General features: G+C 45.3%; 2 protein-coding genes across 6 annotated transcripts; one reads left to right on the top strand and one right to left on the bottom strand.

Moving 5' to 3' along the window:
• Window positions 1–7,220: 7,220 nt before the first annotated feature.
• On the top strand, window positions 7,221–30,437 carry LOC138764568 (gastrula zinc finger protein xLCGF3.1-like). 5 transcript variants are annotated; one of them, XM_069940680.1, is made up of 3 exons: window positions 7,268–9,661; window positions 27,473–27,511; window positions 29,595–30,437. In XM_069940680.1, the coding sequence occupies exon 1, from the start codon at window positions 7,792–7,794 to the stop codon at window positions 8,287–8,289; it is 498 nt and encodes a 165-aa protein (XP_069796781.1). In that variant the 5' UTR covers window positions 7,268–7,791; the 3' UTR covers window positions 8,290–9,661; window positions 27,473–27,511; window positions 29,595–30,437. The 5 variants fall into 5 exon arrangements, 3 of the variants coding, with proteins under 3 accessions (XP_069796781.1, XP_069796779.1, XP_069796780.1); XM_069940678.1 differs by lacking the exon at window positions 29,595–30,437 and adding an exon at window positions 23,810–23,961 and having other exon boundaries at window positions 27,473–27,905; XR_011358185.1 differs by lacking the exons at window positions 27,473–27,511; window positions 29,595–30,437 and adding an exon at window positions 11,951–23,790 and having other exon boundaries at window positions 7,221–9,661.
• Window positions 30,438–66,137: 35,700 nt separating this feature from the next.
• Window positions 66,138–67,219, bottom strand: LOC138764567 (zinc finger protein 239-like). The gene has a single exon (XM_069940676.1). The coding sequence runs from the start codon at window positions 66,764–66,766 to the stop codon at window positions 66,263–66,265; it is 504 nt and encodes a 167-aa protein (XP_069796777.1). The 5' UTR covers window positions 66,767–67,219; the 3' UTR covers window positions 66,138–66,262.
• Between the last annotated feature and the right edge of the window lie 4,870 nt (window positions 67,220–72,089).

Genomic DNA, 72,089 nt, shown 5'->3' on the forward strand with positions numbered 1-72,089 from the left:
GTGGTATCCTGTCGTGTCCCATCATGTCACTGTCCTTATTCACACCTTCCCAACCCTCAGGGCTTACTAACTTCTTATATGCAGAACTTGCTAATTCTGTCTAAAAGGCTAGAAGACCCTTATCATATTCAGACTAACTCTACTTCTACATTCTATTATCTATCCTAATCCTATTCATACTGGCTTTATTCATTACACAAATATCCATACTAGTTTTCTTCATCTTTCATATTTTCATATTAATTTTACTCATCTCTTACAATCTTCACTTTTCTTTTAGCTACGCTTCGTGTATTCTCAACTGGAATGTATTACTTGTAAACTTGGTCTTTTTCCCAGCGAGTCATTAAACGAACTGCAGTCTCAGCATCATCAGACAGAATTTGGGAAACATACATCCTTTGGGTTCTAGTGTTCTGACGAGGGGTCAGTTGAATTAAATACTACGCACAAGTCTTTAGGCAGGGGAGCACCATAATGGCCAGAATAGCGAGTCCAGCTGCTTTCAGGGCTGTGGGTATCAGACTCCAGTTACCAATAAAAAGTCTAGTCCATCCCACACCTGACCAAGGTTGCCAAGTCTGAACCTGGGCATGGGAAGATTTTCGAACTCCTGAAGAAGTGTCTTTAACCGCCTGACCATTGTGAGCATTGTCATTAACCAGTCTTTCACAAACGCTGCCTTCAGCAGCCAACAAGTAATCGAGAGCCAGGTGGTTTTGTTGAACTGTGGCTCGTATCTGTCGTCTTTCTTCCGCCCATAAATTCAGGGCCATCACTGTCTATTCGGTGATGATCTCCGAGGCTGGAGTCTGATTAAACGATTTAAATGACAAGCAGCTGTGGTGTTCTGGAGCAGCTTACGTCGTTTACAACTGGAACTTCCCTTACAGTGGTGGTTCTTAACATTCCGAATGTCTGTGTGACCCAAAGGATGATTTACAGGAGACCAAGTTGGGGAGGGGGGTTTCTTGTCATTTAACCTGTGAGTTGCAGCTTGACTGCGAACATTAGCATAAGTATCACTGAACCTGTGAGTTATAGCCTGTCTGTGAACATTAGCATATGTATTCACTCTATCTCTGCTACATGTACAATCCTGACTAACATTCTGTCTGTCATTGTCCCACCATCTTCTTTGTGCTATCCCTTTAAAACTCCTCTTTTTAATACCTGTAGAGGCCAAAATACAAATCAAATCTACTCCTCTAGAACCGTTCTGTTTCCCGGTCCATGTTGGGATCCTATATTAACCCATACCCCACTATGACTATACTTTATATCTGTGCCCTGTCTATATTCTAAAGGTAAATAATTGTCACCTCTGCTGCCCCTATTCCAGGAGGACTTAATGCATTGTGAGCAATTTGGTGATTTCCCAAAAATTGGGAACCAACAAGTAAACAAAACAGCAAATGATAAAAACAACATTACAGCACTTTTTCCCGGTGTAGTGTAACTTTCAGATCAGAAGGATGAAGGACTGCACACCAGGTGGAGGGTAGATTATCAATGTCGTTAGTCTGTGGTTCAGCAGCTCGTTTAATTCATTGGATGTGGCTCCATCCCTTTTCTTTCGTTCGCACGGCAGTGTCTGTAATCAAAAGAACACAATAGGGGCCATCCCAGACAGGTTTTAGTTGGTGATCTTGCCATGCTTTTACATATACCCAATCACCAGGTTTAATAGAATGAATAGGATATTCCAGGGGTGGGCAGTAACAGCTGCATGTCTATTTTCTCCATGAGCGCAGCCTGTTTGGCAGCTGCATCTCCCTGTCTGTTCCCCTGTGCTTCAGGACTGTCACCACTTTGATGGCTTTGTACATGAACTACAGCTATTTCCTCAGGTAATGTAAGAGCATCGAGAGATTGGACAATTAAGTTTTCATGGATCAACTTTTGTCCTTTTCCAATTATCATTCCCCGCTCTTTCCAGATTTTCCCAAAGGTGTCCACTACACCAAAAGCGTACTTTGAGTCTGTGTTGATCGTGCCCACCTTGTTCTCTAGACCTTGTGAGCTCTACAGAGGGCATACAATTCACAAGATTGTGCTGACCAATGACCGGGAAGGTGACTGGCTTCAATCACTACTCCTTCCTTCCCATCCACTACACAATACCCGCTATAGCGAGTGCCATGAATGCAATGGGAAGATCCATCAATAAACCACTTTTCACCCTCCTGTAAAGGCTCATCGCTTAAATCCTCTCTAATTTTGGTCTGTAAATCTATTACCTCTAAACATACAGCAGCAGCGGCCCCGGCCCCGGTCCGGGCGAAGGGTAGACGGCGGCGGCCCTGATACGGGCAGGAGCAAGGGGGAGACGGCGGCCCCGGCCTCAGTCGAGTGAGGCAGGCGGAGGCCCCGGTCCGGGCAGGGAGTGGGAGGCGGCGGCCCCAGTCCAGGCACAGGGAGAGCAGCAGCGGCCCCGGCCCCGGTCCGGGCGAAGGGTAGACGGCGGCGGCCCCGATACGGGCAGAAGCAAGGGGGAGACGGCGGCCCCGGCCTCGGTCGAGGCAGGGAGTGGGAGGCGGCGGCCCCAGTCCAGGCACAGGGAGAGCAGCAGCGGCCCCGGCCCCGGTCCGGGCGAAGGGTAGACGGCGGCGGCCCCGATACGGGCAGGAGCAAGGGGGAGACGGCGGCCCCGGCCTCGGTCGAGTGAGGCAGGCGGAGGCCCCGGTCCGGGCAGGGAGTGGGAGGCGGCGGCCCCAGTCCGGGCACAGGGAGAGCAGCAGCGGCCCCGGCCCCGGTCCGGGCGAAGGGTAGACGGCGGCGGCCCCGATACGGGCAGGAGCAAGTGGGAGACGGCGGCCCCGGCCTCGGTCGAGTGAGGCAGGCGGAGGCCCCGGTCCGGACAGGGAGTGGGAGGCGGCGGCCCCAGTCCAGGCACAGGGTGAACTGCGGCGGCCTCGGCCCCGGTCCGGGCAGTATGGACCGACCTAGGAGGGGAGGCAGGCCCCTCCAGCCCGGGTAAGAAACCTGCATAGGAGAAGGCCACTCCGATATAAAACCTACGACCCAAGGACCTCGCTGCCACGTCCCAGCTTGCTTGGCCACGGCACACGAACCATGGGTGTAAAGGGTGGGGCCAGTACTGCGCGCACTGCACTCCACCTAAAAGCTCCTTTGCGCAGGCCCGAGGACAGGTCCACGTCCTCCCCCTCCACGTCCTCCCCCTCAAAAGATGCTCACAAACTCAAGCTAGCATGCTGGAACATCAGAACCATGCTAGACAAGGCTGACAGCCACCGACCTGAATGTCGGTCTGCCCTCATTGCACATGAACTCCTCAGACTTGACATCGACATAGCCGCTCTCAGTGAAGTCCGCCTGGCAGATGTAGGCAGCCTCCAAGAACGCGGCGCGGGCTACACACTCTACTGGTCTGGCAAGCCTTCGGATGAACGACGCCTATCTGGTGTAGGCTTCATGGTCAAGAGCTTCATTGCCTCCAAACTCGAAAACTTTCCGACAGGCCTGTCGGACCGAATCATGTCCGTGCGACTCCCACTTCAAAACAAGCGTCACATCACCCTCATCAGTGTCTATGCTCCAACCCTCCAGGCGGAACCAGCAGAAAAGGACAAGTTCTACACCGAACTGCGCAACCTCATCCAACGTACCCCTACAGCCGACAAGGTTGTCATCCTGGGCGACTTCAACGCTCGTGTCGGCAAAGACTCAGAAACCTGGCCAGGAATCCTGGGCAAGCATGGCGTCGGCAAGTGCAACGACAATGGGCGCCTCCTGTTGGAGCTCTGCGCAGAACAGTGACTTGTCATTACAAACACCCTTTTTCAGCAGAGGGACAGCCTTAAGACCACCTGGATGCATCCCCGATCCAAACACTGGCACCTCCTGGACTACATCCTGGTGCGAGAAAGTGACAAACGAGATGTGCTCCACACCAGGGTCATGCCTAGCGCGGAATGCCACACTGACCACCGGCTGGTTCGCTGCAAGCTCAACCTTCACTTCAAGCCAAAGCCCAGGAACAATAAAGCCCCCAGAAAGAGGTTCAATGTTGGAAACCTGCAGTCAGACGAAGCGAGAGGAAACTTCCAGGCAAACCTCAAAGCAAAGCTCGAAGATGCAACCCGCCTCATGGACCCGTCCCCTGAAACCCTCTGGGATCAGTTGAAGACTACCATACTGCAATCCACTGAAGAGGTACTGGGCTTCTCCTCCAGGAAAAACAAGGACTGGTTTGACGAAAACAGCCAGGAAATCCAGGAGCTGCTGGCAAAGAAGCGAGCTGCCCACCAGGCTCACCTTACAAAGCCGTCCTGTCCAGAGAAGAAACAAGCCTTCCGTCGCGCATGCAGCCATCTTCAGCGCAAACTCCGGGAGATCCAAAATGAGTGGTGGACAAGCCTCGCCAAACGAACCCAGCTCAGCGCGGACATTGGCGACTTCAGGGGTTTCTACGAGGCTCTAAAGGCTGTGTATGGCCCCTCACCCCAAGTCCAAAACCCGCTGCGCAGCTCAGACGGCAAAGTCCTCCTCAGCGACAAGATCTCCATCCTCAACCGATGGTCAGAACACTTCCAATCTCTTTTCAGTGCCAACCGCTCAGTCCAAGATTCCGCCCTGCTCCAGCTCCCTCAACAGCCCCTAAGGCTAGAGCTGGATGAGGTTCCCACCCTGGATGAGACATATAAGACAATCGAACAACTGAAAAGTGGCAAAGCAGCAGGTATGGATGGAATCCCCCCAGAAGTCTGGAAGGCTGGCGGCAAAACTCTGCATGCCAAACTGCATGAGTTTTTCAAGCTTTGTTGGGACCAAGGTAAACTGCCTCAGGATCTTCGTGATACCACCATCATCACCCTGTACAAAAACAAAGGTGAGAAATCAGACTGCTCAAACTACAGGGGAATCACGTTGCTCTCCATTGCAGGCAAAATCTTCGCTAGGATTCTACTAAATAGAATAATACCTAGTGTCGCCGAGAATATTCTCCCAGAATCACAGTGCGGCTTTCACGCAAACAGAGGAACCACTGACATGGTCTTTGCCCTCAGACAGCTCCAAGAAAAGTGCAGAGAACAAAACAAAGGACTCTACATCACCTTTGTTGACCTCACCAAAGCCTTTGACACCGTGAGCAGGAAAGGGCTTTGGCAAATACTAGAGCGCATCGGATGTCCCCCAAAGTTCCTCAACATGATTATCCAACTGCACGAAAACCAACAAGGTCGGGTCAGATACAGCAATGAGCTCTCTGAACCCTTCTCCATTAACAATGGCGTGAAGCAAGGCTGTGTTCTCGCACCAACCCTCTTTTCAATCTTCTTCAGCATGATGCTGAACCAAGCCATGAAAGACCCCAACAATGAAGATGCTGTTTACATCCGGTACCGCATGGATGGCAGTCTCTTCAATCTGAGGCGCCTGCAAGCTCACACCAAGACACAAGAGAAACTTGTCCGTGAACTACTCTTTGCAGATGATGCCGCTTTAGTTGCCCATTCAGAGCCAGCTCTTCAGCGCTTGACGTCCTGCTTTGCGGAAACTGCCAAAATGTTTGGCCTGGAAGTCAGCCTGAAGGAAACAGGTCCTCCATCAGCCAGCTCCCCACCATGACTACCAGCCCCCCCACATCTCCATCGGGCACACAAAACTCAAAACGGTCAACCAGTTTACCTATCTCGGCTGCACCATTTCATCAGATGCAAGGATCGACAATGAGATAGACAACAGACTCGCCAAGGCAAATAGCGCCTTTGGAAGACTACACAAAAGAATCTGGAAAAACAACCAACTGAAAAACCTCACAAAGATAAGCGTATACAGAGCCGTTGTCATACCCACACTCCTGTTCAGATCCGAATCATGGGTCCTCTACCGGCACCACCTACGGCTCCTAGAACGCTTCCACCAGCGTTGTCTCCGCTCCATCCTCAATATCCATTGGAGCGCTTACATCCCTAACGTCGAAGTACTCGAGATGGCAGAGGTCGACAGCATCGAGTCCACGCTGCTGAAGATCCAGCTGCGCTGGATGGGTCACGTCTCCAGAATGGAGGACCATCGCCTTCCCAAGATCGTGTTATATGGCGAGCTCTCCACTGGCCACCGTGACAGAGGTGCACCAAAGAAAAGATACAAGGACTGCCTAAAGAAATCTCTTGGTGCCTGCCACATTGACCACCGCCAGTGGGCTGATAACGCCTGAAACCGTGCATCTTGGCGCCTCACAGTTTAGCGGGCTGCAACCTCCTTTGAAGAAGACCGCAGAGCCCACCTCACTGACAAAAGGCAAAGGAGGAAAAACCCAACACCCAACCCCAACCAACCAATTTTCCCCTGCAACCGCTGCAATCGTGTCTGCCTGTCCCGCATCGGACTTGTCAGCCACAAACGAGCCTGCATCTGACGTGGACTTTTTACCCCCTCCATAAATCTTCGTCCGCGAAGCCAAGCCAAAGAAAAGAAAAAGGTGGTATGATTATGTGCACTGGTTGGCCTGCCTTCTGGGCCTCTCCCTGTCCTTAATTCCTCCCTGGTCCTGCCCATGTGACCCCGGGCCATCAAGGTCGAGTCCCCTCTCCTTCCCTAGCTTTGGACCAGGGCCAGCAGTCTCTAGTACAATAAAGCCTATAGTTCTCCTCAGTCTTTGTCGTTATTGGGGCTACTGATAGCCCCCAACAGAAGGGAAACGGGAGTGTGGGATAAAACTGGCCCGAAATGGGGAGAATAGACGGTCAGAGTTCATGTTGATGGTTTTCACAGGCAAACGGTGCCGAAAATGAGCGGTGAAGCTGCGCTCAGTGAGTGTCGGGCGGGCGGGCTCTGGGCTCAGTGATGGACAATAAGGAGAGAGCAAATCGAGAAAGAGGGTTTAGCATCATCCTGCTCAAACGTTGGTTCGGACACAGCTGGAGATGTTGGCGATGGAATCCGATTTCCGCGCTCCCTCCCTCCCTCCCTCCCTCCCTCATGTTCCCGCGGCTTCAGTGGACGAGGCTCCCTTTCAAACGGACCCGCGTCTCCTCTCCCCGATCCGGTTGAGCTCCCCGTCGCCCCACCTTCCGCACAGCGACAGCAGCGCCCGGGCCAGAGGGGAGCATTAATCTCCAGTGTGGAAGCAATAAATGGGAACCTTTCCAACAGCCCTAACTCCACATTGGATGAGAACTCAGATCAATGACGGATCTTCACTCACATGGTTCCAATTTTGTTCAATGAGGAAGCTCATGTTCACCAAGTCCAGGTAGATGACGGAGCTCCGCTCCTTTAAGGAAGGCGGGACGGAGACGTCCCAGTTGGTGATGTCATCACGTTGGACGCCAGGATGACGCGGGGCTGCAGCCCAATGAAGTCCTTCACAGGCATACGCAGGGCATGTTTCCACGACAGGTACAAGGTGTTACTGGGATAGGTGCTTGTTGGGGACCGAAGGTGATTCAGCACCGGGTCCCGGAACGGGGGCCTCCGTCGGTTCCGGGGCTTGCGACGTCCGGGTAGAGGATGCTTCTCTCCGGGTCTCGGCCCTCGACTCAGCTTCGTTGTTGATTTAATGTGCGGCCCAGCTCTCTGGGACCCTCCATCGCGCTGAGCCCGACCTGTGGCCCCGTACTTCATTGATTTATCCCCTGGTCACATCCTCTCGACCCACAGCGATGAACCCGTTTCGATGCTCCGACTGCAGGAAGAACTTTAAAAGTCTGGGTGACTTAAAGAGATGTGTGGTGAAGGATAGGTCCCCTGCAATTTCTACACTAACGTCCACACTGGGGAGAGGCCGTTCACCTGCCCAAGTGTGAGAAGGCCTTCACCATTATGGTGCAACCTTATGGTGCACCATCAGGTCCACATTGGGGAAAGTCCCTTCACCTGTCCCAAGTGCAGCAAACCAACACCTCTTGCCTGAAGAACCACCAACAGGTTCACACCGGGGGAAAAGTGTCACCTGCCCCGAGTGCGAGAAGGGCTTCACCAGTAGATAAAACCTTGAGGTACACTGGTGAGAAGCCATTCACCTGCCCTAAGTGCAGCAAAGGCTTCACTGAAACCTCTTGTCTGAAGAGCCATCAGCAGATCCACACTGGGGAAAAGCCATTTACCTGCCCAAAGTGTGGCAAGGAGTTTGCCCAGTCCTGCAACTTCTGGTCACACCAGCGAGTCCACACCGGGGAAAAGCCAATCGATTGCCCTGAGAGCGGCAAGAGCTTTGCCCAGATCTCCACCCTGCGGACACACCAGAACACTCACAGCAGCGACAGGCTGTTTGTCTGCTTGAAGTGCAGCAGGGGCTTCAACCAGATCTTCCACCTGTGAAATCACCAGAAGATTCACAGCAGCAACAGGCCAAATGCGGCAAAGGTTTCATCCACTCCTTCCATTTGCTGACCCACCAGCGTGTTCATACTAGGGAGAGGCTGTTCGTCTTCCCCCAGTGTGGAAAGGGTTTCCCCGGTCCTCCCACCTGCTGGACCACCAGTTGAGTGTGGAAATGAATTCATCTAGTCCTCTAACCTGCTAATCCACCAGCAGATCCACAATGGGGAGAAATCGACATTGAGTTGTTCGAAAGGGTGTGTGGCCTTAATGAGGTGTGCCTTTTCTGGCTGGTAGAATTGCGGCTTACACTCAGCACAGATCCGTCAGCGTCTCATCTGCCCCGAGAGCGGGAAGAGCTTCGCCCAGATCTCCAATCTTCGGACGCATCATCGTGGCCACATTGGGGAAAAGCTGTTCACCTGCCCCAAGTGTGAGAAGGCCTTCACCAACAGGTCCAACCTTGAGATACACCAACGAATGCACAAGAGGGAGGTGCCCTTTGCCATCCCCGAGTGCATCAAGGGCTTCAACAAGTGATCAAACTTGCTGAGCAAACTTGCTGTCACAGCAGAGACAGGCCATTCATCTGCCCTGAGTGCAAGAAAGACTTAACTCAGTTGGCCCATCTGCTGACTCACCAGCAGGTCCACACTGGGGAGAGGCTGTTCATCTGTCCCAAGTGGGGGAAGAGCTCAAGAGGTTTTGCTCAAACCTTGATGAATGGGGAACATTTTTTACACATCAGGATCACGTCACATGAAACGTCTGGGCCTTTAGCCCCGTCCTCTGAGCTGATTGACAGTAGCAGCGTCCAAGAGAAACAATAAGAGAAACAGCAGCAACTGTAGCCGCTGGAACCTGAAGTGAACGCAGAGAAGCAAATAGACGGAAATGCTGGGGAAACTCAGGCAGCGTCCACAGGGAGTGAAGGGAACCACTGTTCCAGACCATTCTCTCTCTTTCCCTCTTCCTCCGTCTCCTTCCCTCCATCCCCAACCCCTTCTCTTCGATCTCTGCCCTCGCCCCATCACTTCTCCCCGTCCCCGTCTCACATACGGACACCCGGGGCATCCTGTTGGGAGGGAGATTCTATCTCAGGGGAAACTGCAGCATCAACTGGGTCTGTGGCCCCACCACTGGGGCTGCTGTGAAGCTGGGTGGCGCTCAGTCCCAGTGCTCAGCAACTGGGGACTCTGGGGTCCGGCTCACAGACATGCACATGTGAGGGGGGGATCCAGGATGGGGAGTTGCCCACTGTTTCACAGCAGCTTCAGGATCCACTCTCCTGGACGGGGAAAAGGAGCAGCCGGAGTTGGTGGTTCATCCTGGTACTGATGACATTGGCAGGAAGAGAGATGTGATCTTGCAGGTAGAGTTTACAGCATTCAAAATTAGAAATGCAGTGTTGTCATCTCAGGATGTCCTGAACCAGTGATGTAGTGAGGGGAGAAATTGGAAAACCTTCCAGTCAAACGTGACTAAGGACCTAGTGCAGGTGTGCTGGCTTCAGATAAATGGACCACGGGGCTCTCTTCCACAGTATGGATATGTACAATATGGACAGATCAGTAGGGTCCTTCGAACCAACGACACCGGTAACATAAACAGGATGAAGTTCTTCAAAGAAAAATTTGAGCATTGGGTAGCAAGTTAAAAGCCCTTGAGTATTCCGATTTGAGGTTTACTCCACATGCCACTGTTGGGTGCTACCAGTTCCCCCAATAATGACAGAGCAGGGTGCGGGAGAAAAACGCTACCAGCCTGCCTGCCTGGTTAAGTGTGATGGCCAGTGCGAATTCGGTGGCATCACTCTCCACTTGGAAGGGGATGGATTCATCCACACCATGCCTCGTGGCCTTTGCGATATCTCCTCGGATCTGGTGAAACGCATCCTGGGCTTCTGCTGATAATGGGAAGGTTGTGGACTTAATCAGAGGGTGGGCTTTATTGGCATAGTTGGGCACCCATTCTGCCTAGTAAGAAAACAGGTCCAGGCACCTCCAGTGCCTTCAGGGTTTTTGGGACAGGGAGCTCCATGAGGGGTCACATGCGGTCAGGGTCTGGGGCAATGACACCATGTGCCATGAGGCATTCGAGGAGGGCCAGGTGATCTGTATTAAACACGCACTTGTTCTTGTACATCAAGTTGAGGGACTTGGCTGTATGCAAGAACTTGGCGAGGTTAGCGTCGTGGTCCTGCTGGTCGTGGCCACAGATGGTGACATTATCAAGATATGGGAATGTTGCTGTCAGCTTGTACTCCTCCACCATCCAATTCATAACCCTCTGAAAAGCAGAGACACTGTTAGCCACACCAAAAGGCACCCGCAGGAAGTGGAAAAGTTTGCCGTCAGCCTCGAATCTCGTGTAGATTCGATCGCTCAGGTGGAGGGGGAGTTGATGGTAAGCCGACTTGAGGTCAATGGTTGAAAAAACTATTACGCGACCCTATTGACCAAGTCAGCTATCCTGGGGAGCGGGTACGTGTCCAACTGGGTGAAGTGGTTGATGGTTTGACTATAGTCAATCACCATCTGGGGCTTGCCTGCCCCTCTGACCATGAGGACCTGTGCCCTCCAGGCTATGATCCCCTCCGCCAGGAGTCACTGAACCCCAGCCCAGGTGAATGGCATATCTTCTGTGCTATAGCACCTACTCTTGGTGGTGATCGGTTTACAGTCCGGGTGAGGTTTGCGAATAATGACAGGGGCCACCCGCAGGGTGGTGAGACTGCAGGACAGTGCTGGAGACTGGGTGCTTGGTTGGGAAGTGGGGTCCGAGAACTGGGGGTTGTGAACAGTCAGTGGTGGTTGGTGGCCCCCAAATGCCATCGTCATACACCTGAACTGACTCTGGAAGTCGAGGCCCAGGAGGATCAGTGCGCAGAGCTGGGGCATGATCAACAATACAAAATCATTTTAACTCCCCCCCCCCCCCCCCCCAACGTTAGAGACGCTAAACAGTACCCTCGGATATGTTTATTGGTCCTTCGCTGCCATCGATACCGATCTGGTCATCGGCCTGACAGCAAGGGAAAGTCTGCAGACCACTTCAGGATGGACAAAACTTTCAGTATTGCCACTGTCAAAGAGGCAGTTAGTCTTATGTCCATTCACCTCGATCTACATCATGGAATTTGTGATCGGGTGGGGGCTGGCTTGATCCAGGGTGATTGATGTCAGGACAGGCATCATCATCGTTGGTGGGGAGGACCGGCCAAGATGGTGACCTCCATGTTGACCACATTGCCCTCGTTGGGAGGAGGAAGAGGAGTTGCGGCGGGGTAGGCCGCAGCATGGAGGTTGGTAGCGGGTAAGATGGTATTCCCCCTTACCGCGCATGTGGATGGTACCAGAAGTTTCTCGGGCACACACGCTGCGCTGCTCCTGGACAGAGTTCTGGACCTGCAAACCTTCTGGTAATGGCCTTCCTTCCTGCAGCCTGAGCAGGTGGCTCCTTTTGCAGGGCAGAGGTATCTCATCTTGGCAATGCTGGTGTCACCGCCGTGGTGGTCGGGTTGATAATTCCTGACACTGAGTCCCAGGGCTGGCGGCCCTCATGGAGGAATGTATATGATAGACCTGCTTCTGCCCGCAATCGATTCCACGTGGCGCTGGGCCAAATCTAGAGTCCTGATCAAGTGAATCTTGTTTTCTAGTGGGAGTTGATCCTCTTCAAGGAGACGAAGTCGGATATAGTCCGATCTCAACCCCAACACACAGGCATCTCGGACCAGGTCTTCCATGCTCTGGGTCAACGATATCATGGTTGTGTGGTTCCCCAGTCTTTCCCCAGTGTGACTAAGGATCAGATGAACTCTTCAGTGGACTCACCAGGCTGTTGTTTTCTGGCCGCCAGCAGGTAACGGGAGTCAACCATTCACCCTGGCTTGTATAGCGACCGTAGTTCACCCATGGCCTTGACGTAGGTTGCGCTGCTTTGGATGGCGTGGAAGGCCCTCTGGCCAACTCTTGCCTGTAGGACCTTCAGCTTCTTCTCGTCGGAATCTACCACCTCAGCGGCAGTGGCGAAATTATTAAAACAGTTCACCCACTGTTTGAAGAGTTCAGATGCACCTGGTAGTTGGGGGTCTACCTCTAGCCGATCGGGGTGCAGCAACTTCTCCATTACTGGATACCTTCAAAAAAATTTTGTGTAATAAATTGTTGGGCGCTACCAGTTGCCCCAATAATGACAGAGACAACGACTGAGGGGAACGATAGGTTTTATTACACAAGAGACTGCTGGCCCAGGTCAAGGCTAGGGAAAATGAGGAGAGGAAGAGGAGAATCGACCTTTATGGCCTGGGTCACATGGGAGGAGTCCAGCGAGGAATCTTGACAAGGATGTCATCAGGAGGGTGGGCCAGCCTGTACATATAACTATATTATTACAGCTACAAAGTGGCAAGGAATTAAAAGACGGTGAAGTTGATTTGGTGGCTGAGGAACTGGTGTAGGGTGGAGGCAGATGGGACTGAAGTGGAGGAACACCCAGATCATGACACGGAGATGTGCTGGGGCTGGTCTGGCAGCAGGGGGAGGGGGGGTTTGACCCAATGCAATCATCTTGCAGATGGGAAAGCTGTGGCTGTGAAGTGCCAGTTAATGAAGAAGACGAAGGCTGTATAAATATACCAGTAATCATGGCTTTTATTAGCAGAAACAAATGGTACAATAATGAAAGACAATGAGTGCATACACAGTTGTACCCAAGGGGAGAGTCTTTAGTGGTAGAGATAATACAGGTCCAATGTTAGTAAAGGAGGCTAAGTACAGAGAGAGAGACTGACAGCACAGATTCACCATAGTCTCCCCCTGGCAGAAATAGGGTTAAAATTAAAAGGTCAGCTGCTAAAGTGAAATTCAAGCAGGCAAGCAAATCTAGTGTGAGCATAATACAATAAAATAAATGGCATTGAGGATTCACGGACATAGCCCAAACAAGGCTAATAATCAGAGCAATCAGAATATAATGAGATGTTTATGAATACTGAAGTCTCTCGAATTGTTTATGAACACGAGTAGACCTTCTTATCGGGACAGGTGGTGGTTTTGCAAGAGTGGTCACCTTGGGAACTGGCAGTGTTGATACAGATCCCTGGTCTGTAGTGTGAGATGGCAGGACATCTGGACCCGCTCCAGAATCACCAGCGTGAGTCAGTGGGACCCCAGCATGGTCATGTGAATGCTTACTAGGGGTCACAGGCTGGGAGAGGGGAGGGGGTGAGTCCAACCTCTCAGGATCACTCCGAGTAGGGGCGTGGGGAAGGGGTGAACCAGGTGGGGCCAGATCTCTTAGGGATACAGTGTCCGTGCTCCCGTCTGGGAATTTAACATGGGCTCAATTGGGATTAGTGTGCAGTAGCTGAACTGGCTGGATTAGAGGGTCTGTTTTACACATCCGAGTTTGTCTCTTCAGCAGTATAGTTCCAGGCTCAGATGGATAAACAGGCTGGCCAGTGCATCACAGTCCCTGATTTCCTAGGACAAGTAAACATACGTTCATGAGGTGTTTGATTTGTTGCTGTACATAGTAGGGACCGAATAGAATGTAGCACCTCAGGTAACACCTCCTGCCTCCGATTAACAGGGTAACCATGGGTCTTTAGCGTGAGGTTAACAGTCTTCCAGACTGGCATTAGCCCTTTCGATCTGCCCATTGCCCTGGGGGTTGTAGCTCGTGATGTGGCTGGTGGCAATCCCCTTGCATAACAGGGCTTGGCGTAGCTCTGTACTCATGAATGCTGAGCATCTGTCTATGTATGTAACTGGGAAAACCAAAAATACTGAAAATTCTGTCAAGTGCCTTAATGACAGATGTCGTTGAGACATTGGGGCAGGGTATCGCGAAGGGAAATCTTGAATATTTGTCGATTACAGTAAGGAAAAATACATTTTTGTTGTTGGAAGGTAACGACGCTTTAAAATCTAAACTGATCCTCAAAAGGTCAGGTTGCTTTGATGAGAGTGGCATCCGGAGCTTTAAAATACTGCGGTTTGCATTCCACGCAAACATGACAGCTTTTACTCAGTTTTCTGACTTTGAGGCTGTAAGGAAGGTTGTTAGCCCTTGTATAGTGGAAGAATCTTGTGACCCCTGGGTGGCACAGTCGACTATGGATCTCCTTTAGTCCTTCAAGCTGAACACCGGCAGCAGCTTGTGACAATGCATCAGAGGGATTATTTAACTTGCCAGGTCTGTACAGGATCTCATAATTTTAAGTTGAGAGTTCTATTCACCAGCATGCCATCTTATCATTTTTAATTTTACTTTTGTGTTTAGTAGTAAACATGTAGGCTACAGATTTCTGCAAGCTAGAAAGTGTCTCCAGTAGCAAACAGCTTCAATGATGACCTGGGCTTCTTTTTCAATGGCCAGATGTTTAAATTCAGGTCTGCATAACTTGTGGGGGAAGAATGCCACTGGTCTGCCCTTTTGATTAAGGGTTTCTGCTCAAACACAATCTGAGGTATCGGTTTCCACTTGGAACAGGACATCCTCGTCAATGGACGAGAGCGCAGCTTTGGTAATATCAGCTTTAATTCTCTCAAAAGCTTTCAGAGCTGCTGGAGAGGGAAAGATTTTGTATCAAAGGGGGTGTGCTTTTGTAGTGTAGTCACGTACCCATTTGCAGTAGTAGGAAAAGAATCCCATGAACCTCTTAAGGGCTTTTGCTGAGTCTGGGGGTACAACTTCTTAAGGGGGGGCATTCTTTCAGGATCAGGGCAGATCTCGCCCTCGCGAACAATGTAGCCCAGAATGGGTAGTTCTGTTGCATTGAAAACACATTTACCCTTGTTAAATGTAAGGTTGGGTTCTTTTGCTGTTGCCAGAAATTTGTTTAAGTTGTTATCATGTTCAGTCTGGGTCTTCCCACAGATAGTGACATTATCCAGATAGGGGAACATTCCCTGTAACTTATACGTTCTAACGATCTTATCCATCTCCTTCTGAAACACTGACACACCCTTAGTGACTCCAAAATGTACCCTTTTAAACTGGTAAACCCCCATCAGCCTCATGCTTTATAGGGTTGTTCACTTTTTTAAATGGAGATTTGGTAAGCTGCCTTAACATCGATAGTCGAGTGCACTCTATATTGTGCTATCTGATTAACCATTTCATTGATGCGTGGCAGAGGGTAGGCATCCAAGTTAGTATAATGGTTAATTGTCTGGCTGTACTAAATAGCCAGTCATTTCTTAGTGTGATTTTTCACAACTACCACCTGGGCTCACCACAGACTCCTGCTAGGTTCAATCACCCACTCTTTAAGTAGTATCCGAGTCTCAGCTTTAATAAACTCACGGTCCTCTTTGCTGTAAGAACAACTCTTAGTGGCAATCAGTCGATACTTGTGAGATAGATTACTGAACAGGGAGGGAGCTTTGATCTTTAGTGTGGACAGACCGCTGAAACTAGTGCGGGGGGTATGGTAAGTGTGGGTAGTAGCCCATTGAAATTTAACACTACACTTTTCATCTGAGATTGAATATCCAACCCCAGTAACACAGGACCGCAGAGATCAGGCATTACAAAGAGCCAAACATTAGCAAAACAATGTCTCTGCAAGTTCAAAGTAACCTTATACGTGTCCCGTATATTTTTTTTTAAAGTTCACTACAAGCCATTGATATCCAACGGTTTGCTGGAAATCTCTGCAAATTTAAGGCTTTGGCAACCTTCTCATGAATGTAACTCTCGGTGCTGCCGGAGTCTATTAAGCAAACGACTGTCTCACCATTCACCTCCCTCTTCCTAGTCAACCATTCCAGTCCATAACAACCCCCAAGCTTCATAGTCAATTGAACTATCACAGGGGAACTTTGTGTTGATCTCACCTCGCTGTCACTTGATCGATTCAGCTGGGTCATCTGAAGATTCCCCCCTTTCGTCATCGTCTTCCATTCCAGCAGCCCCAGGATGAATTTTCTTGGCACTTTTCTTCTTCAGTGGGAGTATTTTTCACCCTGTATGCTTTAGCAGAGTGGCCACGTTTCCCACAGTAGTTGCAAGTAACGAATCGACCTGGACACTTCTGTCTGGGGTGTCAGCTCTTATCACAGAAGTAACATCTGCCAGGGGTTCATCCCTTTCTCTCCTTTGGGGTTCCAGCACTCCTGGATGTTTCCCTTTCAGTTTTCAGCAATTTGCTGGACTGTGTGGCATTTCTCAGTGTTTTGGCTAGTGTAACTGCCTGGCCATAGGTCAGGGGCTCTGTCTCTAGTAGCCTCTGATGCATGTAACTGGAGTTGATGACGTTGACAAAAGCATCCAGTTTTAAAGCATTGCGGTGTTATTCCACATTAACTGCCCAACATCGCATTCATTTGCCAGCGAGTCGAGGGCCAGTGCATTGGCAGCATTGCTTTCCCCGGGTTTCTGGTGTTTTGTCAGCATCTAGTGTCGAGCAAATACCACATTCCATGGCACCACATAGTAAGCGGTCAGTCATTCCCAGGCTATAGCCAGAGTTGTAGCTCCTTGCGTTTCAGCAAAAGGGATCTCACCCAGTAGGGAGTTTAGGTGACCCCACTGTATCACCTCATTGACCACATTGTTCTGAGCCATGTACTAATCAAAACAAGCAATCCAGTGGTTAAAGATTTCTCTAGCCCTCAGGCAGACTGGTCGATTATCAGCCGCTCTGGCTTAAGTGCTGCATCCATTTCCGCTAATAAAATTACAGTGCCAGTTGATGAAGAAGACGAAGGCTGTGCAGTTAACCAGTAATCATGGCTTTTATTAGCAGAAACCAGTGGTACAATAATGAAAAACAATGAGTGCATAGACAGTTATACCCAAGGGGAGTGTCTTTAGTGGTAGAGATAATACACATTCAATGTCAGTAAAGCAGGCTAAGCACAGAGAGAGAGAGAGAGACTGTCACACAGATTCACCACAGGCTGATAAACAGATTAAAAGACACAGGTTGAGTGGACAGGAGGGACAGAGGCAAGTTAGGGGTTGGTGCTGGGCCTGCAACTGTTTGCAGTACACATCAGTGATCTGGAAGGAGGCCCAGAGCAGGAGTCATGGTCTGGAGGACAGTTTAGAATGTTGGGATTTCAAAAAGGGTGAACATTCCGAAGGCAGCCGGAAGGATCCGGACCGAGCCAATGCAGCAACACAAGACAACTTCGAATTTTGTGCTCTCTCTCTCTCTCAAAGATCTTTTGGCTTCAGTTTACCAAACAAACAATTTTGTTTATGATCTTTGCTTCGGTTGAGATCAATGTTTTGTGAGTCTTGTGTTTTGTGTCTAAGTTTTTCTGTGGGCTTGTTGGAAATATAACTTAGACTTTAATTACATATGTTATATTTAGGCTGGGGAATTTATTAGTTTTACACTGTTATAGAAATTTGCATAGTAACCAATGAGCATTGCTATAAAAGAAGGGTTTTGAATTAAAGTTTGAAGGTGAATTTTTATTAATAAAGTAATTGTTCATTTTTAACCCTGTGTGATATGGCTTCTTTGTGGTTGCTGGTTTGATCTTGTAACATAATTTGGGGATATCGTCCGGGATCAAACCAATTTGGAAGCTTGTGCTTAGTTATCAGTTGTCTGAGTTTGACTCAACCTCCAGCTTGAAATTAAAAATAAACGATGAGTGTATAAATCACCAACAGAAAAACCAGCAACTATGAATATTGACCAGTTCATAGCTAACCCTTCAGTGGTTAATTTTAAAAAGGCTAAAAAGTCAGAACTGAAGGTTATAGTTGGCAAGTTAAAACTTCTTACAGTAAGAACTGGAATGAAAAAAAAGAAATTGCCCTAAAGATTGTTAAACACTATATAGGAAAGTGGGTATTTGAAGAAGCTACATTAGAACAGTTTCCAAAGGAGAAAACTTCAGAGGAAGTAAAGTTGGCTTTGAGAAAACTAGAATGAGAGAAAGAATGGAAGCATGAGCTAGAACTAGCTAAATTAAAGCTGATCCTAACACAAGGAGAGGGAGAAGCCCAAAACCTGGTAAGGAGGAGAGGTTTCTGGTCAGTAGAGAAGTGAGGTAAGTTCCTCCATTTGAGGAAGCTGAAATAGACCAGTATTTCCAGCATTTTGAGAAAGTAGCTGTAAATTTAAAATGGCCACCAGACCAGTGGTCAGTCTGCTACAAAGTGTTCTTAAAGGTAAAGCCCAACAGGTGTACTCAAGCAGCTGATTACAAATTTGTAAAGCAGGCTACACTCCGATCTTATGAACTAGTCCCAGAGGCTTTTCGACAAAAGTTCAGGAGTTTAAAAAAAGCAGCAACCCAAACTTACCTGGATTTTGCTTATAGGAAGGTTGTATGTTTTGATCGGTGCTGTCCCGCAATGAAAGTAGAAAATAACTTTGATTTATTGAGGGAAATCATTCTGATTGGGGTGGTTAAAAATTGTGTTCCTGATGATATTCAAGTGTCCTTGGCAGAGAAAAATATAAAAACTTGGCAAGAATTTCGCAGATGAATATGCTTTAACCCACAAGCCTAAGTGGACACCAAGGTAAACCTTTCAAAGGAATACTGCTGATAATCCAAGTAAAGTAGAAAGAAAATCTAGAAGTGAGGTTAAAGGAAGAGAGGAAGAGAAATGGGTGAAGGAAAAATTTTCGAGTGTTATTTGCCACTATTGTAAGAAGCCAGGGCACATAATAGCAAATGGCTATGTACTGAAAAGGAAGAAAGAGAAAGGGATGGTACCAACTGTGATAGTACAGATCTATCACCAATGTACATAGCGTATATAGTTACTGTATCTAGACTGTACTCAGCGATTGGCTGAGAGCTAAGCCACACCTATTGTCTGGGCCTTAAAGGGTTGTGTCCCTAGCCAGGTCAGATCATTCCGGACTGGTCGGTCACCTGTGAAGAGCTCCTGTCTTTTGCTAATAAAAGCCTTGGTTTGGATCAACAAGTCTTTGATTCTTTCAACGAGCTCTACATCAACTGCCTGTGTTCAGAGTGAGAAAGTTAGGGATATTTTTAAACCATTCATGATTCAAGGTTTCATTTTGGTTAAAGAAGGATCCAATCAAGTGCCAGTTAAAATCCTGTGGGATACTGGAGCAGCCCAATCGCTTGTATTAAGCAACGTTTTGAATTTTGGTGAGGAGACTGATATTGGCGATGTGAATTTAATTAAAGGCATTGGTGATGAAGCAGAGCCTATACCTTTGCATAGAATAGTGATGAGATCAGACTTAGTTAATGGCCTGGTTACGATAGGGATAAGATCAAGTCTGTCAGTGGACAGAGTTTCTCTTTTGTTAGGGAATGATTTAGCAGAGGGTAAAGTCATACCTGCGGTGAAACTCACAAGTAAGCCATTGGTTTATGAGTCTGAAAAGGTTTTGGAAATCTACCCTGCATGTGCCATTACTAGAGCCATGTCTAGAAAAAAGGTAGAGGTAGAAAAAGTCTGTGATTATCTTGTATTGGAGGCAAGCATTGAAGATAAACCTAAGGATCCAGCTTTGCTGTTGACAAGAGAAGAATTAATAGCCAGACAAAAGCATGATCCTGATCTTTCTGGGATACGAGATAAGATTCTGTCTAACCAGGAAATTGAAACTGTGCCAATAGGTTACTTTGTTCAAGTTGGAATATTGATGAGAAAGTGAAGACCACAAGTTATACTGCCAGTGAAAACTGGGCAGTAGTAAGGCATGTTGTAATTCCCAAAACTTACAGGAATGAAATATTAAAGTTAGTTCATAGTCCACCTTTGGGAGGTCATCTTGGTATGAAGAAGACGGTAGAAAAGATAAGGAAACAGTTTTATTGGCCAAAATTAAGAAAGGATGTTGTGAACTTTTGTAGAACCTATCACACTTGTCAACTGGTGGGCAAGCCTAATCAAGGACCACCAATGGCACCTTTACAACCCATCCCTGCTTTCGGGGAGCCATTCTCAAAAGTGATAGCAGTTTGTATTGGCCAATTGCCAAAAACCAAAGTGGGAAATGAATATATGTTAACACTCTTATGCACAGCTTCAAGGTTTCCAGAGGCTATTCCACTGAGAAACATGAAAACAAAGACGATTGTGAAGGCTATGCTAAAATGTTTCACACTGTTTGGCCTACCAAGGGAAATTCAGTCGGACCAAAGGAGTAATTTTATATCTGAAATATTTCAACAGGTAGTGTATGAATTGGGAGCCCATCAAATTGTGTCATCAGCCTATCATCCTGAAAGTCAAGGGGCCTTGGAAAGGTTCCATTTAACTGTGAAAAACATGATGAGGGCTTATTGCATGGAAAATAAAAAGGATTGGATGAAGGAATCCATTTGTTATTGTTTGCTGTTAGAAAGGCAAATTTATAAACCGATGACATCAGGCTTGCGAGATGGCAAGGAAAAATTTAAAAACTGCTCAGGGAAAAATGAAAATTCGGTATAATCAAAAAGCAAAAATTAGGGACATTAAACCTGGCGACAAAGTATTGGTTTTGTTTCCAATGCAGTCAAACCCTTTGGGAGCGGAGTTTTCATGACCATAAGGTGAAATCAAAAATTAACCAGGTCACCTATGTCATTGAGATGCCTGATCATCGAAGAGAGTCGCAGGTCTGTCACGTGAACATGTTTAAACCTTACTATGAGAAAATGACTGAGGAGGTGACTAGGATTCCAGCCAAGGTGATAATTATAGAGGAAAGTAAGGAGATATGTTTCATGGAAGGTCATGGAGCACAGAAAGTGCTAAGTCCCATGCTGGAAAATTCCATAGTTCTGCAAAACTTAGAAACCAAGTTAATGCATTTGACTAAATCAGAAAGGGAAGAAATGAAGACATTGCTTATGAAATTCCAAGAAGAACTACTGTGGCTTGTCATGATGTGGAGGTCAGTGATGCTAAGCCTATTAAGCAGCATCCTTACTGAGTTAATCAGGAAAAGAGCAGATTGTTGGATCAAGAGGTGGATTATATGCTCAAAAATGACATCATCCGAAAATCAAGTTCAAATTGGAGTTCACCCTGTGTTCTGGTGCCAGATGGCTCAATTAAGTTTTGTAAAGATTATTGAAAGGTAAACATGGTGACAAAGACTGATGCATTCCCTATTCCCAGAATAGATGATTGTATAGATAAGTTGGGGAAGGCTAAATTTCTTACAAAGATTGATCTCTTAAAAGGATACTGGTGTGTTCATTTGACAGAGAAAGGCAGGGAGATTTCTGCATTTGTGACATCTTCGGAATTGTATGAGTATAATGTTATGCCTTTTGGGATGAAAAATGCACCTGGCACATTTCAGAGAATGATTAATGCAGTAATTCAGAGTTAGGAGCACACAGGAGCCTACATCGATGATTTAGTAATTAGTACAGATACATGGCAAGAAAACATGCTTGAATTAGAGCAGTTATTTCAGAGACTGGTGGAAGCACACCTCACAGTGAATTTGCACAAGAGTGAGTTTGGACATGCCACTGTAATTTATCTCTGTTATGTGGTAGGACAGGGACAAGTGGCACCGGTTGGAGTGAAAGTATTGGCTATCACTGTGTTCCCTATCCCCAGTAATAAGAAAGCTCTTCAGAGATTTCTAGGTATGAGTGGCTACTATCGTAGATTTTGTAAAAACTTTGCAGAAATTACACTCCCATTAACAAAACTACTTGGAAAGAAAGAAAAATTTATCTGGTCAGATGCATGCCAGGAAGCGTTTCTGAAGTTTAAGGCCATTTTATGCCATCCGCCTGTACTTGTGTCCTCTAACTTTGAAAAGCCATTCTCTTTAGCCATGGATACCAGTGATGAAGTGGTTGGTGCTATACTGTTACAGAATAAGGATGGTGATGGAGTAGAACATCCTATTTCATACTTCTCGAAAAAGTTTAATGACCATCAACTAAACTATTCAACCATTGAGAAGGAGTTATTAGCGCTTGTTTTAGTGTTGCAACATTTTGATGTGTATATTTGTACTGCTCAAAAACCGTTAATATATACTCATCATAATCTGTCTAAAATGAAAAATAAGGACAGTTATTGAACTGGAGCTTAATGTTACAAGAGTATGATTTAATTATTACACACATAAAGGGGACAGATAATGTAATAGCAGATTGTTTGTCAAGATGTTAATCTGAGTAGATATGAATCTAATCACATACTTTAAAAATGGAGTGTTTATTTTATTTATATAATACTTCGATTAATTGTCAAAAAAATCGTTCTTGTGGACCAGTTTTTTTTTAGCAGGGGAGGTGTTACAGATTTCTGTGTTGTGTATTGGCCTATGTGTTGTGTGGTTTTGTGTTGGAAAGTGACTTAGAGAGCCAAGGTGAAGGTGGAATGCTGAGAGAGTGGGAGACAGACTGAACATGTGCAGAAGATTATCTAAAAATTTCTGGACTTGGACGATAAACCACCACTGTGGAGCGGAAGGAGGTCCAGAGCAGGAGTCATGGTCTGGAGGACAGTTTAGAATGTTGGGATTTCAAAAAGAATGAACATTCCGAAGGCAGACAGAAGGATCCAGACCGAGCCAGTGGTTCCTCTCTCTGCAGCAACACTTTAACTTCGAATTTTGTGCTCTCTCTCTCAAAGATCTTTTGGCTTCAGTTTACCAAACAAACTGAAATTTGTTTATGATCTTTGCTTCGGTTGAGATCAAAGTTTTGTGAGTCTTGTGTGTTTTGAGTTTGTTTTGTGTCTAAGTTTTTCTGTGGGCTTGTTGGAAATATAACTTAGACTTTAATTACATATGTTATATTTAGGCTGGGGAGTTTATTAGTTTTACACTGTTATAGAAATTTGCATAATAACCAGTGGGCATTGCTATAAAAGAAGGGTTTTGAATTAAAGTTTGAAGGTGAATTTTTATTAATAAAGTTCATCTTTACCCCTGTGTGATATGCCTTCTTTGTAGTTGCTGGTTTGATCTTGTAATAGTATGAAAATTTGCTGATTACATGAAATTGAGTGGAAAAGCAAATTGTGCAAAGGAATCGGAGAGGCTGCAAAGGAATATCGATTGGTTAATTGAGTGGGCAAGGGTTTAGCAGATGGAGTACAATGTTGTTATCCACTTTGGAAGGAAAAATAGAAGATCAGATTATTATTTAAAAGGCAAGCAATTGCAGCAAGCTGCCATACAGAACGACTTGGGAGTGCTTGTGAACAATTTACAATTTGAAGATGCAGCAGGTGATCAAAAAGACAAATGTTTCCCTTCATTGCCAAAGGGATTGGATTTAAGAGCAGGGAGGTTATGCTGCCACTGATTAAGGTAATGATCTACTGATGAACAAGATTGTGCTTTGGTGGTTCTAGATGACACTTTCCAAGTTTTGATATTTCCCAATTTAAAAATGTGTCATCTTCAAAGAAATGTAAGTGACAATATTCCGAATTACTCTCTTGTTAATCCTATAAATCATAGTTGCAGTTGTAAGTAGCTTTAATTTGTTGACAAAACTTAAACATTTTGTATATCTTCGCTTTGAGTTTTTCATAATGATGAATAAACAAAGCATACTGCTTAATAATAATGATATTCAACTTTGAACAGATATAAAAGAAATAAACAAAATAAGATGAAATGCAGATGAATTCAAAGAAAAATATCTCGAGCTTACACCTCTGTCATGATTCCTTGAAGAATAAGATGCAAACTGTCTTCATCCGCTTGGATATTACAACATATGACATATAGTCACTATGGTAACACTACAATTCCATTCCAATTGCAGGTTTAATATGAACGAATAGTCTGTGTCTGATATTTTTTTCAATCTTGAAGTGGGGTCTTTTTTCAAGTGGAGTAAGCCTGACCGTTTTTTTCTTGTGTGAACTGAAGGGTTAATTGATTTAATAATGATGTGTTTTTTTTTATTTTATTTTGTTTGTGTAGTTTATTTTGTTTATCTTTGATATTAAAGATTTTATAGATTTTATTAATGTTGACAGTATTAGCTTATGTTGCATATTCATTTATTAACACCACAAGTGATATAATGCAGTTAGTTTATTCTAGGACTGTGGGAAAATGCAGTCAGCACTGAAATAATGGATGTGTGTTTAATGACTCATTTAAACAAGGGAATTTTCCAGCATCTTTTATTGAAGCCTGTATTTCTCATTCTATTAATGTACTTTTTATAGGCGTATTTCTTTATTTAACATAGACATGAAGATTTTGTCTAAGATATTGGCCCATAGATTGGAGAATATTTCACCTAAAATATTTTAAAAAGGAGAAAGAACATCACTCACTCAAACACCAGGAGGGACTGGAGTCTTGTGGTTATTGAGGCAACAAATCAAAACAGGTCTTGGTTTTGTCGTCAATTTGCAATTTGTTTTCAGGTTCAAGTTTATTGTTACATGTGCAGTGAGCTTATTTTTGGAGCAGTCTAGCTAGACATCCCATACATAGTCCAGCAAATAAGTCACAGTGCAGGAGTGCAGAGTTCCAGGGACAGATCAGTTGGTACAAGGCAAAAGCAGCATTTTATGAGGATCATTCAAGAGTCTGATAACACGGGGAAGGAACTGTCCTTGAATCTGGTAGGGTGTGAACTCACACTGGGGTATCTTCTTCTCCATGGGGAGGAGGGTAGAGGGAGTGTGTCTGGGGAGGGGTGAGTCTTTTAATATGCTGGTTGCTTTTCCAAGGCAGTGGGAAGTGGAGGTGGAATGGATTCTCTCCGTCAATGTTCATGACTCCAGTTAAATATTTTTAAATATTAACAACACAACATGGTTGAAGGCTCTTGGGCCCGTGAAACTTGAGCTGCCCAATTAACCTACCAATCATGGGGGAATCATACAGACTCCTTACAGACCGGACTGGATTAGAACCTGAGTTGGTTGGATGGGTTTGCTAGGTTAATTTAGTGTGATTGTTTCATTACATTAAACATTACAGCACTGTACAGGCCCTTCAGTCCTCCATGTTATGCTGAACCACTTCATAACCTTCCTACCCTATAACCCTCTCCTTTTGTCCATGTGCCTATCTCATAGCCTTTTAAAGGCCCCAAATGTTTCCGCCTCTATCACCACTCCTGGCAAGGCATTCCTGGCCTCAACAACTCCTCATGGGAAAAAAACTTACCACTGATGATTCCCCTATACTTCCCTCCCTTAATCTTATACATGTGAACTCTTGTGGTTGTTATTCTCACCCTAAGAAACAGGTATTGGTCATCCAACCTATCTATGCCTCTCATAATTTTGTCAACCTCAATTAAGTCCCCTCTCATCCTTCTATGCTCCATGGAAAAATGTCCCAGCTTTACCAACCTTGCCTCACAAGAGATGCCCTCCTATCCAGGCAACATCCTGGTAAATCTCCACTGCACCTTTTCCATAACCTCCACAACCTTCCTATAATGTGATGATCAGAACTGGACACAATACTCCAAATGTGGTCTCACCAGAGACTTATAAAGCTGCAATACAACTTCTCTACTCTTATACACAATCCCCTATTAATGAAGCCCAGAATCCCATAGGCATTTTTAACTATCCTAACAACCTGAGCAACTACCTTGAGTGATGTATGGACATGAACTCCAAGATCCCTCTGTTCATCCACACTCTTATATTAACCGACTGTTATCTCTGTACTCAGCTTTTTGATTTGTCCTGCCAAAATACATTACCTCACACATGTCCAGATTGAACTCCATTTGCCATTTTTCTGCCCAACACTGCATCCTGCATCCTGTCCATGTTTTCTTGCAACCTCTGACAACCTTCAGCTTCATCCACAATTCCTCCAATCTTGGTGTAATCTGCAAACTTATTCACCCATCCTTCTGTATCATCATCCAGATCATTTATAAAAATCTCGAAGAGTGAGGGACCAAGAACTCTCCACCAGTCACTGCCTTCCATGTAAAGTACCTCCCTTCCACCACTACTCTGTCTTTTTCCTACAATCCATTTTTAAAATCCAGACAGCCAAGGTTCCACTGATCCATGTCGTCGCTCAGACAAAAGCTGATCTGCTTTAACACCAGCCTCTCAAAATAGATCATCACTGTGGATATGAGAGCCACTGCTAGTTAGTCATTTAGGCATGTTATCACCCTCTTCTTGGGCACTGGAACAAGTGAGGCTCGTTTGAAACAGGTGGGTACCATGCCCTGTTGAAGTGAGATGTTGAAGATATCCGTGAATACATTGATCAGCACAGGTTTTCAGTACAGGCAGTCCCTGGGTTAAATATAAATTCCATTACCGAGGCCTGTCTTTAGCCTGAATTTGTATTTGTCAGACCCAGTAAATATGGTCCTTATTTAGCATCAGTTAGTCAAATGTTTATCTTGGAGTTTAGTATATATAGTTTATATATTTTTACCTTTATGTGCATATAAAACATTTCCCAATAAATTAAAACATTTTAATAATACAGTACCTAATAATAATACAGGTAATAATACTTTTAATCAGTTTAAGGCTTCTCCCCCCCCCCCCCCCCCACCCAGGCCGTTTGTTTCCTCGCCCGCCCATCATTTTTCCTAGGCCGCGTGTGGCGTAGCCTGACAGTGGATGCACATCACTGGCTGCCTGACAATCGACAGATCAATGAGCTAATGGAAAGTGAGCTCTGTTCGAACTGGAAGTAGATGTAATTCTCCTTCCAGCCAGCTTGTCGGTTCATAACTATGGGTTGTTCACAAATTGGATGTTTTCAACCAGGGGACTGTCTGTACTCGGCTGGGTCAGGGTCGGCGCCAGAACGAATGTTAGAGAGGGAGCGCAGCACAGCGTTCATAAACTTGCTCAACATGGGAGGGAGAGTGTTATTGGATGCCAGGACCTGCCTGTCGACAACATGGGTGGGGGCGGGCGGGCCTTGGTGCTGTTGGATGCCAGTATGTACCCGTCATTAGCACCATTGTCCCTCGAATGTAGCACCTTTTATTGTTTTCTCCAGCTAAGATTGTTTTTAAGAGAAAAATGGGGACCAATGTTAACCCCATGTGAAATGAGTGGAATGAACGAACGATCTGGATGGGGAATACACCCAAATTTATATAAAAAATGTACTATGCTCTCCAGAGTGAAAGTGCAAAACCAAGTTGAGAGGCTAAGGGAAAGATTGGAGTCAGACTTGGGGGTAGTGATGTCAGAATGAAGCTGGTCAGATTGGTGTACGGACAGATTAACCTCAATTATAAATGCAAGATATTGACTAGTTTGGTATAATTTTGTGTTTCAGTTCAGGAACCTTTCTACATGCTGCATGGTCGTGTTGAAGGTGAGACCATTTTGGCAAGAAGTTGAAGAAAGATTAACCAGGATAAGAGGAGTGGCCTTCATGGGTGACCCAGTCAGCAATTTTAATTGAAATAAGCAAATAATTGTCTTGTATCAAATCTCATTTATTAAAATAGCATTGGCAGTAGCAAAAAATGTATTGTGATTACTTGGAAATCTGACTCCCCTCTACTTCTATCAGGATGGACTGTGAAAATGAACAGCTATGAAAAAAAAATCACATATAACTTAAAGAATAAATATAACACTTTTGTAAAGACCTGGCAGCCGGTCCTAGACCACATAGGTGCCCAAATCCAGTAACAGAGGAAATATAAATGCTGACGTTATACATCCCAAATGTGATTTCCCCTGACCGTGTGCAGATCTGTATGTATGGAAGTGGGGAGGGGGGGGGGGGGGGGAGGGAACTTTTTTTTTGCTGCTGTTTGTAATATATTGCGTTAATGAAGATTTTATTATGTGTATTTTTGAAAAAGTAAAATATTTTTTAAAAAAAGCAGAAGATGGTTGTCTCGGGGTCGCTGCCTGTGGCACGCACTAGAGACTGTAGGAATAGGAAGATATACCAGATGAATGCTTGGCTGAAGAGTTGGTGCAGGGGGCAGGGGTTCACATTTGTGGGTCATTGGGATCTCTTCTGGGGAAGGTCTGACCTGTACAATAAGGATGGGCTGCACCTGAACTGGAGGGGGACCAATATCCTGGTGGACAGGTTTACTAGAGCTGTTGGGGAGAGATTAACCTTTTGGCAGGGGTGGGTGGGAAGCAGAATGAGTGTGGAGATTAGGGTGGGACAACTAGATGTGAAATGGAACCAGATTGTTATATGTTTCAATGCAAGGAGCATGGTGAGTCAGGTGGATGAGCTTAGAGCAAAGATTGACACATGGAGATATATTGTTGCCATCAGTGAAACTTGGTTGCAGGAGGGACATGACTGGCAGCTAAATATTCCAGGATTCTGTTGTTTTAAATGTGATAGAACAGGGGGGATAAAAGGTGGAGGGATCACATTGCTTGTTAGAGAAAACGTCATAGCGGCACTGTGGCAGGATGGACTGGAGGGCTCATCCAGTGAAGCTATTTGGGTGGAAGTAAGGAACAGGAAAGTCATGTAAACACTAATGGGGGTGTATTTTAGATCCCCTAATGGACAGAGGGAATTAGAGTTCCATAAATATTCATGTATAATGCAACCCCCCCCATTTTTGAGGAGAAAAAGGTGGAAAGATTTTACCCCCGTGTATAATACGACACCCCTCCCGCCTGAGTCACTCTGGCGTCTCTCTCCCTGCCTGCCTGATTCACGCTGCCATCTCTCCTCCCCACCCCCAGTTGCGTTGCCATCAATATAGGCGGCTGCTGATAATCTTACTTATCGCTGAAGCTGGCAGAAATTTTTTTAAATTATATCCTCATGCATAATGCGACCCCCCCCCCCCCTACTTTAAGATCAAATTTCAGAACAAAATTTTTTGCATTATACTCAAATATTTACGGTAATTTGTAAGGACGTAACATATATGTGTAATAAACATAAGGTGGTGATTGTAGGAGATTTTAACTTTCCACACATTGACTAGGACGTCCATACTGTAAAAGGGCTGGATGGGTTGGAGTTTGTCAAATGTGTTCAGGAAAGTTTTCTAAATTAATACCTAGAAAAACAGATTAGAGAGGGGGCTGTATTGGATCTCCTAATAGGGAACGAGATAGGTCAGGTGACAGAGGTTTGTGCTGGGGAACACTTTGGGTCGAGTGATCACAATACTATTAGTTTTTGGTTAATTATGGAGAAGGATAGATTTTTTTGGGTAACTTTTTATTTATCTCACTATAAACCATATCAACAAAAATATGTACAAATGTTTCTCATTAAATATACACAGTGACATTTTCCCTCTTTTCTTCCCCCTTCCCACCCCCTCAAAACCAATAAATATTAAACATATAAAATACAATAAAACAACATCTTCACATAAAAGAAAAACAAAAAAGAAAATCATGTCATCTACTTTTACACATTAAATCTGATCATGTTTATCTTCTTATCACTTTAGGAGATGGACGTCCAAGGCCGGCATTTTCTGTCATATTTCATGTATGGTTCCCAAATTTGTTCGAACAATGTAAATTTGTCTTTTAAATTATACGTAATTTTTCCAATGGAATACACTTATTCATTTCCATGTACCATTGTTGTATTTTCAGGCTCTCTTCCATTTTCCAGGTTGACATTATACATTTTTTTGCTACTGCTAAGGCTATCATAATGAAAATCTTTTTTGCGCTCTATCCAATTTGAAACCTAGTTCTTTATCTTTTATATTATTTAAAAGAAAAATTTCTGGATTTTTGGGTATGTTTTTTGTGATTTTGCTTAATATCTGATTTAGTTCTTCTCAAAAAGTATTCAATTTTGTGCATGCCCAAATTGCATGTATTGTTGTTCCAATTTCTTGTCGACAGCAAAAGGAGCTATCTGATATTGTTGGGTTCCACTCTTTTAATTTCTCTTTTAATCTCTTTTTAATTTCTGTATAGCATGTGTAACCAATTATATTGTATCACACATAGCCTTGTGTTTATTGTATTCTTCATTGTTCCAGTGCATAACTCTTCCCATGTTTTGTTCTTTGTTTAAATCTTTTTCCCAATTTTGTTTAGGTTTGTACCTTATTTCATCAATTCCTTGCATTGCATCTTAATGTACATGTTTGTTATTATAAATCTTTTAATTATCATTGTGTCTGTAATTATATATTCAAAGCTGCTTCCTTCTGTTAGTCTCAATCTGGTTCCCAATTTGTCCTTTAAATAAGCTTTCAATTGATGATATGCAAACATTGTACCATGAGTTATTCCATATTTGTCCTTCAACTGTTCAAATGTTAATAAATAATTTCCCAAAAAATTATTTTCTATTCTCTTGATTCCTTTTCTCTCCCATTCTCTAAAAAATAAGTTATCTATTGTAAAAGGGATTGGTGGATGTTGCATCAATAGCATTTTTGGTATTTGGTAGATTATCTTTTTTCTTTCTTCATGTATCTTCTTCCATATTTTAAGTAAGTGATGCAGTACTGGTGAGTTGTTCATCCCATTTATAAAGTATATGCTCCGGTACCTTTTCTCCTATTCTATTCTAGTCCAATCCAGTTTTTCTCCCGTCTGGTAAAAATCTGATAAGTATCTTAATTGCGCAGCTCTGTAACAATTTTTGAAGTTTGGTAACTGCAATCCACATCATTCTTTTAATTTGTCCAGCGTAACCCTTGATTTTTTTTCCCCCTTTCCATAAGAACTTCCTTGTTATTCTCCTTAGTTCTACAAAGAATTTCTCTGTAAGGGAATGGGTAATGTTTGAAATAAGTATTGTACCCGTGGGAATACGTTAATTTTAATGCAATTCACCCTCCCTATCAACGGTAGCGGTAATTCTTTCCAATTGTCCAAGTCTTCCTGTATTTTCCTTATTAATGGCTGATAATTTAGTTTGTGCAAGTGGTTTAGGTTATTGTCTATCCTGATACCAAGGTATCATATCACTTGTGTTTGCCATTTAAATGGAGATTCTTTTTTGAGTTCTGTATAGTCCACATTACTCATTAGCATTACTTTGCTTTTATTTGTGTTGACCCAGATATTTCTCCATACTCCTTCAAATTTTTGTATAACTCTTTTATTGATCTCTCTGGTTCTGTTAGGTATACTGTAATGTCGTCTGTGAATACTTATTTTATACTCATTCTCCTTTATTTTTATCCCTTGTATTTTATTTTCCTTTCTTATCAGCTCTGCCAATGGTTCTATTGCCAAGGCGAACAATAAGGGGGACAATGGGCATCCCTGCCTAGTTAATCTGCTTAGTTTGAACTGGCTTGATTCATATCCATTTACCACTACTTTTGCCAACAGTCCTTATAATGCCCTAATCCAATTAATATATTTTTCTGGAAGATTAAATTTCTGTAACACTTTAAATAAGTAGTTCCACTCTACCCTGCCAAAGGCTTTCTCAGTGTCTAATACAACCACCACCATTGGTCTTTTATTCCCTTGAGCTGCATGAATTAAATTAATAAATTTACAGACATTGTCCATTGTTTGTCTTTTCTTGACAAATCCAGTTTGGTCTTGTTTTACTAATTTTGGTACACAGTCAGTCAATCTCTTTGCTAATAATTTTGCTGTTATCTTATAATCTGCATTTAGTAAGGATATTGGTCTGTATGATGCTGGTGTCAATGGGTCCTTCCCCATTTTTGGTATTACTGTGATTATTGCTGTCTTGCATGATTCTGGTAAGTTTTGCGTTTCTTCCACCTGATTCATTACTTCCAGGAGGGGTGGGATTAATAACTCTTTAAATGTTTTATAAAATTCTATTGGACATCCATCCTTCCCTGGTGTTTATTGTTTGGTAGCTTTCTTAATATGTCCTGTACTTCCTCTATTTCAAACGGTTTTATCAGTTTACTTGCAGTTGTGGCAATTCGATTTTAGCTAAAAACTTGTATATTTTATTTTTTCCTTCATTCTCGGTTTGGTATAGTTGCTAATAAAATTCCTTAAAGTTTTCATTGATCTCTATTGGGTTGTATGTGATTTGTTTATCATTTTTCCTTGTCGCCAATATGGTTCTTTTAGCTTGCTTTGTTTTAAGTTGCCAGGCAAATATTTTATGTGTTTTTTCCTCCAATTCGTAGTACCTTTGTTTTGTTTTCATTATGTTCTTCTCCACCTTGTATATTTGTAAAATTTCATATTTTATTATTTTGTCTGCCAATTCTCTCTTTTTCTTTATATCCTCCATTTTCACTAATTCCTTTTCTCTAATTGCTATCTCCCTTTCCAACTGCTCTACTTTCCAATTGTATTCCTTTTTCATCTTGGTTACATAGCTTATTGTCTGTCCTCTAATGAAGGCAAAGAAACTTATCTTTTATCTCTATGTTTATCTCAAAGTATGTTTTAATTTTGCGTTCAATAAACTCACTAAATTCCTGTCTTTTAAGTAGCATGGGGTTTTACCTCCATTTATATGCTCTTGGTGGGATGACCTCCAGTTCTATTGCTAATAGCAGGGGTGAATGATCAGAAAGTAGTCTAGCTTTATACTCAGTTTTCCTGACTCTCCCTTGAATTTGGGCCAACAACAAAATCATATCAATCCTTGAGTATGTCTTGTGCCTACTTGAATAGTATGAATATTCCCTCTCTTTTAGATGCTGCCACCTCCAAATGTCCATTAGTTTCATTTCTTGCATTGAATTAACCATAAATTTGGCTACTTTATTCTTTTTGTTTGTTATCTTTCCAGTTTTATCCAACACTGGATCCAAATTAAGGTTAAAATCCACCCCCCCATCAGAATGTTTCCCTGTGTATCTGCTATATTCAAAAAGGTATCTTGCATAAACTCTTGATCTTCTTCATTAGGCCCGTATATATTGAGCAAATTCCAAAATTTTGAGTATATCTGACACTTTATCATTACATACCTTCCTGATGGGTCTGCTCTTTCCTCCTTTATCTTGATTGGTATATTTTTGTTAACTAATATGGCTACACCTCTAGCTTTTGAATTATATGATGCTGCCGCTACGTGTCCTACCCAATCTCTCTTTAATTTGTTATGTTCCACTTCAGTTAGATGCATTTCCTGCACAAATGCTATATCTATTTTTTCCTTTTTAAGTAAAGTCCTTTTAATTTGGATCTGTATTCCATTTATGTTTATGGTCACATAATTCAACATAGCCATCTTATATCTTTGTTTTCACTTCTTTTTCGACTCCTCAGCTTCCCCATCCCCCTTCTTTCATTAAGTTATTAAGTTTTTCTTATTTATCTCAATACATGACAACACACTTAAAACATAAAATACCGCAACAATCCCTACAACCAACAACACTTTTGCCCCAAAGTGGGTATTAAACCAACCTACTTTAGTTGCCCTTAGTCCCTTGCTGAGCAACCACAACTCCCCTTTCCATTTGGTTTGCGATAATACTCGCAAACATCAACTGATTTTGCAGTGACGGTTCCAGCCCCCCCAGAGAAACACTATTCATTTTCTGTACATATAACAAAGCACTCTTTTTTTTCCTTCTTTCTTTCCTTTCCCTTCTCTTTTTCAACTTTAAACCTCTGTTTATACATCGTCTCTCTTTTATATTACTACGTATTTTTATACATTTTCTTGCCAGTCTTCTTTCTTGTTACTCCTCCTCATCTCGTCTCCTATCTTGCAATCGTTCTGCGAAACCTTGGGCTTTCTTTGGATCCGAGAACAGTCTATTCTGTTCCCCAGGGATAAATACTTTAAATACTGCTGGGTGTCGTAGCATAAAGTTACAGCCTTCCTTCCATAAAATTGTTTTTGCCGTATTAAACTCCTTCCTCTTCTTTAAAAATGTCCGGGTAAAAAAAAAATGTTTGTCCCCTATATTCCAATGGCTGCTTGTTTTCCCTTACTTTATTCTTTACCTGCTCCAGAATGTTCTTTCTTGTTGTATATCTTAGAAATTTTATTAAAAAGGATCTTGGCTTTTGATGTGGTGCTCTGTGTGGCCTTTCTATTTCTATTTCTTCTTGTAGGTCTGTCACTCCCAACACCATCGGGATCCATCTTTTTATAAATTCTGTTATGTCTGTTCCTTCTTCGCCCTTTTTCAGGCCCCCTATTTTTATGTTATTGCGCCTAATGTAGTTTTTCAACATGTCAATTTTCTGGGATAACAAATCTTGTGTCTCCTTAATTTCTTTGTCTCTTTCTTCCCATTTTCCTCTTAATTCATTTATTTCCATTTCTACAGCAGTTTCTCATTCTTCCACATTTTCTATTCTCTTCCCTATTTCTGTCATGACCAACTCTAAACTTTGCATGTTGTCTTCTGCTATTTCCATTTTTCCTTTAATTGCATTAAATTCTAATGTTAGCATTTCTTTCAATGACCTCATTTGGTCTTCAAAAAAATCTTTATCTATAGTCTGTCTATTTGCTTTACCTTCTTATTTCCTGTGTAGATCTTGGTCATCTCCCTTCTCTTTTTCTGTGTCTGTGTCTTCTTCTGTGTCTTCTCTCTGTCTGTGTCTCTGCAGCTCTTTCTGATGACCCACTCCTGTCTCTTTGTTGGGCCTCCAGTTGCAGGGCCTCTTGTTGCTGGGCTTCCTGCCGCAGGACATCCCATTTATGGATGCCCTGCTGTCAATCCTCATATCTTTGTTCGCCCCTCTCCTGTTCTTCCTGTCTCTGGGTGTCCCCCAGCTGAGTGCCCCATTGCTGTCCGTCCCTCAGCTGGACCCCTCTCCTGTTGGCATCTTCCTTTTGTTTGCATACTGTGCACCTTTGTCTGGCTCCATGAGCCATTTTTGTAGTCCATCGGTCAGGAGGTCACCGCTCCTCCAGGCACCTACCAGCGTCGGGGGTCAGTCGATCCTTTTCACGGTGGCTCCCTCCTTTCGGTAGCTTGAACACTGTGACCAATTTAAAACGAACAAAATGAGAGGTATAAGTTTACCCAAGACAATAGGCGCTGCGAGCAGGATTGGTCTCAAGATGTTTCGCCGAAAGAAAGAGGTAAGCCCTGAGCAGTTCTTGATTCCTGGATGGACTTCCAAAGACGATGGGTTTGGCATGTTGGCCAATACCCTGTCTTTGTTGGGACCACCCATTTGTTGGGATGAGAAGTTAGATTCATCAAGTGTGCCTCTGAGAGAGTGGGTTGCCACTCTCCTTCGAGAAAGTAAATTTCCTGATAAAAAGGGGACGCTGACTAATGGTTTTTGGTTGCTGGCCAAAGCCTTACGCCACTCCGTTCAGTGTGAAGCAGAATCAGTTCAAAGAGAAGTAGAATCTCAGCGCAAGAGAAAGCAATTAGAGGAGGAGCTAGAAGCCATGCGACAATGCTTTTCCATGATGAGTGAGATTGTTCGCACCAATCAGGACAGAGCCAAAGAATGGGAAGATAAGCACATCCAAACGATCTGCCGTAATATTAAACTCCGGCAGCAGCTCTATGCAGATAAGGAAAGGCAAGGAGTAGAACCCGATCCATATCATATTTGTGCCATGATAATGAATGGTGACGATCCTGATGTAATTGAGGATTGGGATGGGAATATCTGGAATGACAATGGTAATGATGCAGATACTCCCCAGCATGTGTCTACACCCTCTCCACCTGCTGTTCACGCCCACCCCATAAGGCAGCAAACTTCCCAAACAGATGGAAGGGGGGATGATGTAAGGGTAGAGATGGAAGGGATAGATACCCCGGTCTCCCAAGTGGATCCAGGGGAAAATACCCAAACCACTGCTTATGCTCTATGGCCTATTCCCTCTACGGGATGGCCTCGACCTCCTCCCCTAGACTGGGTGGAGGGCCCTGCGGGCCAAAGTGCGAACAGGGGTCGGAAGCAATCAATGATACGTGACTTCTCTATAAAAGAGCTGGCTGCCATTGGAGATTGATTTAGACAAAAGGCAGGAGAAACTCTGGCATCCTGGCTCCTGCATGTCTGGGAACAAGGAGGGGGTAATGTATTTTTAACCCCTGAGGAATTGTTGGGATTAGGAATATTATCTACTGATATCAGGGTTACTGCTGAGCTGCGGGATAGAGGGAGAGAGAGAGAGATGGATTACTTACTTACTACTCTAGGGGATGCCCTGCTACGAGTATACCCATCACCAGTAGATTGGGATTTACATTTGCAGAACAATTGGAGAACCCCAGAGGAGGGCATAGCAGTTATTCGTCAACAGGCCCTGGCCTCTGCCTTATATGCAGGGCGTTTGAGGCTGTGGGTACACGGGGGGAGCCCTGATGAAGAGATATTCACGGCCGGAATGCATACTAGATTGGTTCGTTCCGCCCAACCCACTACGCGGGGGCTGGTTCTGTCCATAACTAGTCCACTAATTTGGCACCCTGTGTCTGAGGCGGTGCACGCCTTATCTGGGCTTCAAGAATTAGAGTTGGGAGGTAAAATCCACTCACGTACAGCCCAGGTTAAATCAAACAAGCAGGATGAAAAGAGAGGGCCTGCTGCTAATAACGGACCGACAAGAAAGGACCTTTCTCTAACCTTGTTAAAGTTAGGCGTACCTAAAAGTGATATTGATGGGAAACCTACTGCAGTCCTTTATGCCCTTTATAAGAGAAAGGCAGGGGAACATCATCCCCAGCTGCTGAGTCCTCCTGGCCCAGCTGTGCCCTCTGCTCCCCCTGCTGCTTCTATCGAGCAGGCTTCTCCTGCTCTAGTTGCCCGTGATGAGATACAACAAATGGTTAACAAGGCTCTTATGGATAATAGTGGCTTGTGGGCCTGGAAGCCCCCGAACCCTACTAAAGAATGAAGGTGTGGGCAGGGCTCCCGTGTCTACATCATTGAGATACAGCGGATACACGGGGACCCACGGCCCTACATACCGTTAACAATCCATTGGGGTGGGGGTAATGACTGCCAATATTTGGCCTTGGTCGATACCGGTGCGGAGCACTCGGTGATTCCGAGTAATCCTGACCTCTGGACTGGACCGACCTTTCGAATAGAGGGGTTGGGAGGAGCGGTCACCCTGGCAAAGGAAATAAAAGTCCGTGCCACGGTGGGTGACAGCCCTTCCCCTATCTGGTTACATGCCCTGGTGGCTGCTACTGACGAGTGTATCCTGGGTATTAATATGTTGGCCGGTGCGGCCCTTAATACTAGCCAAGGGGGATTTGCATTTGGAATTTGGACTATTACAAAAAAACTAGTAGTGGGTCAGGCTAAGTGGGATCCTGTGATGGTGCCACCCCCCATGAAACCAGTGTGCATTCCACAATATCGCCTCCCTGGAGGGCAAGAAGAGATTAGTGCCACCATTGATGCTTTGCAAGAAGAAGGGGTAGTGAGGCCCGCAACGTCACCCTTTAATAGCCCTGTTTGGCCGGTCCAGAAGCCGGATGGCTCCTGGAGAATGGCAGTTGATTATCGTTTTTTTAACAAACATGCCCCACCACTTGCTTCAGCAGTTCCGGACATTGTTACCCTTATTGAAAACATTGCTACTGGGAACTCAGGAACATGGTATGCTGTCATTGATCTCGCTAACGCCTTCTTCAGTATTCTTATAGCTGAGGACTCACAGGATCAGTTCGCCTTTACCTGGAAGGGGCACCAGTATACCTTCACCCACCTTCCTCAGGGTTATGTACACTCTCCCACCATTTGTCACAGCCTAATTGCCCGTGACCTGGAGACGGTGCCAGTATCGCCTTCCCTCTCAATTCACCATTATATTGATGATGTAATAATCCAAGGGGCCACGGAAGAGATGGTACAGAAAGCAGAACAAGAGGATGCCTGGTTTACTGATGGTAGCAGCCGGTGGGTGCAAGGAAAGCAAAAGTGGAAGGCAGTGGCTTACCATCCCAAGTCAGGAACTCACTTATCAGAGGAGGGGGATGGTAGCTTCAGTCAGTATGCTGAGTTGAAGGGAGTCACTTTACCACTAGATCCCCATGATCACCCTCTTCGCCTGTTTACTGATTCCTGGGCTGTGGCTAATGGACGTGGTATGGATGCCTGATTGGCCAAAGAATGACTGGATGATACATGACCACCCAGTGTGGGGCAAAGAGCTGTGGCAGCTGTTGTGGGATGATTCCCACCACCATGAGATAACCGTGTATCACGTTGATGCCCATACTAATGTGGCGACTAACATGGCACAACATAATGCAGTTGCAGATCAGCTTGCCACCATCAACCGAGCTGATACCGTCCCCTTGGCTCGATGGGCACGTGAACAGAGTGGTCATTTGGGGGAGAAGGGATCAGCTATTTGGGCCCATACACATGCTTTACCCGTCCATCAGGATGATGTCTGCATGGTCGTGCGTACATGCCCAGACTTGTGAAGTCCCGTGTCGTTCCTCCTGGTCCTCATGGCCGAATAAAACGGGGTGCTCGCCCAGCTGCAGTTTGGCAAATTGATTACATAGGCCCCATGCCAGACTGTATGGGTAAACGTTACGTCCTCGTAATGGTTGACACCTTTTCGGGCCTGGTTTTTGCCTTTCCCACCAAGACGGCTGACCAAGCTAGTACTATCCAAGGACTAAATCATTTAATTTCTCGTTATGATGTTCCAGAGGAGATTCAGTCTGATAATGGCTCGCACTTCTCCAGGAAAGCAATCTGTGATTGGGCAAATGACAACGGTATCTTATGGGTTCACCATATTCCTTATTACCCACAGGCTGCTGGGTTAGTTGAATGAATGAATGGCTTACTGAAGGAACAAATTCATTTGTTAACACCACTGGGAACCCTGAAGGGGTGGTGTCATGTGCTGCTGCAGGCAGTCGGTAATTTGAATCATCGCGCTTTAAAAGGAGGTACACCTTTCCACCGACTTCTTCACGCTTTTGAACTACAGCCTATTCCAGAGGAAAAACAATAATTGCCCCTCACTCCTGAACGAGAGAATGCCGGACAAAAGGTATGGGTGGCATCACCAGGTAGTGGCCCTCCTGTAAAAGGAGAAATAGTGACACCTGCCCAGGGTAACACTCGGTGGGTTGCTATTGAGGGACAGGATGATTTAGTCTGTTTAAACACTGAACGCTTACGGTATCGTGAGTGACATGTGTCAGGCTTCTTTGTTCCAGGTTCTCCGTTTTACACTCCTGGTGATCTGGCTTAACAGCTGCTTTGGTGCCAACAATTGGATTTGTAATAACGAGGATGTTCCAAGGGAGTTGCCCTTGGGAGACACGGTCTGATGCATTACAATAGACAATAGACAATAGACAATTAGGAGCTGGAGTAGGCCATTTGGCCCGTCGGGCCAGCACCGCCATTTTAGATCATGGCTGATCATTACCATCAGTACCCCTTTCCAGCCTTATCCCCATAACCCTTAACTCCGTTACCCACAAGAGTCTTATCTAACTCTCTTTTGAACATAGTCAGCGAATCCGCCTCTACCACCCTCTGTGGCAGAGCATTCCACAGATTCACACTTCTCTGGGTAAAAAAATGCTTTCTCATCTCCGTCCTAAAGGGCCTACCCTGTATTCTTAAACTATGCCCTCTAGTCCTCGTCTCCCCCATCATTGGGAACAAGTAATCAGACTTCACCTTGTCTATCCCCCTGATGATTTTATATAGCTCAATCAAGTCCCCCCTCATCCTTCTAAACTCCAATGGATACAAGTCCAGTTTTTCTAGCCTTGCTGCATATGACAACCCTGCCATCCCTGGAACTAACCTTGTAAATCTGTGCTGCACACCCTCTATAGATAGTATGTCCTTCCTCAAGTTTGGAGACCAGAACTGGACGCAATACTCCAGGTGGGGTCTCACCAGGGCCCTGTATAACTGCAGAAGGGCGTCTCTGTTCCTATACTCCAATCCTCTCTTTATGAAAGCCAACATTCCATTTGCCTTCTTCACAGCTTTCTGAACCTGCATGCTAGCCTTCAGTGACTGGTGAACAAGTACACCCAGATCCATTTGCACTTCCCCACTCCCTAGCTTGTCTCCATTTAAATAATACTCAGCTTTCCTATTACTTCCCCCAAAATGAATAACCTCACATTTGTTCACATTGAAATTCATCTTCCATTTAGCCGCCCACTCCTCCAGCCTGTCCAAGTCCCTCTGCATTTTCCTTACATCCTCCTCACACCCCACACCACCACCCAGTTTAGTGTCATCTGCAAATTTGCTCATGTTATTCTCAATCCCCTCATCCAAATCATCAACATAAACTACAAACAACTGAGGACCCAACACCGATCCCTGAGGCACTCCACTTGTCACATCCTGCCATTCTGAAAAAGACCCATTCACTCCAACCCTTTGTTTCCTATCTCTTAACCAATTTCCTATCCATGTCAGCACCTTACCTCCAATACCATGCTCCCTGATCTTGCCCACTAGACTCCCGTGCGGTACCTTATCAAAGGCCTTCTGGAAGTCCAAATACACCACATCCACTGGCTCTCCCGAGTCCACCCTCTTTGTCACATCCTCAAAAAATTCCAGAAGGTTAGTCAAGCATGACTTACCCTTAAGGAATCCATGCTGACTAGCCCTTATACTATTATTACTGACTAAGTGTTCTATTTCTCCTTTTATGATGGACTCCAATATCTTCCCCACCACTGATGTCAGGCTAACCGGTCTATAATTTCCCGTTTTCTCCCTCTCTCCTTTCTTAAAAAGCGGCACCACATCAGCCACTCTCCAATCCTCAGGGACCTCCCCGGAATCTATGGAACTTTGGAAAATGTCGACCAGTGCCTCCACAATTTCCATAGCCACCTCTTTAAGCACCCTAGGATGCAGCCCATCAGGCCCTGGGGATTTATCAGCCCTCAGTCCCAAGAATTTACTCATAACCTCCTGCTTCTGGATCCAGATATCCATTAGATCCCCTACCTCCCCAGTAAAGTTCCCCAAGCCTCTTGGTACCGCATGACCACTACCCCCTAACTGACTATAACCTATATCCTCCTTGGTGAAGACAGTTGCAAAGTATTTGTTAAATTCCTCTGCCATCTCCTTGTTTCCGGTAATAATTTCACCCTTGCCCATTTTCAAAGGGCCAATTTTAGACCGAACCAATTTCTTCCTCTTCACATACTTAAAAAAGCTTTTGCTATCCTCCGCAATATTATCTGCTAATTTCCTCTCGTACTTCATTTTCCTGTCTCTTATGGCTTTCTTAGTTACCCTCTGATGTTCTTTGAAGGTTTCCCAATCCTCTAATTTCCCACTCCGCTTCGCTATCTTATAATTACTCCCTTTGGACTTGATAATGCACTTGATTTCCTTAGTTAGCCAGGGCTGCCATTTGCATCTCCTAGAGCCTTTCCTCCACTTTGGAATAAATTTGTCCTGAATCCTGTGAAAAATGTCCATAAAAACCTGCCATTTTTCCCCAGTTGTCCTCCGAGCTAGTGTATCTTCCCATTTTATTTTGGATAGCTCCTCCCTCATAGCTGCAAAATTCCCTTTATTTAACTGAAGTACAGATGCTTCCGACTTCCTTTCCATTTCCCTTTCTAATTGCAGCTTAAAAGTAACCATACCATGGTCACTATTCCCTAATGGCTCCCCTACGTCAAGGAAGTCCTCGGTCACCCGCCTCAAGTGCAGCTTATTGTTATTGTTCAGCATGTTTCAAAATCTGTTTGTGAGCTCCAGTGTCTGGGTATTGTGGCCAACAAGGATAATGTGAGCCTTGGTTGGAATCCTTTTTCATGGTTAGCTGGTACATTTGGGGGATTGGGCCACAATATTCTCTGTTGGTTCCTCGCTTTATTGCTTGTTTTTGTGATTATTGTAATTTTAATTTCTCTTTTACGCTCTTTTTGTACTCTTATGCTTGTCAAGTCTCGTGTGACCAAAGGGTGGAATGTAATGTAAGATTCTAACCTGTTTTTTTAAACTTGCAGCTCTGGGTTCTGCAAGGCTGAGAACCTGCTTGTGTTTTAGAATCAGCAGACATAAGCTAAATTCCACCAAGGGGCCAGAGATGCTGTTATCTGACTAAAGGACATCTGTGTACCAAAAACATTTAATCTTCCTGCTTGTTTTGGTCACAGACTGTCAGAGGCCTAGCCTTGATGCAGAATAAACCATTGTATTCAAAGTGATAAGCTGAAAATTATGTTATTCGTTAATAGCCTAGCATGCTAACTTGCTTGCTTATCTTACTTGCTGTGCTGGGAATAGGTGCTTGGGTAAGGAGTTTTTGGGTAATATAAGCCATGGTCCCGCTGCTGAAGTCTGAGACTCTCCGAGAGGTGGCAACATCTCTCAGCAAGAAGAACAACCTCTGGAGTCCAGCCAACGTCCCGGTCAGAGGAGGTGGAGAAGCTGCTACCGGCGCCCTGACAACCAACTACAAGTGTGCAGTCATTGCCTCGCTTCGGCAGTTGGGACCAGTCCAAGCGTTGATAAGTATAGTTGGGAAGGGCTTGCATATTGTAGTGTGAAATCAGCTTTTGAATTTGTAATAAACATTTGTATAATCTGAACTGCTCTCGGTGTGTGTGTCTATTTTCTTTTGGTAGCTCAAACACTGTGACCAATCTAAAACGAACAAAATGAGAGGTATAAGTTTACCCAAGACAGCAGGTAAGACTGTCTTTTTTTTCTGGGGATTTTCTTCTCTTTTCTCTGTCATTCTTGCTTTCTCTCTTTTTGGTGCCATCTTCTGGCTCTTCTTTGTAATTTTATCTTCTTTTTCCTGCATTTTATGTTTGTTTAGGCTCTGTTTTTTTCAGACTTTTTTCCTTTTCTCTGGAGAGGGCTGGTTCTACTCGACCTGCCATCCCGTGACTCCTCCGGCCTAAGGCTAATTTCAAAGAGATGCAAAAGGATTTAGAAGGTGTGGATTGGGAGAATTTATTTTCTGGGAAGGATACAACAGATAAATGTAAGATATTCAAAGGGGAAATTTTGAGAGTACAGAATGGGTATGTCCCTGTGAGGATTAAAGGAAAGGTTAGAAAATATAGGGAGCCTTGGTTTTCAAGGGATATTGGAAATTTGGTTCGGGGGAAATGGGATGTGTACAACAGGTATAGACAGCAGGGAGTAAATGAGGTACTTGAGGAATAGAAAGAGTGCAAAACAAATCATAAGAAATAAATTAGAAAGGGTGAAAGGCTGCTTTGTCAGGCAAGGTCTGGTATATGATTCCCTGGAGGTGGAGTCACGTGTAAATCGGGTGGTGAAGAAAGCTTTGGGTATGTTGGCCTTCATAAAGCATAGTATTGAGTATAGGAGTTGGGGTGTCATGTTGAAGTTGTGTATGACAGAAGAAAGACTGTAGCCATGTGCTACTCGAAAGTAAATACATACGTAGTGTAGTCAAGTTAGGATCTGTTTTATTGGGGCTCAGGCCCAACTTACATACTCGCACCATTCCCGCCATTGCTCCCCTTTACTGATGTCACAACCCACATAACAAAAGTGGGTCTCCTGCGTGCGGGTATATTCCTGCATAACAATGCCCTTCTTTCCCATGCAGTGTCTCTGTTGGCTGTGCAGCAAGGGCAGTGCCATTTTGGGATCACTGGCCTTTAAGCTGCCCTTGCCGTTCGCCCACCAGTTCACTTGTTGGGCCACTGCCCTTGCGCGGGCTGCTGGCCTTTGGTTGCATTTGCCGTCCGGAGTGCCAGCTTGATTTCCACAACATGACCCCACCCCAAAAAAACCGGCGGTATTGTCCTTGGTGCCCAGAGGCTTCGGTGGCCTGCCTCTCTGGCATGGTGCTGGAGTCTTGACCGGGCACGCTAGATCCAGGTGAGCCAGCTTCAGCCTGTCTGTGGTGAAGACCTCCCGTTTTGCCTCTGACCTCCAGCTTGAACATGGCCCCATTGTTGTGGATGACGTGAAATGGACCCTCTGCAGTGGTGGATGATGTGGACCCCTGTGAATTAAAACAGTCTTGTAGGTCTTTGGGTATCTTGGTCCTTGCATGTCTGTGTTTGGGAAGTGGAACCAGGGCCAGGTTGTAGTGAAAATGCTGAAAATGCTGTCGAGTAATCCAGCTGTCCACCAGAGGATGGTACAAATTTTCCTGGGACCACCAGTGAAGCTCCATAGATGAGTTCAGCCAAAGAGGAGTTGAGATCCTCCTTGGGTGCCGTGTGGATGCCCAACAGCCTCCAAGGTAGATTGTCTACCCAGTTGGGTCCTTGGAGTCTGGTCATGAGCACGGTTTTGAGGTGCCTGTGGAAGCACTCCATCAATCCATTGGACTGTGGGTGGTAAGCTGTTGTGTAATGCAGCTGGGCACCCCACAGGCTGGTGAGGTTGGACTACAGACTGGAAGTGAACTGGGCCCCTCTGTCAGATGTGATGTGTTCGAACCTTCATTCTGTGGGCTCGAAGTGCTGAGGTGGGGTCTTGGTGTGCCTTAGTTGTTTGGCATTGAGTGCACGCCTTCACCCACCTGCTGACCTGTTTCTGCAATCCATTTGCTGGCTACCTGCTGGACCTTGGTCCTGATGGATGGGTGAATCAGTCTGCGGATGGAGTCGAAAACCTGCCATCTCCAAGCCGCCAGAACAATAGGTCTGACCTGGCGGGTGGCCATATCTCATAGGGGGTGGTGTTACCTGTGCCAACTGGGGTGTCCTGGAGCTGCAGTCCCGGTATGGGAGTCCTGTATTGGGGCATCTCCTTGTCTCTCTGCTGTGCCTCTGCCAGTGTCACGAAGTACATACCCCTCGATAGCGCATGGATACTTTGTCTGGACAGTGCATCGGCCTCAATGCTGTCCTTGCCGGAGACGCGTCTTCCAACTGTGGTGTACTCAAAAATGTAAGACAGGTGTCATTGCTAGTGGGCTGACCAGGGGTTTGAGATGTTAGTCAAGGCTAAAGTCAGGGGCTCATGATCTGTGAAAGCCGTGAAGGACATGACCTCTAAGAAGTACCTGAAGTGGTGGATGGCTAAGTACAGCATCAGTAGCTCTCTGTCGAAAGTGCTGTACTTCAGTTCTGGAGGCCGCAGATGTTTGCTGAAGAAAGCCAGTGGCCGCCAACGTCCTTCGACTTGCTGCTCCAGAACTCAACCAATCGCCGTTCCTGGGGCATCCAGAATCAGGGCCATTGGAGCGTCTGCCCTGAGATGTCCCAGGAGAGTGGCACCCGCCAGACTTCCTTGGCCTTCACAAAGGCTTTGGCTGACTCCTCATCCCATGTGATGTCCTTCGCTTTGCTTGCCATCTGGGCGAACAAGGGCCACATGATCTAGGCAGCTGAGGGGATGAACCTGTGTTAGAAATTGATCATCCCCACTGTGACAGACATGTTTATTGGGAAAGGTTTGTTAGAGTAGGTCACATACAAACACTTTAAAACAGATCAAACATTTTAAAACAGATCATTTGAAATACTAGAGCTCTGCTAATACTAGACATATCGGCTCCACAGCTTTTGCAAGAGCTTTGGAGAGTGCCCAAGAGATTTCACTAATGCATTGTTGCTTACAAAAAGACAACAGATGAAAGATCTTGTTGGAGCCACAGATTGTCTGGATTGTCTAAGAGGGTCGTGTGGTTTTGCAAGCAGAGAGAGTCAAATGGGCTTTCCCTCAAAGAGAGAGACAGCTGGGACTGCAACAGGACGCTGGCAAGCTTGTGGAAAACCCCATGTAGAAGACAGGTTGTAAGTGCTTGATTCAGCCTGGTCAAAGCCCTTGTGGTTCATGCAAGAGGGGAGGACTGGCTGTCTCATGTTTCACTTGGAATAAGAGAAACAAAAAGGCACTCTGTGGTGACCTGAAAAAAAGAGGTCATCATCTGGAGAACCCCTGATGGGGCAATTCGTCAGCAAGACACTGAAGTGGTTAGGTGTCCATCGTACAACAAATCTCTCTCTGTAAACTGACAAGAACTTTCCTGAGTGGTAACCATTTACCTTTCAAGCACCAAAGCCTGGTGAACTTTATAAGTGTTAAATTCTGTGCACAGTATAAGAATTGAACTTGGAGGAATGAGAAGTGGGATTGGACAGTTAACTAAAGAACCTTGCTGAACTTACACTCACATTACATACAAGAGTGCTTAGAATTAGTAGGGGGTTAAGTTAGGTTAGCCAATAGTGATAAGTGAAAGTGTGATTCTGTTTTCATGTTTAAAGATAATTAAAAGCAACTTTGTTTAAGTAACTATTTGTCTTGGTGAATATCTATTGCTGCTGGGTTTTGGGGTCGTCTGGGCTCGTAACATTTTAAGGGATATCCTTTTGGATTGAAAATTGGAGTTCTTGTGATTTATTAGTTAATTGGGGTTTTTTTTTCAAGCCAATTTAAAGCTTGTGTGTGGAAAAAGAGCAGCAATGGATCACCTGCAGAGCAAGAGAAAAGGGCATTAAAGGTGACTGAAGTCAAGGAATGAATGAGGAAAATGCAAATACAGAGGATTATAGTGAAATATTATATAGGTGAGGGAAAATGTGTTGAGAAAGACAAATAATTTTCCAGAGGACAGATCTTTTGAATTGCAATTGGAATTAGAGAAATTGAGGGTGGAAGAAGAAAGACAAAAACAGAGGGTGTTGGAGGTTGAAAAATAGAGGATATATGAGGCAGAGAAAGCTGAAAGACAAAGAAAATATGACTTGGAAAATATTGAAAGATACAGACAGTTTCAATTAGAGAAGTTAAAAATGGAGATGGAAAGAAATAAGAGAATTGAAGCTGTAACTCCTGGGGAGAGGTTTTTGGCTAGTAGAGAGGTAAATTAGTTCCTCCTTTTAATGAGGGAGATATAGATACATATTTTCAGCTTTTTGAAAAGGTTGCTGAGAGCTCAAGATGACCAAAAGAAAAATGGCCTCTTATGTTCCAAAGCGTATTGAAGGGAAAAGCACAAATTGCATCCTCTAGCTTGACTGCAGAGCAAGTGGTAAATTCTTTGGCTTGGCTTCGCGGACGAAGATTTATGGAGGGGGTTAAAGTCCATGTCAGCTGCAGGCTCGATTGTGGCTGACAAGTCCGATGCGGGACAGGCAGGCACGGTTGCAGCAGTTGCAGGGGAAAATTGGTTGGTTGGGGTTGGGTGTTGGGTTTTTCCTCCTTTGTCTTTTGTAAGTGAGGTGGCCTCTGCGGTCTTCTTCAAAGGAGGTTGCTGCCTGCCGAACTGTGAGGCGCCAAGATGCACGGTTTGAGGCGATATCAGCCCACTGGCGGTGGTCAATGTGGCAGGCACCAAGAGATTTCTTTAGGCAGTCCTTGTACCTCTTCTTTGGTGCACCTCTGTCACGGTGGCCAGTGGAGAGCTCGCCATATAACACGATCTTGGGAAGGCGATGGTCCTCCATTCTGGAGACGTGACCCACCCAGCGCAGCTGGATCTTCAGCAGCGTGGACTCGATGCTGTCGGCCTCTGCCATCTCGAGTACTTCGATGTTAGGGATGAAGTCGCTCCAATGAATTTTGAGGATGGAGCGGAGACAACGCTGGTGGAAGCGTTCTAGGAGCCGTAGGTGATGCTGGTAGAGGACCCATGATTCGGAGCCGAACAGGAGTGTAGTGAAAACTTAATGAGTTGGTTCCAGAAGCATATAGACAAAAATTTCGGAGTTTGGTGAAAACATGGAATCAATCTTATGTGGATTTTGCTCTGAAACAATCTGTATGTTTTGACCATTGGTGCGCCTCAAAAGGAATAAATAACGATTTTGACAGATTGAGAGAACTGATGTCAATTGAACAAATTAAAAGCTGTGTTCCAAATGAGATTATACCTGGATGAGAGTGACGTAGGGATGTGGCGGCAAACTGCTAGATTGGCAGACAAATTTGCTCTAATTCACAAAAACACAAAAACAGAGTTAATGTGGAGCAGACTAATAAGCCTGAAATTAAATCTGGGGAGAAAGTTAAGAGAAAAAATGAAGGAAAGGTGGGAAAGGACAGAACTTCTGGATTTGTATGCCATTTTTGTAAGAAATCTGGTCATGTTATTGCAAATTGTCTAATATTGAAAATGAGATAAGGAAGTTTTACCAGAAGCATGTATTCAGACAGTTAAATTTAAGGAGAGCAAATGTCGCAAACCTGGTAAGGGTGTCATGGATGTTTTCAAACCTTTTGTGTCAGAGGGCTTGGTTTCAGTAAAGGATGGAGAATCACAGGTTCCAGTTAAAATTCTCAGAGATACTGGGGCTGCTCAGTCACTGTTGTTGGAAAATGTTTTAATTCTTGAGCAGAAGACTGACACAGGGGAGACAACTTTGATTACAGGTTGGAAAATGTTTTAATTCTTGAGCAGAAGACTGACACAGGGGAGACAACTTTGATTACAGGTGTTGGAGGTGGGTTAGAGTCAATATCTCTGCACAACATAGTGCTGAATTCATAATTAGTTAAAAGACCTGTTGAGGTAGGTTAATTTCAAAGTTACCCACGCAGGTTGTCTTGTTTTAATTAGGGAATGATTTGGCAAAGGACAAAGGTGGGTCAGTTTTGAGATTAACAAATCGGCCTGGTAAGGATGAGGTTGAAGAGGATTGTGCAATATATCCTGCATGTGGTGTAACAAAGTCTATGACTAAGAAAATTATGAGCTGAGGAAGAGCCAGTTGATAGAGACTTGACCGGTGCTTCTGAAAGTTTTGAAATAGCAGGGTAATTGTGAGAGTAAAGATTTCTCTTTGTCAAGAAAAGAGTTAATTCAGCAACAGAAAATAGATACAGATCTTATTGACTTAAGGGACAAAGCAGTAAGTGAACAAGAGATTTAAAAAATGGTTTGTGGATATTACTTAAAGGGTGAATTGCTGATGAGAAAATGGAGACCTCTTGATATTCCTGGTAATGAGGGGTAGGGGGGTGATTGGGTGGTTGTTCCAAGAAATTACCGGAATGAAATTTTAAATTTAGCCCACAGGACACCTTTGGGTGGTCATCTTGGTGTTAAAAAAAACCACGAATAAGATTTTGAGACAATTTTTCTGGCCTGATTTGAGGAAAGATGTTGTAAATTGGTGCCGGACATGTCACTTTTGTCAGGTTGTGGAGACATAACCAGAGTCCTCCAGTGGCTCCATTACAACCTATTCCTGTTGTTGGGGAACCTTTCACTCAGATTATTGTGGATTGTTTAGGTCCCCTGCTTAAAACGAAGTCTGGGAATCAGTACTTGTTAACAATTATGTGTATAGCATTGAGATTTCCAGAGGTTATACCATTAAGGAATATTAAAGCCAAAACGGTGGTAAAAGCTCTGGAAAGATTTTTCACGGTTTTTGGGTTGCCTAAAGAGATCAGAGTGATCAAGGATCTACTTTAAGTCTCGGTTGTTTCAGCAGTTGATTTATGAAATGGGATTAAAACAGATCACTTCATCTGTGTACCATCCAGAAACTCAGGGAGCTTTGGAAAGATTTCATTCTACTCTTAAAAATATGATGAGGATTTATTGTTTGGAGAATGGGAAAGATTGGGATGAAGGTATTCATTTATTGTCATTTGCAGCAAGGGAGGCTGTGTAGGAGTCATTAGGTTTCAGCCCTTTTGAAATTGTGTTTGGAGATCAGGTTAGAGGACCTTTAATGTGGATAAAAGAACAGTGGGTTAATGAGGATGTGCAGTTGGACTTGCTGGATTATGTTTCTTAATTTAAAGATATTATAAAAAATGTGGACTTTGGCTCAAGAGAATTTAGAAATGGCTCAGGGTAAAATGAAGCATTTATTTGACAGGAAAACTCAAGTATGGAATTTTAAGGCAGGAAGTCACATGGGGAGGGGGGATCAGCAAGTGTGTCCCACTGCAGCCCGTCCCCCTGGCCGCACGGATGGGTGGAGGCAGCAGTTGGACTGATGGTGTTGGGGAGAGGGGACAGGGGGGCAGACAGGCTCCCAAACAGGAGGGGCAGATCGGATGGCTGATCAGATGGCTGGGGGAGGGGCAGGAAGCCCCTGTCACTGTCCCAGTCTCACACACGGACACCCTTCTCAGGGGAAACAGCAGCATCAGTTGGGTCTGTGGCCCCACCACTGGGGCTGCTGTGAAGCCGGGTGGCACTCAGTCCTGGTACCCAGTGACTGAGGACTCTGGGGTCCGGGTCACAGACACACACTTGTGTGAGGGGGAATCCAGGATGGGGAGTTGCCTCCAAGGACCCAGGGTCATGGATGTTTCACAGTAGCTTCAGGGTCCAGTATCCTGGATGGAGAGAAGGAGCTGGTGGTTCATCGTGGTACTGATGACATTGGCAGGAGGAGAGATGAGATCTTGCAGGTAGAGTTTACAGCATCCAAAATTAGAAATGCAGTGTTTTCATCTCAGAATGTCTTGAAACAATGATGTAGTGAGCAGAGAAATTGGAAAACCTTCCAGTCAAACATGTTACTAAGGAGCTGGTGCAGATGTGAAGGCTTTAGATACATGGACCACGGGGCTCTCTTCCACAGTAGGTGGGATGTATGCAATATGGGCAGATCTGTGGGGTACTTTGTACCAATGACCTTGGCAACATAAACTAGATGATGTTTGTCAAAGAAAAATTTGAGCAGTAAGTTAAAAGACCTTGAATTTTCCGATCTCAGGTTTACTCCACGTGCCAAGAAGCAGCAAGGAATTGAAAGATGGTGAAGTTGATTCTGTGGCTGAGGAACTGCTGCAGGATGAGGGCAGGTGGGTTGAAGTGGAGGAGAGCCCATATCAAGTCAGGGCTGGTCTGGCATGGGGTTTGACCCAAAACTGTCATCTTGCAGATGGAAAATTTTAAAAAGTTTACGCCTCTCTCTCTTTTTCTTCCCCTTCTTCCCTGTAATTTCAGAAGCTCCCTGAATTTAAACTCGACCTTCGTCCTCTCAAAGAGCCGCTCGGATTCATCAAAGTCCTGGAATGGGTGGGTGTTGCAGGAGTTTCATTCTCCCCGCTGGTGCCAGTGGATTGAATGGACAGGAGAGGCAGAGGCGCCAGGGGTCGGTGCTGGGCCTGAAACTGTTCACAATATACATCGGTGATCTGGTAGAGGGTACAGGGTGCAGTGTATCCAAGTTTGCTGTTTACACTAAATTAAGTGGAAAAGCCAATTGTGGAGTAGAATCGGAGAGGCTGGAGAGAGATATAGATTGGTTTAATGAGTGGGCAAGGGTCTGGCAGATGGAGTACAATGTTGGAAAATGAAGTTATCCACTTTGGAAGGAAAAATGGAAGATCAGATTATTATTTAAATGGAAAGTGATTCCAGCATGCTGCCATGCAGAAGGAGTTAGGAGTGCTTGTGCATGATTTGCAAAATGTTGGTTTGCAGGTGCAGCAGGCGATCAAGAAGATAAATATTGCCCTTCATTGCTAGAGGGGTTGAATTTAAGAGCAGGGAGGTTATGCTGTAAGTGTACAAATTATTGGTGAGGCTGCATCTGGAGAACTGCGTGCAGTTCTGGTCTCCTGACCTGAGGAAGAATGTACTGGGTTTGAAGGTGTCACAGAGGAGGTTCACCAGTTGATTCTAGAGATGAGGGGGTTAGTCTATGAGGAGGTTAGTCTATGAGGAGAGATTGCTGGGATTTAGAAGATTGAGAGGAGATATTCTAGAAACATATAAAATTATGAGAGTAATTTAAAATTAAATAAGATTGAGTTGGGTAAGTTATTTCCATTGGTGGGGGAGAGTAGATCTAGGGAACATCACCTCAGTTTTTGGGGTAGTAGATTTCAGATGGAGATGAGGAGGAACTGGTTTTCCAAGAAGGTGGTTAATCTATGTAATTCTCTGCCCTTTGAAGCAGCGGAGGTGTCCTCAGTATTTAAGACAAGGTTGGATCGATGTTTACTTTCAGTAGAAGTCCAAAAATCAGGACGCTCGGGGATTGGATCTGTCCAGATTTTCGGTTTTCCCAATTTTTGGGCAGTACTTGTAAAATTTAAATTTAAGAATAAATGGGTAAATTTTAAAAGTTTATTAACTAAGCAGCTTTCATATAAAATACAAAGTATCTGCTATTTTGTCTTGCATTTCCAAGACTTCTGCATGGTCACTTGTTACCGCTGGGCTTCTGTGGCGCTTACACATATTTGCACGCAAAAGCAGAGTATTTTTGAGAAGTCCGGAATCTCGAATGGTTCGGATTTCAGCCAAGACTTTCCGTGAAGTCTGGATTTTTAGCTTTGACTGGACTAGTGGAATTAAGGGGAATTGGGAAAAGGCAGGTCGGTGCAGATGAGCCAATCATCAGCTCAGTCATGATCTTGTTGATTGGCGGAGGAGGCTCGATGGGCCGCATGGCCTCCTCTTGTTCCTATTTCTTATCTTTTCCTGCTTCTCTCTCCACAGACACTGCCTGAGTGACTGAAGATTCCCAGCAGTTTCTGTCTTTAATTAGGGTTTCCAGCATCTGCAGTGTTTTCTTTCCATCTGAAAATTGGAGCCTGAGCTCAAGGCCTGAACTGAAGTGGGGTTGGTCTGTACTTGCTGGAGATGAGAAGGATGGGAGGTGATCTGATCAGCTTCTCTTGTGGTTTGCAGATTGATTGTGGAGATGGAGAAGGCGGTGATTGCATCAAATGAGCTGGTCCTCGCTCTCTGCCATTCCCATGTAGGTCTGTGACCTGACTTGTGGAACTGACTGTTCATCTACTGTGGACTCCAGTGTCTTCTCTTCCTGCAGTGTTTCTGTCAGAATCAGGTTTATTGTCATGAGCACGTCACAAAATATGTTGTTATGCAGAGGAGTTTTGTGCATTCCAGGTGTAAAACTCCTATAAATTAGGTTTCTCTATATATATTAAAACCAAAAAACTTTAGAGCACACGGCACAGAAAATAGGGCATTTGGCCTGTCTAGTATTTGCTAAACTATAATCAACCCAGTTTCACTGGCATGTACCCAGTCCATTGCCCTCCATTCCTCTCCCATCCATGCACATCTAAATTTTTCTTAAATATTAAAATAAAGCCACATTAATCACTTCAGCTGTCAGCTCGTTCCGAACTCCCACTACTCTCTGTGTGAACAAGTTCCCCCTAATGTTCATCCTAAACCTTTCCCTTTTCATGTCTAACCCGTGACAAATCTCCCCTCATTCTTCTATGCTCCAGGGAATAGTCCCAACCAGTTTAACCTTCCCCTATAACTCAGTTCCTTAGATCCCAGTAACATCAATATTCCCAGATCCCTGTGTTCTACCACACTCCTCATTGCCCTACCATTTACCATACTTGTCCTAACTTGGTTTGTCATTTCAAAAAGCAACACCTCACACTTGTTTGCATTAAATTTCATCTGTCATCTTTGTGTCTATATTTCCAGCTGGTCCAGTTCCCCCTGCAAGCTCTCCACATGCCTCCAATCCTTGTGTCATCTGCAAACCTGCTGATCCTATTTATTACATTACCATCCAGATCACTCATAGAGATGACAAACAACAATGGTCCCAGCACTAATCCCTGAGACACACCACTTGTCACAGGCCTCCAGTCTGAGAAGCAATCATCCATTCACACTCTCTGGCTTCTCCTGTATTGCCAATGTTGAATGCAGTTCTCCACCTCACCATGAATACCGAGCATCTGAACACTCCTGACTAACCTCCCATGTAGGACCTGACTAAAGTCCACAGCCGTTCCTTCAACTTTTTTGGTAACCTCCTCGAAAAAAATCTATAAGATTGGTTAGACATAACCTACTATGCACAAAGCCATGTGGACTATCCCTAATTAGTCCCTGGCCACCCACATACCTGTATATCTGATCTTGTAGAACATCTTCCAATAATTTACCTTCTACTGACATCAGGCTCACTGGCCTATAATTTCCTGGGTTAGTACTGGAGCCATTTTTTTAAAACAACGGAACAACATGAGCAATCCTCTGACACCTCACCTGTGGCGAAGGACAGGTCCCCTGCATTTTCTATGCTAATATCCCTCAAGGTGTGATGGAATATCTTCTAGTCAGGCCTTGGGGATTTATCCACCCATATTTATTTTTAAGAACATAAGCATCTCCTCCTCTTTAATCTGTATCAGTCCATAACTTCACTGCTTGTTTTCTTACATCCCAAGTCTCTGTGCCAGGTTCCTGCAATAAAAAAAAGTTAAGAACTCCACATCTCTTCTGGCTCCATGCATTGATGACCACTCTGATTTTCAAAGGGACCAATTTTGTCCCTAAATATACTTTTGCTCTTAATACAATGTAGAAACTATGAGGATTTTCCTTTACATTGTCTGCCAAAGCAACCACACTCCTGATTTTATCACTCCTAATTTCTGTCTGTGTTTCACTCCCCCGGCCCGTCTCAGATTTAGCATTCCCGTGATCAGACCCCTCCTTGACCCTCACCTCCTCATTCTCTCTGTAACCTCCTCCAGTCCTGTCATCCTCTAAAATATCTCCTCCCCCATCTGTGATCCTGTTTTGCATTCCTGCATCTTCTCAGAATGAAGCCTGTGACCAGTTGGGTGCTGCAGGATAGGTGCTGGGTCCTCTGTGGCTTGTCAGGTATATTAATGATTTCCATGAGAAAGATTCACAAGATGGTGCCAAGATTGGAAGGTCTGAGTTACAAGGAGAGATTGAATTTGCTGTTTCCTGCTTTCCCTCGCGTGAAGGAGGCAGAGGGGTAACAAGAGAGGGGGACAGAACATTAAATCAAACACAAATAGGATCAGTAAGTTTGCAGAGGACGTCACAATATGTGGTCAAGTAGATGGTGAAGAAGTTTGTGTCAGGTTACAAAAGGAGAGAGATCAACTGGGAAAGTGGACAAAGGAACGGCAGATGCAGTTTAACTCTGACAAATGTGATGTGATGCATTTTGGGAAGTGAAACCAGGGCAGGAGTGTTGTGGAGCAGAGAGACCTTGGGGTACAAGTACACAGTTCTCTGACAGTGGTGACACGAGTAGATGTGGTGGGTAAGAAGGTGGATACATGCTTGCCTTCATCAGCCGAGGCATTGAGTGCAGAAGTTGGGAAGTGATGTTCCACTTGGACAAAGTGCTGGTTGGTCCAAACCTGGAATGTGATGTTCAGTTCTGGTCGTCACACTGCAGGAAGGATGTGATTAAACTGGGCCATGTGCAGGAAAGATTCACAAGATGGTGCCAAGATTGGAAGGTCTGAGTTACAAGGAGAGATTGAATTTGCTGTTTCCTGCTTTCCCTCGCGTGAAGGAGGCAGAGGGGTAACAAGAGAGGGGGACAGAACATTAAATCAAACACAAATAGGGTTGTTGGACAGGGTCTGTGTCCCATGGTAGGAGTGTGTAAAACTGGAGGGAAAGGAATGAGGGTGAGAGGGAGGAGGTTTAAAGTGTAAATGTTTCACCCACGCAGGAGCTGGTGTCTGGAATGAGCCGCAGAAGAGGTGGTGGAGGCAGGAACAGTCACAAAACTTCAGAAGCACCTGGACAGGTGGAGCCACAGAACATTACAGCACGGAAACAGGACCCTTCGGCCCTTCTAGTCTGTGCCAAATCATTGTTTTGTTGCCCAGTCCCACTGACCTGCATCTAGACCATAGCCCTTCAGACCTCTCCCATCCATGCACCTGTCCAAATTCTTCTTAAATGTTAAAATGGAGCCCCATTCACCACTTCAGCTGGCAGCTCGTTCCAAACCCCACCACTCTCTGTGTGAAGAAGTTCACCCTCATGTTATCCCTAAACCTTTCCCCTTTCACCCTTCACCCATGCCCTCTTATTTGGACCTCACCTACCCTCAGTGGAAAAAGCCTATCGACATTCACTCTTTCAACCTTATTGATATCTTTCCTGTAGTTAGGTGACCAAACCTGCACGCAGTACTCCAAATTTAGCCTCACCAATGTCTTATACAACTTTACCATAACATCTCAACTCTATACTCAATACTTTAATGAAAGCCAATATGCTAAAAGTTCTCTTTTCACCCCTGTTGTCCACCTGAGATGTCACTTTCAGGGAATTATGTATCTGTATTCCCAGAACCCTCTGTGTTCCTGCACTCCTCAGTGCCCTACAATTTACCATGTGTAGGCCACTACCAGTAACCACAGAGACGAGCTGAGGGAATGATAGGCTTTAATGCACAGAAGAAGCTTGCTGGGCCGGATCTAGGTAGAGGAATGGTGGCGAGGGAAAGGTGGCTCGTCCTTTATGGCCCAGGACCACATAGGGTATGAGTCATCCGTGGGTGGGCCAGCTCCATATATACAAACCAACAATGATAACTATATACAATGGAGGAAACACATCACCACACTGTGTACGTCCTTTCCTGGTTTGTCCTTCCAAAATGCAACATCTCACACTTATCTACAGTAAATTCCATCGACCATTTTTCTGGCTGGTCCAGTCCCCCGCCCTGCTGCCTGACAGCCCCCCACCACCCCTCAACCTGACAGACCCTGCCCCACTGGGGAGGAGAGGTCAGTGGAGGACATTGGGGCAGGGACGGCCAGCGGGGAACGACAGGGCAAGAGCAGCTGGCAGGGAATGTCGGGACAGGGGAGGCCAACAGGGGACATTGGGGAAGGGGCAGCTGGCGGGGTCATCAGGGTAGGGGTGGCAGGGGTGGCCGGTGGGGTCATCAGGGTATGGGCGCTAGCAGGGCAGGGGTGGCCAGTGGGGGATGTCGGGGCAGGGACAGCTGGCGGGGAATGGCCGGTGTGGGCTGTCACAGCCTGACTGGCCTCTCCTGCACCAGGGCCACCCTCTGCAACTCAAAATGTGGCATAGCAATGGTGGTCTTCCCTACCCATAATTCCCCATGCAGCTGGAACTATTGTGGGAAACACAGTGGTTCCACCTGCGTGGAGGATTATGGGTAGGAAAGACTTCCATTGCTATGCCGCATATTTATGATAGGTGGTGCTCTTACACCAGTCACCCTGCCTCAAATCAGATCTGGAGGCGCTCCAAGGACCCTCTGGATATGAATAGGCCCTTTCAGGTGGACCAGGCAATGCTGCAGCAGCCTTTTAGGGCTGACCCTGAAAGGTGAGTCTGCAAGTTTAGATCTGCTCCTGCTGCCGCCCTCAAGGTGGAGGGTCCACCTGAAAGGACCTTTTGTGAGAGTCAGGGAAATCAATTTTAAACTGTTGATCTCATCAATCATTAAGTTTGACAACTGAAACTCTGTTGACATTTATATTCAACAACACCTGATCATTATTCATTTTTCCTCCTAATATTGTCCATCCGAGCAATGTTCCAACAGCGTAAGGTCTGTTATTTTGACTCCTTATTACTTCAAGAAGTTTGAGCGCTTTTGGTACATCTAATCCAATTAACACCTCGATTTTAGCATCGATCTTGGGTAAACAAACATCTTTTAGATGATCCCACTGTTTGAGATCATCCTGAGATGGAATATTCTCCTTATTCACAGGCATAGTCCACTAGAAAGATGGCAAAGTTCAATGCTATTCAATCCAGCAATCTGTAAACCTGAAACTGCATTAGTTTCAATGTTCCTTGCATCATTCATTGTCTTCAATAAGATTTGTGATTTTTTTTTACACCAAAGATTAAGTTTATTCATTAATTCAACAGTACAAAATGATGTGGTACTTCCTGGATCAAGAAATCCATGAGTCTTCAGAATGAAGTTTCCTTTTAACCTGTAAAGGAATTATTGAGAGGGCTTTGTCACCGTCCCAGTAAGACTGTTTGTCTGAACCAAAGCTGAAACACACTCTTTGACTGTGTCTTTAGTCTTCGATTCAGATTGTTTGACTTCCTTCTCAACTTCGTTGAGTATGCAGTAACTTGGGATGATTTCTTCTTTGGCTTGGCTTCGCGGACGAAGATTTATGGAGAGGTATGTCCACGTCTGCTGCAGGCTCGTTGGTAACTGACAAGTCCGATGTGGGACAGGCAGACACGGTTGCAGCGGTTGCAAGGGAAAATTGGTTGATTGTGGTTTGGTGTTGGGTTTTTCCACCTTTGTCTTTTGTCAGTGAGGTGGGCTCTGCGGTCTTCTTCAAAGGAGGTTGCTGCCCGCCAAACTGTGAGGCACCAAGATGCACGGTTGGAGGCGATATCAGCCCACTGGCGGTGGTCAATGTGGCAGGCACCAAGAGATTTCTTTAAGCAGTCCTTGTACCTCTTCTTTGGTGCACCTCTGTCTCGGTGGCCAGTGAAGAGCTCACCATATAACACGATCTTGGGAAGGCAATGGTCCTCCAATCTGGAGATGTGACCCACCCAGCGCAGTTGGGTCTTCAGCAGCATGGATTCGATGCTTGCGGATTCTGCCAGCTCAAGTACTTCGATGTTGGTGATGAAGTCACTCCAATGAATGTTGAGGATGGAGCGGAGACAGCGCTGATGGAAGCGTTCTAGGAACCGTAGGTGATGCCGGTAGAGGACCCATGATTTGGAGCCGAACAGAAGCGTGGGTATGACAACGGCTCTGTATACCCTGATCTTTGTGTGTTTCTTCAGGTGGTTATTTTTCCAGACTCTTTTGTGTAGTCTTCCAAAGGCGCTATTTGCCTTGGCGAGTCTGTTGTCTATCTCTTTGTCGATCCTTGCATCCAATGAAATGGTGCAGCCGAGGTAGGTAAACTGGTTGACTGTTTTGAGTTCTGTGTGCTCGATGGAGGCGTGGGGGGGGGGGGGTGGCTGGTGGTCATGGTGGGGAGCTGGCTGATGGAGGACCTCAGTTTTCTTCAGGCTGACTTCCAGGCCAAACATTTTGGCAGTTTCCGCAAAACAGGATGTCATGCGCTGGAGAGCTGGCTCTGAATGGGCAACTAAAGCGGCATTGTCTGCAAAGAGTAGTTCACGGAATGATTTAAACTGCATATATCACAACTGATTTGCTTATTACAAGTTTTGCTGATGTGACCTTAACACAAACAACCAAAACATACTCCATTCTTCTTCAAAAAGGTTAATTTCTCATCATACGATTTTTTTTCTCCAATCGTGAACATTTTTCTAAAGCAAGTTTATCTTTGCAATACAAACAGTTTTCCTGAACAGTCTGATCTTCCTTTTCCTTTGTTTCCTTGTTTTTCTTGTGCTTGTATCTGACACAGCAGGAAGAAAGGTCCTTCCCTTTGGTTTCTGTGGAGACGATGATTTAGACTTCTTTACCTCTTTAGGAACTATTGAAGTACCCTTAATATTTCCACATACTGCTGCAGTGTTAACATGTACATGCCAGTCCAAGAATTGTACAACATCCTCAAAAGTGGCATCCCTTCCGGTCCTAAGCTCTGCATCTTTGGTTCTCCATAAATCACTCAGTTTATAAGTTAATTTATTGATAATAATCATCAAATTAGCAAGCAAATTTAACTCTTGCAAACATACACCACTTCCCATTGCATTACAACATCCTGTCAGAAAGAGTGCATACACTTGTAAAGCTTTTGTGTCCTCTAATTTTATTGCTGGCCAAGAAAGAATCTTGTCTATGTGGGCCCTTGCGATTTTATGTTTATCACCACATAATGATGTTGCAATAATTCTTTTGCCCTTTTGAAACCTTGTTCTGGATTCAACTTTTGACTAACTCCTTCACCTGTCCTCCAGTACACTGCTCCAGGTAATGCAGACCCCTTTACCTGTCCTCCCATACACTGCTCCAGGCAATACAGACCCCTTCACCTGTCCTCCCATACACTGCTCCAGGCAATACAGACCCCTTCATCTGTCCTCCAGTACACTGCTCCAGGTAATACAGACCCCTTCACCTGTCCTCCAGTACACTGCTCCAGGTAATACAGACCCCTTCACCTGTCCTCCAGTTCACTGCTCCAGGTAATACAAACCCCTTCACCTGTCCTCAAGTTTACTGCTCCAGGTAATACAGACCCCTTCATCTCTCCTCCAGTAAACTGCTCCAGATAATACAGACCCCTTCATCTCTCCTCCAGTTCACTGCTCCAGATAATACAGACCCCTTCACCTGTCAGTCCAGTTCACTGCTCCAGGTAATGCAGACCCCTTCACCTGTCAATCCAGTAAACTGCTTCAGGTCATTCAGACCCCTTCACCTCTCCTCCAGTTTACTGCTCCAGGTAATACAGACCCCTTCACCTGTCCTCCAGTACACTGCTCCAGGTAATACAGACCCCTTCACCTGTCCTCCAGTTCACTGCTCCAGGTAATACAAACCCCTTCACCTGTCCTCAAGTTTACTGCTTCAGGTCATTCAGACCCCTTCACCTCTCCTCCAGTTTACTGCTCCAGGTAATACAGACCCCCTTCACCTGTCCTCCAGTACACTGCTCCAGGTAATACACCATTCACCTCTCCTCCAGTAAACTGCTCCAGGTAACAGTCACCTTCACCTGTCCTCCAGTACACTGCTCCAGGTAATACAGACGATCTTTGGCATTTGTAGTATTACTATCAATGTGATGTCCAAAGGATTTCATGAATATCAGATATTGTAATAGATCTCCATTAAAAACAGGAATTTCCTTCTTAGTTAAACCGTATGAACCTTGTTGCTGTGCTAACATGGCAGAGATTTCATTTTGTTTTGCCATGAATTGTATTATAATGTCTTGTCCACCATGGCTTGAGACTTGTTGACTTCTTGTCAATGGAGTTGGCTGAACTTGAACTGGTGCCATAGGTGTTGGACCCTTGGTATGTAATCGATGGCATTGGTGCAGATCCTTGACTTGTCGCTGGTTCTTCAGCAACACGAAGAGACATCAATGATTGAGTATGATCAACTCACATGGTTGAAATGCTCTCTTTTCGTGAAGATTCATATATTGTGTGCTCAGAAGAGAGTGAATGTCACTAGCTTTTTCAACAAGGTTGGCCATTGACATTTGAGCTCTAGCAGCGTCACCCGTGGCTCCTTGCTCGAGTATACTCGATTCTTTTGGCCACAGTACCCATTGACCTGCTGGTGGCTCCCTGAGCTAATGCTTTTACTCTGGCTATATTCACACCATGTTGTTCCTCACGTCTTTCTCTATTCAATAATCTTTTTTGTTCTTTGTGCTGAATCTTTTCAGCTTCTTGCCTAAGTTGTTGATTCTTCATTTCAGCTTCCATATCTTCTAAAGCATGTCTTTTCTCCAATCTGTGGAGCACAGTAGCCAAGTCTGATTGCGCCTTAGCCTGCATAGCTGATATGTTGAAGGACGCGAAGCTGTACTTGTTCTAGATGCCTTTGAAGATCTTCCTGCACATAACCTTGGAAATACTATCATCAGGATTCACACCTGAACTTTCAGATACTGCTGATTGAATCTCTATCTTCAGCATTTCGTTCGGTTCAGCACCAATGGGGTTTTGCAACACACATTCATCTGTTCCAGTTCCACTAACCTCTAAACCAGCTATTGAGGTCTGCAGTGCCTCAATGGAGTCTTCTTCCTTCTTGATAGTTGAAGCCACTTTTCTCTGGTCACTGACTCCAACCTCCTGCCAAGCGTTGACAGTCCGCCTTCCTGGCTCAACTCATGATCAGACAGCTCTGTGAGAGGAGTTGTTTGTATTATGTGTTTAGCCCAATGAGACTACTTCTTTTCCATCTTCAATCTTGTCTTCTTGGAATTGTAAACAAACTTTTATTTTGGGTGGTCCCTTTAAGAGTTTTTATTGGTTCTGTATTCTGTAGTATTCACAAATAATCTGCATTATCTATTGTTTATAGAACACAGAATCTGGGCTTCCTGCCAATGGCTCTGCTGGCTTTGATCTTATATTTCTCTCTCTTGAAGGTCACGCTGATGTTTTTTTTCGAGACAGACATGCTCATTAAGGCTTCGTGGCTTTCACAGACATATTTTCTCACAAAAATGGTTTCTGATTTTAAATCTGGTTGTAAATTTTCAGACAAATTTCTAAAATTCTTTCTTCCAAACAAAGTTCACAATTTTATTACTTTTCTTTGAATAAAAGATGTAGATGACACTTCCCTCCTTCTAATATGACCTACTTTCAAAACATGTCATCTTCAAGGAAAGCACACCAATGATATTCCAAATTGAATCTTAATAATCCAAATAATTGTAATTATTTGGACAAGAGGGCATAGTTTAAGAATACAGGGTAGGCCCTTTAGGACGGAGATGAGAAAACATTTTTTTACCCAGAGAAGTGTGAATCTGTGGAATGCTCTGCCACAGAGGGTGGTAGAGGCAGATTCGCTGATTATGTTCAAAAGAGAGTTAGATAAGACTCTAGTGGGCAAAGGAGTTAAGGGTTATGGGGATAAGGCTGGAAAGGGGAACTGATGGTAGTGATCAGCCATGATCTGTAAAATGGCGGTGCTGGCTCGACGGGCCGAAGGGCCTACTCCAGCTCCTATTGACTATTGTCTATTGTAATTAAGACGTAATTGTAGCTGTAAATAGTTTTAATTTTTTGTGATAAAAACGAATAATTTTGCACCTCGTAATGATGAGTAAAACGAAGTATATTGTAAATCAAACAAAATGAATTAAAATGCTAATAAATGAAGGTAGAAGAAGAAGGCTTTTAGTATGCTGGCCTTTATCAATCATTGCATGGAATATAGGAGTTGGGAAGTGATGTTGAGACTGTATAAGACGTTGGTGCGGCCTAATTTGGAGTTCAGTGTGCAGTTCTGGTCGCCTAATTATAGGAAGGATATAAACAGAGTGGAGAGAGTGCAGAGAAGGTTTACCAGAATGTTACCTGGGTTTAAGCATCTAGAGTATAGGGAGAGATTGGACAGATTAGGTCTTTATTCTTTGGAGCGTAGAAGGTTGAGAGGGGATTTGATAAAAGTATTTAAGATTATGAAAGGGATAGACAGAGTGGATGTGGATAGACTATTTCCGTTAAGAGGAGGAAAGATTAAAACAAGAGGACATGAGTTAAGAATTAAGGGGCAGAGGTTTAGAGGTAACATGAGGGGGAACTTCTTTACTCAGAGAGTGGTAGACGTGTGGAATGAGCTTCCGGGAGAAATAGTGGCGGCGGAGTCAATTGTATTATTTAAGAAAAGGTTGGACAGGTATATGGATGAGAAGAAGATGGAGGGTTATGGGCATTGTGCAGGGAGGTGGGACTAGAGAGGGGTGTTTGGTTCGGTGCGGACTAGAAGGGCCTAATGGCCTGTTTCCGTGCTGTAAATTGTTATGTTATGTTATTAATAATGAATAATAATGAATTCAAAAAGATTCTCTTGTGAGCTTACTCTCCTTCCATGATTATTCCAAGAATGAGAACGAGATATTATGACATATGACATCATAGTTAACTATGATAACTCTACAAAACAACCATCTTTTTAAAGGGAAAGTCAAAAAACAACCTCAAAACACAAGGTTTTAACCTTACACTCACTCAACCATTTAAAGTTCTTCCCACACTCAGAGCACTGAAGTGGGTTCATTGCTGTAGGGATGAGAGGGTGTCACCAGGGGATAAACCAATACACTCCACCCCAGGGCCACAGCATGGGCTCAGCCTGATGGAGGCTCCCGGAGAGCTGGGCCATGGGTTAAATCAACTGGGATGAGGGCCAGGGCCTGGGGAGAAGCATCCTCTAGCCGGGCGTTGCAAGCCCCAGAACCACGGGAGCCTCTGTTCCGGGACTCGGTGGTGCACTCTGCTCACGGCGCTGAATCGCCTTCGGTTTCCGACAACAGACAGGTTGGAGGAAGATTAACCAATCGGATGGTAGCCAGGCGCCATCCTGGGGAATTGGCAGACAGCAAATCATCAGGTCAGGCCCAGAGGGAGAGGACACCCTGCCAGGGCGGGCCTGGAGGGAGAGGTCAGGGAGAGGCTGTGGCCGTACTCACAGTGTTCCAGGAATCCAGGACGACATTTGTGGTCCTTCCTTCCTACATCTGTACCCAAGGCCATAGTGGGCTTTAGAGGTCACCTGGCCTGAGTGGCCTCTCCCTGCCAGGCAGGACAGATACCTCTCCCTCCCCAGCAGGACAAGGACAGGGATCTCTCCCTGCCCAGCTGGTTTCTACCATCAGCGGCCCTGGTGTCAGGCAAGTGATGTCACTTGGGGTGAAGAATCGTCAGCAGCATTGAGAACGGCAAGGAAGGACTGGCTAATGCTGCATTGCTGGTCCACCCAAGACCGAATGTCTTGACAGTGGATGCGTCCAGTACAGCAGTGGGGGAGGTGGGGGGGTGTTGCTTGAACAGTACATGGTTTTATTTAGCAAACACCTAAGACCACCAGAACTCAAGTACCGTGCTTTTGATCAAGAATTGTTGGCACTACACATTTCAGGTAATTTCCAGAAGGCAGGCATTTCCTGTCTTCGATGGACCACAGGCCACTTACATATGCCTTCACGTCCTGTTACAATTTTCAACAGATCAGGTGTATGCCTCCACCCTTTACCTGGACTGGACGCTCCACCCTTTACCGATATAAATCACACATCACCGATGGCTCAGAACCTGGAGTGGGCCCTCACAAATGTTCTTCCAGCATCATCTGTAGCTCACAACCTGGAGCAGATCTCAGAGATTATCTCAAGGGGAAAAAGAAGATCAAGTTTGTCCACGTGGTGGACTTTGTACTGCTGCCATATAACAGAAGGGAAGCTCTCTGATCGGACAGGAAGGGGGTGGGAGCTGGAAGGGAGAACCAAAGGAGTTGGTTACAAAATGTTTGGGTCTGGCATGAGGAGAATCCCTTCCATGCAGGGACCAGCATCAGTCTGGGAGAAGCTGCAGCAAAGACAGGTGGATGCAGACTTAGATTTAAATTTTTTTTAAATGTAGTCATACAACACGAGAATAGGCCGTTTCGGCTATGGCCAGTGCACGCTGCCCAATTTTCACACAAATGACCTACACCCCCAGGACGAATCACACATTGGGAGGAAACCCAAGCCCCCCCCCGCCCAGGGAAAACCGCAGCAGACACGGGAAGAATGTACATACTCCTTTCAGACAACGTGGGATTCGAACCCCAGTCCCGATTGCTGGAACAGTAAAGGTGTTGCACTAACTGCTATGCCAACCGTGCCACCCCTCTTGCATTTCAAAGGAAATTAAATGGAAAATTGTGGGGCTGAGAGAAATTGCCTCAAACAAGGATGGATGAGCATAAAGGATTCAAAATTCTTCTGAATTGTGAGGAGAGGGGGCTTAGGGAGGCAGGACCTTATGGAGATTTATAAAATCACCAAGGGCATGGAGAAGGTCGTCAGTCATCATCTTTTCCCCAGGGCAGGGGAATCTAAACCTAGAGGGCAGAAATTTAAGGAAAGAGGGGAAAGATTTACAACTTTTCAAATAATCCAAACTAAAGCCCAAGTACAGCCCTCACGATTCAATGGACAACCAAACGGGATGAACATCGACTTCTCCAGTTTCCATTAAACCCCTCCCCCGAGTCCCTCTCTCTCTTTCCCTATTCTCCTGTCTCCTTTCCCCCAGTTCCCCTCTACCCTAGTCCCATCCCGCCCACCTGTGTCAACCTATGGCCTCTCTCCTGTTTGTGTGAGCTCCTCCCCCTTTCCTCCCTCCTCTCCTCCTTTTAATTCAGGTGACTGCTTGCTTTTTCTATCAAACCTCGATGAAGGGCCCAGATACAAAACATGGGTTACCCTATAGATGTTATCGCACTGCAAACCCAGTGACTGCAGACTCCCCTATTTAACTTTGCCCGGAGGCTGTTGGGCATGTGGAATAAGCTGCCAGAAGAAGTCGTGGGTGAACTTAGAATTCATATATTCAGGAACATGGTTCAGAAGGGTGTTACGGTGATGTGGGCCAAATGGGGCCATCATGAACAAGCTGGGCCACAGGGCCTTGTTTTCTACACCACACAACATTATGAACCATCAAGATTCATCCACAACCCAAACCTCATACACCTTGGTTTGGAAAACATTCTGAGATTCCAAATGGCAGACTACAAAACACCCATTCCCATTTGTGGGAAAGGCTTCCAGACTCTTAACCCCCACCCCAGGTACTGCTGCCCAAATGGCCAGGCTCTCTAATCCCAACTCCCCCCACCCTGAATAGGGAGAGGAGGAAGAAGCTATAAGTCAATGGCACTGGGCAGAATAATAGTTCAGCACAGAACAGATGGACCGTGACTATTTCTGTGCTGTTCTGTGGTTCAAAAGCAGAAAGGCCATTCAAATAATCTCAACTATAGCCCAAGTCCAACCTTCGCTGTTCAACAGACAACACACCAATGTTCAATGTCCAGGTCATTTATTTGGCACGGACCTAGTACATTAAACAGCTGGACAGGATGGTACTGTGGACGTGGTCTGACCCTGGCCAGAATGACATGGGCACAGTGTCAGATCAGAATCCGGCTCACTTGTGGACCCGCTGGTGGGTCCTCAGGTTGGAGGACTGGGTGAAGCCCTTGCCACACTCATGGCAGGTGAATGGTCTCTCCCCGGTGTGGACCCGTTGGTGCTTCCGCAGGTCGGAGGATTGGGTGAAGCCTTTCCCACACTCAGAGCAGATGAATGGCCTCTCCTTGGTGTGGAGCAGTTGATGGGTCAGCAGGTGGGAGGACTGAGTAAAGCCCTTCCCACAGTCAGGGCAGACGAATGGCCTGTCATCCCTGTGAATCTTCTGGTGACTCAGCAAGTTTGATGGACAGTTGAAGCCCTTCATGCACTCGGGACAGCTGAACGGCCTCTCCCCGGTGTGGATCCGCTGGTGTTTCTTAAGGTTGGATCTGTCAGTGAAGCCCTTCCCACACTCTGCGCAGGTAAAGGGCCTCTCCCCGGAGTGAACCCGCTGGTGTCTCGTTAACTCACTCGTCCTTTTAAAGTTCTTCCCGCAGTAGGAGCACTGAAACGGGTTCATCGCTGAGGGAACGAGAGGGTGTGACCGATGCAGTCCAGGGCTCACAGCGCGGAGGGTCCCGGAATGCTGGGCCGCGAGTTAAATCAACACCGAGGCTGGGAGTAGGGCCGGAACCCGGGGAGAAGCGTCCTCTCGCCGGGCATTGCAAGCCCTGGAACCACGGGAGCCCCCGTTCCGGGACCCGGTGCTACGCTCTCCTCCCGGCGCTGAATCGCCTTCGGTCCCCGCCGGTGGGATTCTTGCACACCAGATGACAACACGGGAAACGATCGGTGCCATAAGCCTCGCCCTCTGAGCTGATTGACAGATGCAACGTCCAGTAGCGTGCGGGCCGGTCTCAATCAGAGAAACAGTAGCAACTGCAGTCGCTGGAACCCGGAGCGAACGCAGAGCAGCAAAATAGACGGAAATGCTGAGGAAATTCAGTCAGCGTAGTTCTCTCTCTTTCCCTCCTCCTCTGTCTCCTTCCCTCCATTCCCAGCTCCTTCCCTTCTGGTCTCTGCCCTCGCCCCATCACTTCTCAGCTTCCTTCTCCTCTCCCCTTTCACCTGCATCCACCCGTTCCCTCACGTTTTATCCTCTGTGTTCCTCTGAGACTTCGTGTATCTCAGGCCAATGGGCCGAGTTTTCAATGATGGGAGGATTCAGCAATGCAGGGCCATGAGATACCACGATGCAAGTTCCAGAAAAGGTGCGTGGAAATACATGCAAACAGAGGGTAGAAAATAGAGGGAGGGGAGGGAGAAAACAAATAATTAGGAAAGGTTAATGTGGGACTCCTGGTGCCCGAGACACAACGAAAATAATTTGGGTGCAAATCAATATATTGAGATGGTTTCCCCGCAAGAAGTGAGCGACCACCTGCCGAAAGCGGTTGCCCTGCGCTCTCGCCGGCTGTGAAGAATAAACAGTGACCACTGATGCAGACACAATTTCTCCGCTGATTGACTGAGTAATGAACCATTCGCTGTTCAGAACTGAGATGCAACAATCTTGATGCTGCCGAATCAGCACTTTTTTCTGACCACTTTTGCATGAAAATGAGAACGTCAAATTCTGTAACATTAATACGAACATTTTGGCAGCAAACCCGGCGAATTTGGACGGGGTGGGAAAAGACCAACAACATTGTTAAAGAAACACGTAAACGGCGCCGAAAAATAACCATATAACAATTACAGAACGGAAACAGGCCATCCCTCTAGTCCGCACCGATTTAAGTGAACTCCACTAGTCCCACCCACCTGCTCCCTACCCATAACCCTCCAACCCCCTCACATCGATGCACTCATCCAACCTTCTCTAAAATGACAAAATTGACCCTGCTGCAATCACCTCTTCCTGAAGGGCATTCCACTCAGCCACCACTCTCTGTGAAGAAGTTTCCTCTCATGTTACATCTAAAGTTTTGCCCCTTACTTATGACCCCTCGTTCCAATCTCCCCTACCCTCAAGAGGAAGAGCCTATTCACATCTGCTCTGTCTATCCCCCTCAATTTTAAATCCCCCCTCAACCTTCTACACTCCAATGAATAAAGACCCAGACTACTCAATCTTTCTCTGTATTCCAGATACTGCAATCCAGGCAACACTTTAGTAAATCTTGTCTACCTTATTGATATCCTTCCTATAATTTGGGGACCAGAACTCCATTCAATATTCCAAATTTGGCCTCACCAATACCTTGAACAGTCTCAACATCACCTCCCAGCTCCTATATTCTATGCTTTGATTTATCAAGGCCAGCATACCAAAAGCCTACTTCACGTATATGAGAATCCACTTTCAAAGAACGATGAACCATTATTCCAACTGTTGTTCCTCTGCATTTTTCAACACCCTCCTTCACTGCATCTGTTCTGTTTTGATTATTCTTCCCACAATGGAGCACTTCACACTTATCTACATTAAACTCCATCTACCACCTTTCAGCCCATTCTTCTAAGCAGTCCAAATCCTTCTGTAGTCCCATCTACTAACCCAATTTACCACCCCATCATCCAAATCATTAATGTAAATGATGAACAACAAGGGACCCAACACCGCTCATCACCAGCCTCTATCCTGACAATTATTCACCATGACTCTCTGGCGCCTATCTTCTAGAAACTGTGTGGAAGGTGGGGTGGCAGGGAGCTCAACTGGATTGGGGAGAGGAGACATTGGTCCGTTTTAAAGCGAGCCTCATCAACTGGGCCTTCAACTGTTCACTGTCTACATAAATGATCTGGAAGTGTAGTGTAGTGTATTGAATGTTGCTGATTACAGAAAATTGAGTGGAAAAGCCAATTGTGGAGAGGAATCGGAGAGGCTGCAGAGAGAGAAAGATCGGTAAAGTGAGTGGGCAAGGGTCTGGCAGATGGAGTACAATGTTGGTAAATGTGAGGTTATCCACTTTGGAAGGAAAAATAGAAGATCAGATTATTATGCAGAAGGATGGAGTGCTTGTGCATGAATTGCAAAAGATTGGTTTTGGGAAGTGTAACCAGGGCAGGAGTGTTGTGGAGGAGACCGATCTTGGGGTACAAGTACACAGTTCTCTGATAATGGTGACGTGGTAGACAGGGTGGGGAAGAAGGTGGATACATGCTTGCCTTCATCAGCCGAGGCATTGAGTGCAGAAATGGGGACAAGGTGCTGGTTGGTCCAAACCTGGAATGGGATGTGCAGTTCTGGTCGTTGCACTGCAGGAAGGATGTGATTAAACTGGGCCATATGCAGGAAAGATTCACAAGATGGTGCCAGGATTGGAGGGTCTGAGTTACAAGGAGAGATTGGATCAGCTGTTTCCTGGTTTCCCTCGAGTGAAGGAGGCTGAGGGGTGACATGAGAAGGAACAGAACATTAGATCAGACACAGATAGGGTTATGGTCAGGGTCTGTTTCCCACGGTAGGAGTGTGTAAAACTGGAGGGAAAGGGTTGAAGGTGAGAGGGAGAAGGTTTAAAGGGGGACTTAGGTGTAAATGTTGCACACATACAGTAGCTGGTGTCTGGAATGAGCTGCCAGAGGAGGTGGTGGAGGCAGGAACAGTCACAAAATTTCAGAGGCACCTGGACAGGTGGAGCCACAGAACCAGAGAATATTACAGCACAGAAACAGGCCCCTTCGGCCCTTCTAATCTGTGCCCAATCATTTTTTTTGTCCAGTTCCACTGACCTCCATCAAGTCCATAGCCCTCCAGACCTCTCCTATTCATGCACCTGTCCAAATTCTACTTAAATGTTAAAATTGAGCCCACATTCACCACTTCAACTGTCAGCTAGTTCCAAACCCCACCACTCTGTGTGTGAAAAAGTTCCCCTAAACCTTTCCCCTTTCACCCTTCCCCCATGCCATTTGGACCTCACCTATCCTCAGTGGAAAAAGCATATCTACATTCACTCTTTCTGCCTTATTGATATTTTTCCTGTAGTTAGGTGACCAAACCTGCACGCAATACTCCAAATTTGGCCTCACCAATGTCTTATACAACTTTACCATAACATCCCAATTCCTATACTCAATACTTTAATGAAAGCCAATATGCCAAAAGTTCTCTTTTCGCCCCTGTCCACCTGAGTCGCCACTTTTAGGGAATTATATATCTGTATTCCCAGAACCCTCTGTGTTCCTGCACTCCTCAGTGCCCTACAATTTACTGTGTATTGGGCACTACCAGTAACCACAGAAACAAGCTGAGGGAATGATAAGCTTTAATACACAGAAGAACCTTGCTGGCCTGTATCCAGGTATAGGAATGGTGGTGAGGGAAAGGTGGCTCGTGCTTTATGGCCCAGGACCACATAGGGTATGAGTCATCCGTGGGTGGGCCAGCTCCATATATACAACCAATAATGATAACTATATACAATGGAGGAAACACATCACCACACTGTGTACGTCCTTTCTTGGTTTGTATTTCCAAAATGCAACATCTCACACTTATCTACAGTAAATTCCATCGATCACTTTTCAGCCCATTTTTCTGGCTGGTCCAGATCCCTCTGCAAACTTTTAAACCCTTCTTCATTGTCCACAACGCCTTCAATCTTAGTGTTATCTATAAGCTTGTTGATCGTATTTACTACATTATCATCCAGATCATTGATATAGATGACAAACAACAATGGTCCCTGAGAAACATCAGCAGTCACAGGTCTCCAGTCTGAGAAGCATCATTACCTCTATTCTCTGGCTTCTCCCATCCAACCATTGTCAAATCCAGTTCACTACTTCACCATGAAATCCTAACTTCTGAACCTCCCCTGTGGGTCCTTGACCTAAAGTCCATGTACACAACATCCACAGCCCCTTTCCTTCATCAACTTTCCTGGTAACCTCTTTGAAAAACTTGGAAAAGATTAGTTAAACACGACCTACCATGTACAAAGGCATGTTGAATCTCCCTAATCAGTTTCTGACTATCCAAATAATTGTATATCTGATCTGTTAGATGGTCTCCTTAGATTGCAGTGGTAGTTAATCCAAAGTGGACAAATGGGACATGTGTTCCAGGCCCCATCAATGACATGGGGGAGGAGGGTGAGAGGGAGAGTCACTGGGGGGGAGGGGAGAAGCTCCGCGGTGGTTCCAACCCACCCCTTCAGCTTGCAGACCAGGAACAAGCTGGTCCCATCACTCATCCCTGGCCCCCAACTCCTCGACCTGCTGAATGTGAAGAAACTGCGCCCAGTCACACAACATTTTCATCCCCGTTTGACCGTTTTCCTTTGGGAGTTGTCCCTTCCTGATCCTGGCAAATTTCTCTTGTGGGTGAGGACGGGGCTTCTTGTGTTTGATGAACGTTGATCCAAGGCCCCAGGGTTTATTTTTTGTGTTTTCGTTTGTCATCCTTATTATTTTCTAGATGAGTGCTTGGGGGAGGGGGGCGGGGTTTAGTATCATGTGGATTCTGTTTCTTTCTCTCTCACTGTGTTTGGGGAGATGAAGACACGATTATTAGTTTCATTGGTTGTTGTAGATTCTAATTTTGTCCGTCCCGTCTCCTGATTCTCTCCGGGAATTGTCTCCTGTATTGGATTAAAATTCAATCAAAAGATTGAAAAAGAAAGATTGATTTTCTCCAGCATTTTGTGTTTTTACTACAAGGATTTTTGTGATTTACGTCCCCGACCTGATGGCCAGGGAGAGGGTCCGAGGCCCCTGTCCCCATCCCACTGGGCAAATAGAGGTCTCTCAGGCCATGTGGGTGACTGACCGCCGAAACCCGCCACAGACGTAACTCCGCGACGCGCATGCGTGGGGACAGTGGCCTCTGGTGGTTTCACCTCCTTTGGACCTGTCTGTTGTCAGGGACCGAAGGTGATTCAGTGCCGGGAGCA

This window comes from Narcine bancroftii, chromosome 5, assembly GCF_036971445.1.
Source record: "Narcine bancroftii isolate sNarBan1 chromosome 5, sNarBan1.hap1, whole genome shotgun sequence".
In the NCBI taxonomy this organism is placed as follows: domain Eukaryota; kingdom Metazoa; phylum Chordata; class Chondrichthyes; order Torpediniformes; family Narcinidae; genus Narcine; species Narcine bancroftii.

Bases quoted from the DNA above. Each gene is read 5' to 3' on its own strand.
- LOC138764568 (XM_069940680.1), top strand. From the start codon at position 7,792: ATGGTGCAACCTTATGGTGCACCATCAGGTCCACATTGGGGAAAGTCC.
- LOC138764567 (XM_069940676.1), bottom strand. From the start codon at position 66,766: ATGAACCCGTTTCAGTGCTCCTACTGCGGGAAGAACTTTAAAAGGACG.